This window comes from Zootoca vivipara, chromosome 14 (assembly GCF_963506605.1).
Source record: "Zootoca vivipara chromosome 14, rZooViv1.1, whole genome shotgun sequence".
NCBI lineage: Eukaryota > Metazoa > Chordata > Lepidosauria > Squamata > Lacertidae > Zootoca > Zootoca vivipara.
In genome coordinates, this window is record NC_083289.1 from 35,497,136 (window position 1) to 35,555,885 (window position 58,750).

General features: G+C 45.9%; 3 protein-coding genes across 8 annotated transcripts; 1 reads left to right on the top strand and 2 right to left on the bottom strand.

Moving 5' to 3' along the window:
- The first annotated feature begins 17,841 nt into the window (after window positions 1-17,841).
- ANTKMT (adenine nucleotide translocase lysine methyltransferase) lies at window positions 17,842-24,084 on the top strand. Of its 2 annotated transcripts, none has more exons than XM_035132254.2 (6): window positions 17,842-19,053; window positions 20,877-21,040; window positions 22,045-22,149; window positions 22,645-22,785; window positions 23,032-23,082; window positions 23,763-24,084. In XM_035132254.2, the coding sequence occupies exons 2-6, from the start codon at window positions 20,879-20,881 to the stop codon at window positions 23,949-23,951; spliced, it is 648 nt and encodes a 215-aa protein (XP_034988145.2). In that variant the 5' UTR covers window positions 17,842-19,053; window positions 20,877-20,878; the 3' UTR covers window positions 23,952-24,084. The 2 variants fall into 2 exon arrangements, with proteins under 2 accessions (XP_034988145.2, XP_034988146.2); XM_035132255.2 differs by having other exon boundaries at window positions 17,842-17,931.
- A 98-nt stretch (window positions 24,085-24,182) lies between these two features.
- Window positions 24,183-39,814, bottom strand: CCDC78 (coiled-coil domain containing 78). Of its 5 annotated transcripts, none has more exons than XM_060282405.1 (15): window positions 39,630-39,814; window positions 38,831-38,983; window positions 38,168-38,254; window positions 36,926-37,105; window positions 36,475-36,627; window positions 36,063-36,113; window positions 34,268-34,356; window positions 34,092-34,170; window positions 32,293-32,418; window positions 31,477-31,694; window positions 30,401-30,575; window positions 29,597-29,640; window positions 28,013-28,079; window positions 26,800-26,900; window positions 24,184-25,778 (listed from the first exon to the last, which is right to left on the bottom strand). In XM_060282405.1, the coding sequence occupies exons 1-15, from the start codon at window positions 39,705-39,707 to the stop codon at window positions 25,652-25,654; spliced, it is 1,728 nt and encodes a 575-aa protein (XP_060138388.1). In that variant the 5' UTR covers window positions 39,708-39,814; the 3' UTR covers window positions 24,184-25,651. The 5 variants fall into 5 exon arrangements, with proteins under 5 accessions (XP_060138391.1, XP_060138388.1, XP_060138390.1 ...); XM_035131445.2 differs by having other exon boundaries at window positions 24,185-25,778; window positions 38,831-38,962; XM_060282406.1 differs by lacking the exon at window positions 24,184-25,778 and adding an exon at window positions 25,885-25,981.
- Window positions 39,815-45,528: 5,714 nt separating this feature from the next.
- PERCC1 (proline and glutamate rich with coiled coil 1) lies at window positions 45,529-50,072 on the bottom strand. Its single transcript, XM_060282436.1, has 2 exons — window positions 49,901-50,072; window positions 45,529-46,666 (listed from the first exon to the last, which is right to left on the bottom strand). The coding sequence occupies exon 2, from the start codon at window positions 46,619-46,621 to the stop codon at window positions 45,752-45,754; it is 870 nt and encodes a 289-aa protein (XP_060138419.1). The 5' UTR covers window positions 46,622-46,666; window positions 49,901-50,072; the 3' UTR covers window positions 45,529-45,751.
- Window positions 50,073-58,750: the final 8,678 nt, after the last annotated feature.

Here is a 58,750-nt window from a genome sequence, read left to right on the forward strand (position 1 = left end):
GCTTTTTAAGATGCTGTCTAGGTTTGTCATTGCTTTTCTCCCAAGAAGCAGGCGTCTTTTAATTTCATGACTGCTGTCACCATCTGCAGTGATCAAGGAGCTCAAGAAAGTAAAATCTCTCACTGCCTTCATTTCTTCCCCTCCTATTTGCCAGGAGGTGATGGGACCAGTGGGTACAAATCCCAGAAATAAAATTAAAGAGTCAACACTATAGCAAAAGCTCCCGAAGGAAATCAGCATGAGTGTACTAGTGCATTGAAACTGGAGGAGTCCGACTTCAGAGAAAATGTGCAGAATTGGGCTGCAATACAGCTATTTTGCTGGAGCCAGCTTCTCTTGGCGCAGCCTGCCATCCCTCCATGTCCGCATTTCCTCCTGCCACCACCACCTCCCACTCTCTGCATCTGTTTGGGCCCCCACAGCTTTTCCAGTGGCTGGCTGAGCCTCTGACAGCTGGGGAAGGCAGAACTTAGCAGTGCATAGCGACAAATTCTTTACATTCACTGCTGCTTTACAGCCTCTGAGAAAAAGTCCTGAAATTTGGGGTGGGGGGTGGGGAGGGAGGTTAGAGAGAAACTGCTTTTATTGAAGGCTTGCTATTTAAAAAAACAACACACACGCTCTCATTAGCACAGAACCATCTCTGGGGGATGCCTGCTACTCCCAGGCGCACCTGCTTAGTTAAATAATAAGTGCTTCAGGCTTGGAGCCTAAACTACATTCTTCGTTTGCCACTGCACACACATATCCACCCCCAGCGGGCTGCTTATACCTTTAAACAGCAGCACAACAGGCAGAAATAAAACAGGTGAAGTTTTCTGCCATCACTAAGTCCCCACTGATACATTTCCCCTGCAGTTTTCAGCTAGGTAGCCACTGTGAGAGGATGCAGGCACATCAAGACTCACACACCCCTTTCTCACGTCCAGTGGGTATTGGGAGCATAGAAAGCAGAGAAAATTCTTTAATACACCCATCCTTGTTTTTTCTGCTAGTAGTCTAACTTTGAAATTTTCTTCTGAGTGTTCTGTTTCTGTGGAACACCTCACTGGTACTGTTGTATCTCTGCTTACCAGAGGTAAATACAGATACAAGAGATTTAACTTTCTAAGCGCTGCCTGCAGCAAATATAAGAATAGAAGCAAGTTTCCCATGTGTCCCCCCACCCAGGAAATAAAGAACCCCTTCCTGCCCCTACTGCAAGCTTTCAAAGTTATTTGTTTCTCCCATTTCAGTGACTTGCACAGTGTCTCTTGTGAATTTTGGGTTGTTCTTCCTGTCTTATTTCCTTGCTGAGGATTTGAATCAAGCTAGCATTGCCACCTTCCATTCTGGCAGGGCTCCTGTGTCTTTCATAAGCTGCATGACAGGCCCAAAGGCGGGATGGGGAAGAAACTTCGTTCAACCTGCATTGAAAGGCAAACCTACTAAAATTGTGCTTCCCACAACAATGCAGCAACTGAAATGCAACCATCGTTTGAAATTTGCATTTCTCTGAATTTTGCAATGCTGTACTCTCGCCAAGTAATGTGTACAAAAATGAATATACTCGGGTATGCATAAAAGTGCACGTATTTGTGAAAATAGCATATAAAAATGCATTATGTTAGAGGAAATTGCTTACAAAAATATTTAGTCAGTTAAAAAATGTGTTTATTAAGAGAAATTTGCACCAAAATGCTGATGAATTTTCATGAGGGTTGTTTTTTTAAAATAAAATAAAATAAAATGCAAACTGATGTGGAAGTGTGGAGAAATGAATCTAAGATGGGAAAAATGAGAAACAGAGAGAGACCAAAACTGATGCTTTTACCCATCCCTAACCAGGATAGGGTTTTCTTTTTCCTGATCAGTTGCCAGCCCTCTGGGATCATTCACACATTAGGATGAAGCCATAGAGCTGGATCATGACTGCTGCTTTAGGCTTGCCCGCTAAACCTATTCAGCATATACCTTCTGAAGGAACCTCCATGAGTGCAATACAGGTTGCATAGGCTCAGCCTGGACATTTGGAAAACCTGGAAAACCTGGAAAAAGCAGGGCCTTCCATCATGTGTATACCATTCAGTTTGTGCACCCTTTCAGAAGTTGTAGTGAACACACATGTATGGTGGGAGCAAGGAGTCGGATAAAACCCCTCTGCCTGTAAAACATCTTCCTGTCTTTCCATGCCTTCATCTTGCAGTTTCCCTCACTTTCCCTTCGCCTCTTTATTTTTCCTCTGTATTTTCCCCAGCCTTTTCTCTCTCTCTCTCTCTCTGATTTTCTGCTTGCTATTAGGCTAATTGGCTGCACCTGCCAGCGAGAACCATAAAATTGGAGAAGCCGCCATGGCTGACTGATTTGGATATGCCCAACTTCCAGATTGTTTACATTAGTGTAACCCTTTGTCACGGGTTCTCAATGGTTCTCAGCCTTTTTTTAAAAAACAAATCTATATCTGAAAGTGTATGTATGTATTTCTCTCTATCTGATGAAATGTTACAACATTCTGGATTTTTAGTTTAGAGAAAAGGTGAGTAAAAGGGCTCAGGATAGAGGTTTACAAAATTACTGGTGGTGTGGAAAAAGTAGACTGGACAGAGGAAAGTTATTCCCCTCTCTCTGAAGACACAGGAACCAGGACATCCCATGAAGCTGAATGCTGGCAAAAGAAAGTACTGTTTTGCAAGGCATCTGTGGAACTCACTCCCACAAGGTAGTGATGGCTACCAACTTACATAACTTTAAAAGAAGGTTAAACAAATTCATGGAGGGTAGAGGTATCAGTAGCCACTAGCCACGATAGCTGTGTTTCCCCTCCACTGTCAGAGGCAGCAATGCTTCTGAATACACATTGTTTGGAATCAGAGGAGGGGAGAGCGCTGTTGCTCTCAGGTTCTGCTTGGGCTCTCACAGGTGTTTGGATGGTCATTGTGACAATGGAATGCTGGACTTAAATGGACCTTCTGCCTGATCCAGCAGGCTCTTCTTATGGATGGATATTAAGAAATCTGCTGCATCAGATCAAATGCCAATTGCTCAGCATTCTGTTCTTAATGGTGGCTAAGCAGATACGGTAGATGCCCCTCATGTCAACTCTTACTCACCTTTTCTCTAAACTGACAAGCTAACAAATTAAGCAGAAAGGCACCATGTTAAGAGTTAGGTGGATTGCACTGTCAGGCTGCATTCTTCTGCATCACAGATGGATAATCTTGAGCCTAGGGACCACACATGAGCCCCAGTCTCATTTTATGCAGACTTTAGCACCCCCAGAAGCTGCCTCATTTGTGCAGCCCTCCCTCCACAGTTCCTTATTTCCTGTTCTTTTCTTCCTTTTCCTGGCTTTTTAAACATGCCTCCCCACACCTTGCTTCAAGGTAGTCTCGGGGCAACTGTGAGGGGCAGTGTGTTGTATGATGAAAATAAATTTATGTGGGGTTTTCTTTGGATTTTAAAACCTTTTTCATGTTTGCATGTCTTTGGAGGCGCAAGGTTTTACCCTCCAAGAGTCCGAGGAGAAATTGGTGGTGGGGTTGTGGTGTATGTAGCATATTAAAGTTAGAAAAGAACCACTTTCTCTTCCTTTTTAGAACAGTACAGTAGTGGTGTTTGTAAACTGTACTTATAAAAAATCCACCTCGGAGAGCAACCCCGTCAAACCCTGTGGGGCTCTGAGCAGAGCTTAGGAATGGGAATTCTGAGATAGCCATAATGAAAAATGAAGCAGGGAACCGTATATTCCAAATTAGTTAATCCAGAACATTTTTATCTGTGGCTCCGCCCACCACCCACTCTGGCCCCACCCACTGCCAGCATGCGGCCCCTGGCACATTACCCTGCAGGGAATGTGGCCCCGGGTTGCAGCAGTGATTCCCCTCCTCTGTTATGCACAGGTAGGTAGCCGTGTTGGTCTGAGTCGAAGCAAAATAAAAAAATTCCTTCAGTAGCACCTTAAAGACCAACTAAGTTTAAATTTTGGTATGAGCTTTCGTGTGCATGCACACGAAAGCTCATACCAAAATTTAAACTTAGCTAGTCTTTAAGGTGCTACTGAAGGAATTCTGTTATGCACACTTACTGAAAACAGTGGGACTTACTTCCAATTAAGCAAACACAGAATTGCCCTGTAGATATTGTTGATCAAGGCCAAATTAGGAGCCAGCAAAAAAACTGGAATTACAACCACACAGTTCCCTTCGGTTCAGCTAACACAACCGCTGCCTCCTGTCTGCTTTATCAGGGCACCCTTCCCCAGTGTGTTAACATTTCATCAAATCAGCAGAATGATAGTATTTATAAATAACCAGCCTCATATACAACTCAAATACACAAAATGGCTGGGATGAGAAAACCCATATGTTTCCTTATCAGGGTTGTTGTTGTTTTTTATATTAAAAAAAAAACCACACACCATTATGTTCCATACTACCGGTACATCTCCTCCCCCTTGAGATCAGTGTTACAGATGCTAACGCTTGCAATCCCAATTGTGCAATTGTCTAGATTTCAGAGTGAGTTTTAATGTGTGAGTGTGTGTACAAGAGAGAGAGAGAGAGAGAGAGAGAGAGAGAGAGAGAGAGAGAGAGAGAGAGAGAGAGAGAGAGAGAGGGTCTGATTCCAAAAAGGAACCAAATATTTGGTTCCCATGCGTAAGCAATGGAAAAGAAAAGAAACACACATTCTGTTTTGGCAGCCTCTATTTCTTGGCTCGTAGTCGTCTTTTACCGACACAAAAATGCGGGTGAGCATAGAAAGGAAAAGCAATGAGCTGGGGGTGCAGGAGAACTAAGGGACTTTCAAGCAAAAAGAAAGAGAAAGCTCCCCCCCCTTACTTTCTAACTACACCGCTTTCCCTGCTGAAAATTTTGTACCACACAGGGTCCACACATAACTACCGTATGAGTGCTATGCAAGCAATGTGGTTTATACCTGATGAGTAAATCTTCTTTCTTGGGCATTCTCTCTTATTTGTTTGTGGGGAGGTTAAACGGTTTTGTGTCAAAGCAAGTGGGTAGAGGAGCATACAGAGGCCCTGGAATGGCATCGCTTGGCAGCTGATCCTGGGATGGACTAGATAGAATCATAGAATCATAGAGTTGGAAGAGACCACAAGGGCCATCCAGTCCAACCCCCTGCCAAGCAGGAAACACCATCAAAGCATTCTTGATATATGCCTGTCGAGCCTCTACTTAAAGACCTCCAAAGAAGGAGACTCCACCACACTCCTTGGTAGCAAATTCCACTAGATGACCCTAGGGTTCCCTTCCAACTCTACAATTCTATTATTCTAAGTGTTATCCCACACTCTCCTGTGCATTTCCCCATTGCTTTCCCTTTTGCCAAAACTCAGATCGGGGGGGGGGGGGCAGAAAGCACAAGACCTCCCAATCAACTTTCATTGTGCAACCTGGATTTGCCATTATGTGTTTGAATCCACCCAAAACAGCATGGGTCTGGAAGCTCTCACGTTCTCCTAACCACCTTTTTTCAGAAGGAATCACTTGAAGTAGAAACATGAGAGGAGGGGTGCTTAACCCTTTCCACCCATCTATTTACCACTGAGATTCTGCCCCCCCCCAAGATCCAGGAGAGAGCATCCCGCAGATAGCATCCAATCAAGTGCATTCTGCACAATGTTGGAACCGGGCCTTTCATGTGGCAGTATCTACCCTTTGGAACTCCCTCCCACTGTGTATCAGACAGGGTGCCTTCCCTGTTGTCTATTTGGCACCTGCTAAAGACATTCCTCTTCCAACAAACCTCAAATCTTTATCCCAGTTAGTATCTGTCATGGATTTTAATTGATTTTATACATGTGTTGTTGTTGTTGGATTAAAACTGTTTTTATATTATTTATTAATTTATTTAAGCTTGTTTTTATATATGTAGGGTTTTAAAAAAAATTTTTACATAGGTAGCTGTTTTATATGTAATATTTCATTGCACATTGCTTCAGTAAACCTCATGGGAAGCGATTCAACAACAACAACAACAACAACAACAACAACAACAACAACAACACCTCAGATGTTGTACACCTTTTGATAAACTGGTGCGGTCCCAATGTTTTGGATTATAACTCCTATCATGTACGCATGTCTGGGGGCTGATGGGAGCTGTAGTCCCAAACATCTGGAGGGCACTATGTTGGAGAAGACTGTTCTTGTATATGACTCAATGTACAGCTCACAGGGTAGCGGTGATGACTGGCCCCAGGACTGAGTCACCATTTTTGAGTTCGATTCCCCCCTCCCTCTGAGCCGCTCTTTTCCTCCTGGCTCTGGTCAGTGGGCTATTGGCAGCCTAGTAAAAAACAAAGTTAGTCCCTGCAATCCTGAAATCCATTTACCTCTGTCACAGAGGAATCTGCAACACAATGTTGCAGTGTGAAGCATTCAGCCATGCCCTCTTCCAGGATATGCCATTCCATTCCCTCTCCTTCTACCATTTTCAGTCTGCCCACCACACCAACAGTCAGTATTCCAAGACAGCTCAGCATGCTCAGTGTTCATTGGACTGTTTTGTCTGTTTCCCTCTCACTTGGGATTTATTGCACTTCTGCAGACTATGGGGCTCCTCCAAGGCTGATGATATACTTCATTTTTTACTTGTCATTTTCAATATGTGAACTGAGATCATTATCATTATACATCTCCTGCTAGGGCCTTTTTTATTCTCGCCACAAGGAAGCGGCTGGTTTGTGTTTGTAAAGTGAATGCCCAAAGTCCCATCTCTTAATCTTCTTCCAAGAGTCTGTCCTGCAACATTTGCTCCCAGAACAAAGTCTGCGGATTCCAAATTCACCTTTTCCTCCCATGAGCAAAAAATGGCTAGAGAATGGGTGAACTTAACAATTTCTGACAATTTCTCATTTTCCCAGCCCTCCGTTCTCCACAATTCAACATCCGTTTGCATTTTGTTCCAGTGCTCACAATATCTCACCATTTTAGTGCAAACTCCTGCTGGTGTACACATTACTCCAAGCAATCTTCCCTAATATAATGCACTTTAGTATGTTATTTTCACTAAGATATATGCGTCTTTATGTATACCTTACTTAGCATGTTCATTTTTGTAGACATTACTTGTCTGGAGAGCCGCATTGCAAAAATTCAGAGAAGTGCAGATTTCTGAGGACGACTATGGTTTTTTTTTCATATATTGTACGATTGGTTCTTGTTTGTAAAGTGCGTGTGAAACCCTGCCTTGGAATCCTCTTTCACGATTTCATCTTGCTCTCTGCAACATTTCCACACCCACCCACCCTCTCGGCTCACTCCCTTGCGTCAGCCTCTGTGTGTGCCTGTTCCTTTCTCTCCACTGCATCTGAAAACGGCACCACCTGTTGCGGCTGTCTGCACCGTGTTACATTCAGATGCTCAGCTTAGTTTCCCCTGTTAATAAAAACAGGCTTGGGAATGAGGGTATATCTGTGGGAAAGTTGCAGCGTGTGGGAAGACTGTGGGGAGCCCTGGGGAGAGGAGAGAAGGGGGTGGGGTGGAGGGAAGGAGGGAAGTTGTGTGTGTGTGTGTGCATGCATGGAGGGGGTGGAAGCCTGGCTTTGCTAGCTGCTCTTCCCCTTCATTTAGGAGACAATGTGCCCACCCACAATTGGGCCGAACATAAGAGAAGCTACAACAATGAGTCAATTAGGGAAAGGGGGCATTCTTATTTTCCAAAAGGGGGAGGGGTAGAGATTCTGCCACATCATAACTGTCTCTTTTCTTCCTTGCAACCAGCCTCTTCTTGGGCTCCCTCTCCCACCAACTGCAGAGATCCCCTCCCCCTCCCCACCCCACCCCACCTCCAGCAGCACTCTCCCTCTTTGCTAGAGTGGGAGTCACAGATTCATAGGCAACGAAAGGGTCTTCATCAGGGCAAGCTCATCGCCTCTAACCCCTTACCAAAAACCCAAATCAGGCACATCTCTCTCTTGGGCTTTGCCCATCGCTTCTGAAGGTGGTGTGGCATCGTTGCCCATGATGTACATATTGCATAAAGATGCTACAGCAAGAGATGGAGAACCCTAGGCCCAAATGTAGCCATCCCACAATTCATTGTCTGGCCTCAAGGACTCTTCTCCAGGCTACAACTCCTCAGAGCCTGCTTTTGCCTGGCAGGAATGCCTCCTTCAACACTTATAATGCTTCTTGCTTGCCTGGAGGGAGGATAGATAAGGGTGTGTTTGTGAGCATGTGTAGAAACCAGCCTCCTTTAGAGAGGCGAGATACATTAGCTGCTCCACCCACTTTTATCTCTGGCCCTGCCCCTCACTGGCATGTGGCCCTAGAACGTTGTCCAGAAGGGAATGTGGCCCTCAGGCTGAAAACACTTATCCGCCCATGCACTAGAGCAGGGGTAGGCAACCTAAGGCCTATGGGACGGATGCGACCCAATTGCCTTCTCAATCTGGCACACGTGTAAGTGTGTTATTACATGAGTAAAATGTGTGCTTTTATTTAAAACTAGCTGACCCGGCCACGCGTTGCTGCGGTTCTTTTCTGTGATCCTCCCCCACCTTGTCCCGATCCATGATGTATCCTGCCCCTCCTCCCTTCACCCCGGCTCATCCCTGTGTTTCGGTAGGATACCCTTCCCTCTGTTGTCCCTGGGGAGTGTTGGCCCCTCCCCCCTGTATCTCTATACCTTGGCCCCTGCGCACGCATCGTGAACATTTCTATATATTTAGAATAAGGATTGGGGGTGATGATGTGCCCTGGGACGCAGAGAACTACTTAAAAAATCCCGACCGGGGTGGTGGTGGTCAAATAACGAAGCCCCATAGCCCCGTAGCAACAGACAGGCCCAGACAGAAGGAGGGGGGTCATATGGGCCACTTGGTGCGGGCCTCCGAATCTAATGGGGGCCTCGGTCAGCATATTCACAATCAGTAAAATGAAAAAAGTAACAAAAGGGTTAAAAACAGGGCCACATTATCTACCTGGCCCGGGCCCTGTAAGGGCCTGGCAACAGAAGGCGCGTTCTGAAGCACCCGAGTTGTTCAGTTCCATAAAAAACCCAGGAAGTGGGATGGGGAAGGTAGGGGATTGTAAATGGGGTGGGGGTGGCCACTGCAAATATCTGAGGACTTAAACTGGGGAGAGAAAGTGCCTGGTTGTTGTTTTTTTAAAAAAAGATACAAAGGCTTACAATCAGTTGTTTCTCCTAAAATAAGCCATACCCATAAAATAAGCCATAGCAGGATTTCTAAGCATTTGCGCAATATAAGCCATACCCCGAAAATAAGACATAGTGATCGGCGCAGTTCTGGAGGGCCCCAAGGAAGAGGCAAGGCTGGACGCGTAATAAAAAATAAGACATCCCCTGAAAATAAGCCAATGTGGGTTTTTTTATAGGAAAAATAAAAATAAGATGGTGTCTTATTTTCGGAGAAACACGGTAAAGTCTAGGTTAAAAGGGGCACGGCTGCCCTTACTTAAAATGGCCGTCAGAGCCTCGCATGTGACACAACGCCCACTAAATTATACAGCGAAAACCCCTCGCTGTGCCCCCAAGTGTGTGTTAGGAGAAATGATGAACGACTGCCTAATGCTGCCAGGCGTTTATTAATGCAGCCGCCGGGAGAGGCTTTGGGCTTTGGGTGGAATGGCTGCTTTGGTGGCTGTTGGACAGTTGCTCCCCCCACCCTACGTCAGCCCATGACCTATTTGGGCTCCTCCTCCCCCCACCTCCCACCCAGGGCTCCATTCGGGATAGTATTTAAAGGGCTGTAGAGCTGAGGCCTGGTCTGTAAAATGGAGCCAAGGCCTCCTTTTTTACAGGATCTCGTGGCGGAGGCAGGGTTTGTGGGTGTGGCACGTTGTTGTGGCTAATCCCTGTGACTGCCCCCACGTGTCCCAATCCATGATCTATTCTGTTTGTTCCCCCCCCTCCATGACCGGCGTATCTCATGACGTTTTGAAGGATGGTATTTATTTTTGTCTTGTGGTTATTTGGTGGGGGATTTGGGGGGGGTAGTGGTGCTAAATTTTAAAGTAAAAACCCCTTGCCGTGCCCCCAAGTGCGTTGCTGTGGGTTATCCCCCCCCCGGGCCTAGTGGGGGCCTGGCAGCCTGACAGGAGCCTAGGGGGTCTGATAATGGCCGCCTTGGTGGTTTCAGTTGCTTGGTTGATGATGTCATTTGGTTTGTGGGTGTGGCTTAGATTTCACAGGAAGGGAGGGGGTGGAGGAGGGTATTACGCCACTTGAGGGCGCTGTGTGACTTGGTGGAAAATCAGGTCTATACCTGCCCAGGTGTGTGATTTGAGGGAGTGGCCTGGATCGTTGTGTCAAAATTTCAGGACGATCAGTCAAGCGGTTACGGAGAAAAGTGGAAAACGCAGTTTCACGATTTTTACATTTTTATATATATAGATGCATCTCTGGGTTATTTGTGGGGCATAGGAATTCGTTCATTCCCCTCCCCCCCAAAAAAATATAGTCCGGCCCACCACATGGTCTGAGGGACGGAGGACCGGCCCTTGGCTGGAAAAGGTTGCTGACCCCTGCATTAGTGGCAGTTTCCCCCCCCCAATCTGTTGGGGAAGCACATGCTGACTGTGGGTGGAGAAAGTGTAAACAATGGGTGAAATGGATTCCCCCCCCCAGCAGTCACTCTTTCTGGCACCCACTTTTTCTCACTCTCTTCCTCCCTGAGCTAGTGAGCTTCTAGAAGAAAGGAACTGAATGGTCTTGACCGAGTCTGAACTGATCACTCTCATAGGGCTTTTGAAATTAAGCCGATGGGCGCATAAAATTATGCTGAGCATCACTGGCTGCCACTCCTGTGTTGCATGAACCTTCAACACCATCTATACCAGTGTTTCCCAACCTTGGGTCTCCAGCTGTTTTTGGACGACAACTCCCATCATCCCTAGCTAGCAAGACTAGGTCAGGGATGATGGGAATCGTAGTCCAAAAACAGCTGGAGACCCAAGGTTGGGAAACACTAATCTATACAGTGTGTTGTGTTGAGCCACAAGGAATTAATTGTGCCTTGTGTACTTAAGGACAACACAATTGCTGCTCCTCACTCCCCTAACTTGAGACAAATCCTATTTCAGGTCCAGATTAAGGTTCACAAACCAGATTTGGTGTCAATTGCGTGAATGCAATTAACAAATTGGCACATTTTCTCTTCCCCTCCCTGCCGGCCATTATGTAAATAGCAGCAGTGGATGGCAAAGGGAAGTTTAACTCTTTCTCTGCCAACTCCAATTCTGACAAAAGCCACCTCTCTGAGACTGCTATATTTTCATTTCATGGGGAAACCTCATCCTGGTGCTAATTCATGTTGTGTCTGGTGGGACCCTTACCCAGGCAGAAAGAAGGATTTCTCTCAGATTCAGAGACAGGGTAGGGAGGCTGGATTGTCCTCAAGAAGACAGGTCACCACTGTTAATCCACTTTGCCAGTATGTAACACAGTTTATCTTCATTTAGGAGGCAGGCTGTAGCTCAGCGGCAATACGTCCACTCTAAATGCAGAAAGTCCTAGGTTCAATCCACAGCATCTGCAGGTAGGGCTGGGAATGTTACCTGTCTGAAGCCCTGGAGAGCTGCTGCCAGTCAGGGTAGACAATATTGAACTGGTTACAGCCATGTTGGTCTGCCGTAGTCGAAACAAAATTTAAAAATTCATTCCGGTAGCACATTAGAGACCAACTAAGTTTGTTATTAGTATGAGCTTTCATGTATCTGAAGAAGTGTGCATGCACACGAAAGCTCACATCAATAACAAACTTAGTTGGTCTCTAAGGTGCTACTGGAAGGATTTTTTTTAAAATATTGAACTGGGTGGACTAATAGTCTGACTCTGTAGAAGGCAGCTTCCTATGTCCTGCCCTGTCTGCTCAATCAGATGGAGAAGCAAGGGCTTAGGACAACAACAATAGCTCACAGTTATTTGTTAAAAGGATCAGGAGGCAGATCTGTGGAAAACTTTGCTGTATAAGGTAGACACAGGAACATGGGAGCTGCCTTTTATATGGTCAGTCCATGGGCCTATGTCGCTCAGTATTTTTGACACTGACTGGTCAGCCACTCTCAAATACTTCAAACTGGGATCTCTTTTAACCCAACTGGGAGATCCCGGGAACTGAACCTGGGACCTTCTGCGTGAAAAGCAGATGCTCTCACTGAGCTATAGTCCTTTGGGCACCCCGTTGGTCTATCTAGCTTAGTGTTGTTGACAATGACTGGCAGCAGCTGTGCAGGATTTCAGACAGCGTTCTCTCCCTATCCTACCTGGGGGTGCCAAGGATTGGACCTGGGACCTTCTGCATGCAAAGCAGATGCTCAAAGTAACTACATAAATAAATAAAAACTAAAGATGAATGATTTCCCCCCCCCCCCGTGTGTGTGTGTGTGTGTGTGTGTGTGTGTGTGTGTGTAGGAGGGAAGTTACATCAGCATTGGTCCAAAGCATCCTTGGCAAGGAGCAAGGTCTGTGGTCTCGTGAGCCAGAATCACCACCAGCCTGCAAAGTGCTTTCCTCCGGGCAGAGAAAGTGACATTATTTTTCCAAGGCTTTCGTCCCCATTTTCAGAATCTGTTTTGAATGAAAGAGCAAAGCTAGTCAGCCAGTCTAGAGTTTTACAATGGAAAGTTCTGGTGGAGGGGGCGGTTTTTTTTTCTTTCTTCTTCTTCTTCTCCCTCTCCCTACATGCTTTAAAGTCAAGCCAATTTCCTTTGGAGGCATTGGGTGAGAGGGGGAAGGGAAAGGGTTGCGAGGCTTGGGGGGGGGAGAAGGCAACTTTCAAATAAAAATAATTTAAAAAGCAGAGCAGCAGCAGCAGCAGCAGCAGCAGCAGCAGCTGAGGAATGTTAATGCTGCGCAGCTTTCAGTTCCACAGCCCCATTCCCATTCACCACGCCAGCAGTTTCCCAGCGGATTTGCTTGTAAGCTCCGCATTCCTCAGCAGACCAAAGACATGAAGCCCTCCACAGCAAGGATTGGATCAGTGCTGTGTGTGCGTGTGTGTGTGTGTGTGTGCGTGGGAGGAACCCACACACATCCTCAGCAACAAGCTCTGTCCCCTTTTTCTTCTGTTTTACAGATGCTTTATATAGTTTGGTTACGTCATTTTATAGTAGGGGTGAGTGTTAAGTGAGATTTTGTTTTTGTTCAATGAGATCGATTGTAAAAACTACCTTGAGAGCATGAGCTGAAAAATAGTTTAGACGTGCATTTGTTTGTTTGTTTGTTTGTTTGCTTGCTTGCTTGCTTGCTTGCTTGTTTCCCACCCTTCACCCTAATGCCCCAGACCGAGTTGCGGCCTTAAAAACAATGCTAAAAACAATAACGAACAACTCGCAACCATAAAAATAAGGCGGGTCCTAAAAACACGCACTGCATCATCATACATACATCATCGTCATTATTATTTTTATTAATTGTATGTATTTAATAATTTCTGTAAAGAAACAAACGGACAACGTAGAGCGATAAGCAAAGCTGGTCTGTCAACAGAATGCAAGATCAAGATCATACAAAATTATTATCAAGGGAAAGAAAACAACTTATGAAATCAATTTTAGGAAAGGAAAAGCAAGGGATAATGTTGTTAACCAAGTTCAGTTATCCATAACTGTAAACCATGCATTTGAGGTGGAATAAAATAGTTTTCTTTGCAAATTCCATGAAGGGACATCATATTTCTCCAAATTTGTCTGCCTCTCCTCCGCGATGCTTTTATCTTACGTGTGCATTATCAGCATTAATTAATTAAATTTATATTTTGCCTTCCTTCCAATGAAGACAATGTGTGAAAAGGCAGGTTGGGAACACATTGCCACCAATTGGACTGCTAGTAGGAAATATTTCTTTCAGTTCCTCATTTTTCCACACTTCGGTTCAGTTGTCCACATTTTCACATCAGTTTGATTTTTTTAAAAAAAAATCATGACAATTTATCACCATTTTAATGTGAATTTCTCCTAATACACTCATTTTTTTGTGTGCCTAATACTCACATTTTTCAAAGCAGTTTTCCCTAATGCGTTTCTAATGTTCCTTTCAATCATCATCATCATCATCATCATCATCTTTGTACACATTACTTGGCTGGAGAGCTGCATTGCAAAATTCAAAGAAGTGCAACTGTTTTTTCTTTAAAATATGGATGTGTTTCAGAGAGATTGCTGTAGCACTCAGGTCCTGCTTGGGGGCTTCCCATACTCCCCTGTTTGGCCACAGTAGGGTTGAGAGCTGGTGAGAATGTATGTACAGTGGTACCTCGGTTTATGAACACAATTGGTTCTGGAAGTCTGTTCATAAACTGAAGCGTTCATAAACTGAAGCGAACTTTCCTATTGAAAGTAATGGAAAGTGGATTAATCCATTCAAGACGGGTCCGCGGAGTACTCAACCTGAAGTGTACTTAACCTGAAGCATGGGTGTAATTGGTTCCGGAAGTCTGTTCATAAACTGAAGCGTTCATAAACTGAAGCGAACTTTCCCATTGAAAGTAATGGAAAGTGAATTAATCCGTTCCAGATAGGTCCGCAGCGTTCGCAAACCGAAAATTCGTAAACCGAGGTGTTCATAAACCGAGGTTCCACTATATGATGATGCAGTGTGTGAGAACAAGATGCTAAACTAGATGGCCCAATGGTCAGATCCAGCAGGGCTCTTCTTATATTCCTAAGACTCGTTCGCAAGCTACTTACCATGATGGCTGTGCTCTCACTCCACTGTTGGAGGCAAGGCACCTCTGAATGCCACTTGCTGGGAATCATGAGTGGGAAGAGACTGCTGTTGAGCTCAGACTTCCCACCGGGTCATCTAGTTGATCCTGTGAGAAAAGGTTGCTAGATCAGAGGGGCGGCGTTGTGAAGTTTTGCTCCCACACTCCAGAAAACTCAGAGGTGTGCATTTGCAACTTTTACAAGGAGACGAAATGAGCTATATGCTCCAACATCCAGAAACCAATGAAGATGGGAATACAGTAGTCTGTATAGAAGTGACACACCACAGTGTGCTATTGGCCTGTATCCCTGTCTGTGACCACCCCCACCCAGCTTTCCTGGACCCCAATGTTTATTTGGGCAGCAGAGGTCTAGAGAGCTGTTGGTTTAAGAAGGCGGAGGAGGGCTGGTTTCACACTGGGGCGATCCGTTTAATGGTCTGTCACATGATGGATGTTTCCCTCCCTCTGAAGTTATCTGTCCAGCAGGATCACATTCCCCTCCTGAGCCGGACGTACGACGCCATAAGCCACGAGTCGGGTAGAGGCCGTTATTTATACAAACTTTCCTCCCCCCCCCGGTTTTTCACCCCTCTCAGAGACTTGTGTCTAATCTTCCCTCTTGCTCCCCCCCCCTTCTTTCTGCGAAACATGTTCTACAACACGGCAGTATTAAAGTCCAGCATTGCCTGGGCTTCAAGGGTAATGAAGTGACCGGCAGGAGAGAAGCCCAACCAGTATGGGCAGCAGAAAGATCCTGGGTGACTACCTCTCTCGGTGGGGATGCTAGCAAAAGTGTGCTGCGCAAGGGTAAGGCTGTATTGGGGTGCTGTTTGAATGGCAGTCATAGATAGAACTGAGGCCATGTCCACACCATACATTTTAAGTGCTTCTTCATACCACTTTAAGAGTCATGACTTCCCCTTAAAAATCTTGGAAACTCTGGTTTGTTAAGGGTGCAGAGGGTAGTTAAGGGACACTTGAGACTTTATATACACAACAGGCTAAGAGAGTGATGTCTTTCACCTGAGGTTGACACAAATACAAAATCCGTCTGTGTACAGGACCTTGCTATAGTGGCAATCCAAGACTGTGGTGGGCATCAATTGGAAATGCAGCTCAATAAAGGCATTTCTTAAGGAAACTGGTGGGAGTTTGGTCAGGTAACCAGCTCTATAATGCTCCATTATGTTTTGGTGTTTCTAATTAGTTGGAAGTCCCTTCTGCATTCTATCCAGAAGAGCCAATCCCTTAGATGACACTTATTCAAGGTCAATGTAGAGCTCAGGTCTAGGAAATAATAATAGTCTAAAACGTCTTGACAAGCTTCTTTCTAGAGTTGGTTATTACCCAATTCCATATAGCGCAGTGCAAGAAAATGCTCAACCGGCATAGTAGCAATTCTTTTAATATACTGTTACAGTTCTGGGGTAACCGAGCTTGGGGGGCAAGGGCATCCATAACTGCTAGAGTTAGGGAATAGTAGAAATTAATACATGGTATAATTTAGATAATATTTGGACTATTGAAGAGAAGATGCAAGACGTTTACAATATGTACTGAACACCTCCAAGAGATTTTTGAGGTCAAATCGGGAAAGAGAGATGAGCACTAAATAATTTGCATACATCAAGATTGAGATATTTTCAGACTCTGGACTCATTGGTCTTATGTCTCACTCCATCCCTTTAGATCAAGAGTGAGGAACCTGTGGCTCTCCATATATTGTTGCTCCCATCATTCCCCACCATTGCTGGTTATTTATTTTTACGTTGATATCCCACCTTACGTCATGCATGACCCAACTTTTATCCTCACAATGACCCCATGAAGTAGGTTAGTCTGTGAGCTGGTGACTGGCAGTGAGTTTCATGACTGAGAGAGCATTTGAACCCTGGTCCCCCCCCCTCAACCACAAAGCTCCTAGAGGGGCCCACTCCTTCTCAGCCTGAAGGGTGTTGCAGCAGTCCAATAATATCTTGAGGGGCCGACGATTCCCATATGTGCTTTAAATGGTAACCTGTGAAACTTCACTTACTTCAAAAGGAGGTGAGCTAGCCTTGTGCAGGGTGGGGTGGGCGTGTTCAGTCATGCTGCTGATTTCCTAGCCTTCTGCCATAAAAGTCCTGCCGTAATGGCACTTTATACACACATATTAAAGGTGCAAAAGAACCCTGCCCTGTGTTACATCTGCTGGTATCTTTAACAATTCAATGCAGGTCACACCATCAATTTATAGCTCTCCATTCAGCCGCAACAATTCTAGAAGCTAATGTTTGGTAAGGGTACTGAGGGATGCGGGTGGCGCTGTGGTCTAAACCATTGAGCCTCTTGGGCTTGCCAATCAGAAGGTTGGTGGTTCGAATCCCCGTGACGGGGTGAGCTCCCGTTGCTCCAGTTCCTGCCAACCTAGCAGTTCAAAAGCATGCTACTGCAAATAGATTAATAGGTACCCCTACTGTTGTAAGCCAAAAAATGGCTTATCTTCTGAGTTAGCCAATAAAACTCAGAGACAAGAGGAGTTAGGAGTCCATTTTGTTTATTGCAAAGCAATAAGGTTACAGTCGAATCTTTTCGGAATACTGCAACCCCGCCCAATTGGTCGGGCAGGAATTTATAACATTTCAGACAAAGGATTTTGATTTAACCAAACACATAAAGCATTACATCATTTTAATATTTAATATTCATCACCTCATTTCATATTGAAACAACATATTGGCTTACAACACTACGGTAGCAAGGTAAACGGCATTCTGTCACAGTGCCCTGTTGCGCCAGAAGCGGTTTAGTCATGCTGGCCACATGACCTGGAAAGCTGTCTGTGGACCAGCACCGGCTCCCTTGACCTGAAAGCGAGATGAGCGCCACAACCCCACCATCCAGGTGTCCTTTACCTTTACTGTTACTGAGAGTTGTTAAGGGAACCCTGTTCCCTGCAAAGAACTACAATTCCCACAGTTCCCTGTGAAGAGGGCTTGACTCTGGGAACTGTAGCATTGCGAAGAGGAGGGGGGCTAGGGACCTCCAGCTCTCAGCACCCTTAACAAACTACAGCTCCCAGAATTCTTGATTGGGGGGGGGGAGCCATGACCGTTGAAAGGGGCCTCATAGTGTTTAAATGGATGGCGCGAGCAACGGAGAGATCCCTGGCTCTTTCTCCCTGGCGGAACTTAATGTGCCTAGAGTGCCTGTTTCCACACGGAGCGTCCTAAGGAACGGACTGACGGAAACTTGGGCGAACCAGGCTTCCGGGATAGGTAAAGTGCGCGTCTTCGTGCTATGCTCATGAGGGGCGGGTGACCCGGAGGAGGTGGTCTTCCGCCCCAAACGCGGGCTTGTTGGTGCCTAGAAAGAAACAAAAGAGCGAGATCGCAGCTGGAGAGCAATGCTTTCCTGTCCCTCCCGTAGAAACTTGCCCTGTCTCTTTATCCCAGTTGACTTATTTATTTAGCGAAATTTATATAAAGCTACTCCGTGGGGAGGGAGGGAGGTGCATTCTGTCCATTTTCAGAGGCACTGCTCTCTTTCTCCCTGCCTTTTATTCTTACACATCCCACCTCGCGTTCAAGGATCTCAGTGCAGCGAACATTATTTTTGCCCCCTGGCCACTTCATCCTCGGATTGGGTTAAACTGAGAAAGAGGTTGAGCGGCTCAAGGTCATCCGCGGGCTGCCGAGGAAGATGCAAACCTGGGTATCCCTAGTCCTAGTCTGGAACTCTATAACCACTGTGCTACACTGCCGCTGCCCGCCGGTCCGTCCGTCCCCCCGCGGTTTTGTAGTGTGGTAACAAATGAAAGTTGATTGTTGATTGATTGATTGGATTGAATTGTAAAAAAGAAGTGGGTGGAGGAGAGAAGATTTTTTTAAAAAAGGGACTTTGCAGCTGGAGCTTTAAGGTTGATGCAAAGGTTGACATTCTAATGTCAAAATTGCTAAATTTGGTAATGCTGAGAAACAGAAACAGGGTCAATGCCCTCTTCTCCCAAATAATGTTTTGAAGGCATCAGGATTCCCCAACTTATCATCTGTCTTTTGTCTCACACTGCTTTTCTGATTGATTTAAAGAGGCATTCAATAGTAACGTGGACTGGAAAGGTCTGCATTGTTATGTTTTTCAGTGGGGGGAAAGTCCATTTTTAGAAATGCAATTGTTCTGTAAATTAACGCATAACCTACAGTGCAGACCTATGCATTCCTGCTTGGCAGTAAGCCTCACTGAGTTCAATGGGACTTCCTCCCAGGAAAGTGTATATAATCTAGTGAGTGATTACAGAACAGATTCAGCAAATGAAATGGATACATTACTAATTAACCGTGCAATCTATACATATCTATTCAGAAGGAAGTTCCACGGAGTTCAATAGAACTTACTCCCAGGTAAATGTATATAAAATTGCAACTTTAATCTAAAATCAACATAATCAATTTGACTCATCCTAGAAAGCATGAATATTTCAGGCACTAATAATTTTTTATTGTTGTTTTCACTGCTTTTCTTAAAGTTTTAGTAATATCAGGGAAGAGTATGCTACTGAACTTACCACGTTTTGCAATATTTTACAAGTTTTTCAATAAAATAAATTTCCACATAATGCTTTGAATTTGTTTGAATTTCACATTTAAACAACATCATAATCTCACAAAACCAAGAAATTTCCTGGTTCCAAATTTTCCTGAAAGCATACATCACTGGTATTTGTTATTCAAACAGTTTCCCCTGGCCTTTTGGCATGGTGCCCCATAAAATATGTTATAATGCTGCACTAGTATATGCTTCTAGTATACATATGAAACACACTTAATGGTTTGTTGTAGTTTTGCCTCAGGCTTAGTGAGCCGAGTGCTATGAGTAAAGATCAGAATGGAGAATATTGGAGGCAGGACCTTCCTTGGTGGTGATGAACCCACAATGGTAGAACTCTGCCAAACTTCCTCCTGCATTTAAATGGGCTCTAAAGACCATTTTTATTACTCAAGGCTTTTAATGAGTGACATTCTACTGGCTTATATGTTATGTTGATGTGTGTGTTTACATGTTTTCTTCTGTTTTGAATTGTGAATTTAAAAAAACACCAAAATTTAATCATGTAAGCTATCGTGGGTTGTGGGTTGTTTGTTTTTTTAAAAAAGATTGATGTAAATGAGAAAAAGGAGTGGAGTAACCCCCATGAAGTTACAGCATTCGTGATTTTTTAGCAAGAAAAGGCAAGTAAGAGAGGAGACATGATAAAGGTAAAGGGGCCCCTGACCATCAGGTCCAGTCGTGTCCGACTCTGGGGTTGCGGCACTCATCTCGCTCTATAGGCCGAGGGAGCTGGCGTTTGTCCGCAGACAGCTTTGTCATGTGGCCAGCATGACAAAGCTGCTTCTGGCAAACCAGAGCAGCGCACGGAAACGCCTTTTACCTTCCCGCCAGAGCGGTCCCTATTTATCTACTTGCACTTTGACGTGCTTTAGAACTGCTAGGTTGGCAGGAGCTGGGACCGAGCAACGGGAGCTCACCCCATCACAGGGATTCGAACCGCCGACCTTCTGATCAGCAAGCCCTAGACTCTGTGGTTTAACCCACAGCGCCACCGTGATTTTTTAGCAAGAAAAGGAAGTAAGAGAGGAGACATGATAGAGATGTGTAAAACTATGCACAGTGTGAAGCAGGCATCCCCAAACTTTGGCCCTCCAGATGATTTGGACTACAATTCCCATCATCCCTGACCTGTTCTGGTCCTGTTCACCCCTGACTGGTCCTGTTAGCTAGGGATCATGGGAGTTGTAGGCCAAAACATCTGGAGGGCCGCAGTTTGGGGATGCCTGGTGTGAAGAAAGGATATGGAGAAATGTTTTCCCCCCTTATACTACTAGAATTTAAGGGCATCCAACAAAGCTTCTTTATACAGCACATGGTTAAAGTGTAGGGTTTGTTGCCACCAGAAGTAGTGAGGACCACTAATTTGGATTGCTTTGAAAGATGATGAGATGAATTCATGGAAGATATGGCAATCAATGGCTTCTGGCCATGAGGGCTATGTTCTCTCTCCATATGCCTGGATTATGTCTTGAATCACAAGTGGAGGGAGGGCTGTTGCACTCAGTTCCTGTGTCCTGGTTCCCCAGACACATCTGGTTAGCTATTGTGAGAACAGGATGCTGGGTTGGATGGCCTTCGGCCTGATCCAGGTGGTTCTTATGTTCCCCTCTTGCAGACATGGAGCCCGAGGATGCTGAAGAATTGGCAGCTGAGTTGCATGGAAAGCCTGTGGATGTCTGGGACCTCTTGCAAATTGCAGCAGGCACTGGCTTGACTGCCTATGTTGTGTGGGCAGGAATTCTCATGCCAGGATTCCGCAAAGTGCCTTTAAAATTACAGGTACATAGCAGACGGTTTGCTGTGACATTTGAGGGGAAAGCAGCACCGTTAACTGGCACATGATTATTGTGTTGGGAGGGAACTTCTGTAGGCAGGACTCTCCCTTATGAGACAAACAGGGGTATTTGGAAATTTTAAAAAAGCACAAACACACTGAAGATGACTCGTGGATTTGATTCTGGTGGCCAGATATCTGAAATGCTTAATCACAGTCTGTATCAGGTTGCCTTCCAGATGCTATACCCTGATGTGATGCTCTTCAGTTGCCATCAGCCCCAACCACCACGGCTGATGGGAGTTGTAGTCCACCAACATCTGGTGAGAATCATGCTGGCTTCCTTATTTTAAGGCAGCAGTGGGGAACCCGTGGCCCTCCAGATGATGTTGGACTCCCAACAACCACTGCCAGTATTAGCAGTGGTCACAGATGACAATTGTAATCCAACGACAGCTGAAGGGACACAAGTTCCCCAACCCTTTGTTGCCAACCAGAGAAGTGTCAAAAGATTCTCCCCCAAAAATATAATTGGATGCCCTTTTGCCTATCTGTTTGAGTAGGCAGATAATTGATTTGGCTCAACACAAGACGGTCACATCGAGTCAGCTGCTCCCTCTTCCAAGTCTGGTTCACCCATGAGCACACACACACACACACCCCGGCGGCACTAGCAAGGCTGTGCTGCCATCAGCCCCAGCATCATATGAGGCTGGTGAGAGTTGTAGTCTAACACATCCAGACAATAACAGATCCACAAAGACCAGGGCATTTTTTCAGCCGGAATTAATCGGAACTCAGTTCTGACACCTCTCAGGTGGGCACCATTATTGTCATTATAAGAGAACAAGGGAGGTGTTGTGAGTTCCAGCACCACTTTTTCTAGAAAAATAGCACTGACAAAGACTGTTTTAGAGTCTTTCAGGTCCCATGTATATTCCCTACCCCGGAACTCTGTGGCCCTTTCCAACTCAGAGCTTGGCCCTCTCTCTCTCTCCTCCTCATCCAGGTGCCGTATGTCCCAGCAAATGCCAATCAAGTGGAGAATGTGATGTCGCTGCTGAAAGGGCGCTCTGGGAAGATGGTGGATTTAGGGTCAGGCGATGGCAGAATTGTAAGAGCAGCGAGCTTGTTTCTTGATGGTGGCATATTCCATGAAGCTGGGTGGCCCACTTGAAAGAACTACATTATATAATAATTTGGACCCAAAGGGAAGGGTAGACCAGGACTAGGGAACCTTTAGCCTTCCAGGTATTAGTGATTTAAGTAAACTTCACAGATGGTGTTAGCTTCTGAGGAAATGCTTGATCAGGGCTAGATTCCAAAAAAAAATGATAATGTTAGAATCTATTTACAAATGCATCACTAGTTATATCTGGGCTAGATTAGGTGTGAGGAACCTTTGGCCCACCAGGTGTTACTGAACTACAACCCCCACCAGCCTTAGCAAGCATGACCAATGGCAAGGGATGCTGGGAGTAGTAATTTGAAGGTTCCCTACACTTGGGCCAGATGGATAAATAGCCTGACCTGGGGCAAAGCAGCTCTCCTGTGTTTCTAAGGATCACAAATGTGGTCAATAAAATAAGTGCCTTGGCTGTGTTTCCAGGTGCTAGAGGCTTACAAGCAAGGCTTCAGACCCGCTGTTGGCTATGAGCTCAATCCATGGCTCTTACGACTTTCAAGCTATCGTGCCTGGAAGGCTGGCTACTATGGAAAAGTTTCTTACTGCCGGGACGATCTTTGGAAGGTGAGACAAGAGGCTCCATGAAATGGCGCAGATAATCTGGGGGTAGTGAGAGGACACACGACACATTGGCTGCCGGTGTTTGTCAGCCTCCTCATGAGCCAGGCTGCAAAGTCCGGCTGTCAGGTAGTTTTTAGGCCAGGATAGGAATATTTTTAATTCTAGGTGCTAGGCTGGGTGCTAGGGATTGAAGGTGGGCTTCAGACATTGGATCAGGTTAACCAATCGTCTTGGTTCTCTCTCTTAAAGGTCGATCTGTCAGACTGTAAGAACGTCACTGTGTTCTTGGCACCTAGCGTGGTAAGCATATTTATTTACTATTCCTATGCCTATATAAAGCCCATAGCAGCTTGGGACCAGATTACTTGCAGAATCATATTACACCATATATGCCAACTCGACATTGACCTGTTACAAGGAACTTTGGAACTCCCTGCATGTTGACATCAGGCAGGTGCCTTCACTCTACTCTTTTCGGCATTTTTGTTTAGGCAAGCTTATCCAGCCATGCAGAATGTTGACATGTGTTTTAATCTCTTTTTAAAGTTCTGTTGATTTTAATTCCCCTTTGAATGTTTTTAAACACCTGTTTAAAACTATATTTTCTTGATAATTGTATTTTTATTTTTTTAAAAAAAACCAGTTAGAGGTTTCCGTACAGTGGTATATATATGTAAGTGCAGTGGTATATATATGTTGTTTAATAAAATAGAGTTGCTTTTTAACGAAGCAGTGTAAAAATGCTAAGTGTGTTGCATAAAAACAGCAAAAACAAAACAATAAAATTCAGAGACCTGCAAATCTCAAAGGATGCTTGCGTTTTGGTTCATATATTGTTTTGGGAAGTGCTGGAGTGTTGACTCCTTTCTGAGCTCTGGCAATCTGAGAAGAGAACCAGTGGCTGATATTTATTCCAGACTTTAAAAAAAATAGGAACTAACACCCTGAATAACCCAGACATTTCCCTTCCCATTTCTCAGTTGCAGCTTCTGGAAAGGAAGCTGCTTGTGGAACTTCCGGATGAGGCCCGTGTGGTGGCTGGGCGCTTCCCCCTCCCCAACTGGACACCCACCAGCATGGCTGGGGAAGGTTTGAACAGAGCCTGGGCCTACGATATCAAGACTGTACGGCAATCCGAGCAGGAGAGACCAGAGGGAAGCACGGTATAAGAACATGTCCTCTAGGAAACAAGCAGACACCTTTGCAAGACGGACAAGGGCTGTTTCCGGTGGCTCAGAGAGTGAAATGTGCTTCTTTCCAATTGTTGGCCTTGACAGCCCTTTATAAGCTCTGGGGTATGGGTGGGTGGGTGGGTGGGTGAGGGAGGGAGGGAGGGAAGCAGGCGGAAACAATGAGATGATTTGTCAAGGGAACTCACATGGCTTCCGTAACTCCTCCTCTGAATCCTGCTAATTCTGGAAACTCATTAGAACCTTTGCCGCACGATGGGACAGGTTTATCTCTTCATTGTGGAGTAGTGTGTGTATATATATTTATTTTCTTATAATGAACTTTCACAGCACTTATATTTTTTCTCATCTCTGTGTGTGGTCCAGTGGGCTGCTAAGATCTTATTGGGGTAGCAAACCCATGCCATGCCTCAGCTTGGAGCTTTGGTTGTGAAATAAAGAGAACTGTGATTCTCGGGATGCTGAGGATTAATGTACCAGATAGTGATTTATTTTACTAACATGGTACAACTTCAGATTTCTACACATGGTGGTGTGGTTTGCTGTTGTTGTTTAGTCGTTTAGTCGTGTCCGACTCTTCGTAACCCCATGGACCATAGCATGCCAGGCACTCCTGTCTTCCACAGCCTCCCGCAGTTTGGTCAAATTCATGTTCGTAGCTTCAAGAACACTGTCCAACCATCTCGTCCTCTGTCGTCCCCCTTCTCCTAGTGCCCTCCATCTTTCCCAACATCAGGGTCTTTTCCAGGGAGTCTTCTCTTCTCATGAGGTGGCCAAAGTATTGGAGCCTCAGCTTCACAATCTGTCCTTCCGGTGAGCACTCAGGGCTGATTTCCTTCAGAATTCATGGGACTCTCAAGAGTCTCCTCCAGCACTATAATTCAAAAGCATCAATTCTTCGGCGATCAGCCTTCTTTATGGTCCAGCTCTCACTTCCATACATCATGTATGTTTGTATGGTTTGCAAACTACTCTAAATCATGGTTTGGTGTTACACGGTAATTCCCATATAACCAGGGTGGGGGGGGTGGGGGACTTCAGCTGAGTTTAGTTTCGCTTTCAAAGGCCGTCATTTGAACCAGGGTTCGTGGTTTTATTCCAACCAAGGTTACTAAACAAGTTACTAAACAAACCAACTTTTCAAGTTCGGCCGTGAAGCTGGCTTGTTTCATTAACCATTTCACTGGAACATGATAATAAGCATCTGAATGTCAGGCGGAAAATTGGTTAGAGTAAGACAGAAGGGAGAGAGAATGCAATGGAAATACTGAAAGAAGCAGCAAATGCAATTGGAATGTAAGAGCTCACAAGATGTTGTGAAATGAGTGTCTCAGACTAGGGTTCAAATCCTTGCTCCACCACGGTTATTGGTGGATGACAGGCATGGTTTCTCATTCTAGCCTACCTCCCGGGGTTGTTATGAAGATAATTTGGGGGTAGCATATGGGTGGAATAACAGCTCCGAGCCTCTTAGACAAAGGGCAAGATTTTTAAAAAATGAAAGACAAAAATGGTTGCTGAAAGGGCTTCACTGAGCCACTTGCTTCCTGGAGTCTATTCTGGGGGACAGATGTACTGTATACCCAACCATTGCAGTCCACCTGCTGTTCAGGCCAATGTGCCAGTCCTCCTTGAGGATGCTACAAAGCCTTTTCTTCCCATAGCTTGGGTGTCAGTGACTACATTTCATTACTGAAATTCCTCTTGGGTTTTGAAGTTGCCAGAGGGTTAGAAGCTCCTGCAATTAGTTCTTCGTGGCTGTCTATTCCCAGAAGTTTCCTCAGCCTCAGGATCTCCTGCTTGTACCTGCAGCACAACAGCACAGTGAAAATGGCGTTAACCCAGTTCTGCTGTGGTTGCAAACCTTCCCTACAAGGGGCTGATCAAATCCAGTGGGAAGAGAATGTTAAATTCAGGTACCAAAGGTGGATGGAACCGCTTGAGTAATGAGCTTCCATGTGGCTTCCTTTGGTGGCGAGGGACTGTGAGAGCAGAGTAGGCTTGGTAGTCTATGTGGGGGAGACAGTAGGAGGACATAGACTTATCAAGGCCACCTGGTTCTCATGACCAGAAGGTTTCCTGGGCTATGTCATTTATATCCCAACTTAATTGCCTCTAGTTTCCTCATCCAGCCCAAGTTTTATAAGGTAATGGGGGAGATGGTACTGCTGTTTTTCAGCCCAGTGGGGTCAGGTGATTGGAGGAACCAATAAGGGCCTGGCTAGCCACTGTGGGTTAAACCACAGAACCTAGGGCTTGCCAATCAGAAGGTCGGTGGTTCGAATCCCGCGACAAGGTGAGCTCCCATTGCTTGGTCCCTGCTCTTGCCAACCTAGCAGTTCGAAAGCATGTCAAAGTGCAAGTAGATAAATAGGTACCGCTACAGCGGAAAGGTAAACGGTGTTTCCATGTGCTGCTCTGGTTCGCCAGAAGTGGCTTTGTCATGCTGGCCACATGACCCGGAACTGTATGCCTGCTCCCTCGGCCAGTAAAGCGAGATGAGCGCCACAACCCCAGAGTCGTCTGCGACCAGACCTAATGGTCAGGGGTCCCTTTACCTTTACCTAGCCCTATATTACTGTTTCACCAGGCTGGACTCCTCAGTTCAGGAAACTTGGCACTGAGTGGAGCTGCTGAAGAGACTCAACACCCAGAACAAGGATGGGGAAGTTGTGACTGGGAAGGCAGCCCTGGGGCTGTAAAAGATTTGCCCATTCCTGCTCTATACAAATGTTGAAGTGGTAGGATTATTAGACATGAGCTGACGGGAGAGCCCCATGAAAGATTTTGACAGTTAAAGCCTCACCCAGGTGAAAAGACCTCTCACCTTACAAGGTGTTTATCCACATACTCCTGCAGTTCGGCTACCTGCTCTTCTGCCACCATCGCCCGTGTCAGCAGCTGACTCCTTTCCTTTTCGAGATCCTCCTGAGGTTGGGAGAAGGCAACCATAGAGGCAGGAAGAACAAAAAAAGGATGGGTAGACTGGCAGATTTTCATTTTATTTGTATAGGCCACTTTTCCACCCATATGTTTTTAAGGCAGCCCACAGAGTTTAAAACAATGAAACGGCACTCCCTGCTTGATATATGAGAGAATCCCATCTGCATTGGCATTCTGCTGGCTTTTGAAGATTCACCTTTTTACACAGGCACTCCCTTGATATCACTGCCTCTTGTTTTTAATCACTTTGCTGCTTTAATGGGATTGTTCAATTGCCTGCTCTGATTATGGATGTTTCTCTTAAAGGGGGTTGTTTTACTGTGTGTTTTAATTATGGATTCCTATAGTTTAATGCTTCCATGGTTGGTTTTTATACTTTTGAACTGCTCAGATGCCTGGTATGGCATTAAGCAGTATAAAAATTAATAAATGATAATGAAGTATCAAGGACGGTACCAAAACCACTCTGTCCTATAAAACAGAGGTAGCCAGTGTGGTGCCCCCCAGATGCAAAGTAGATGTTCTGCCGCTCAGCTGTGCTTTGTGGCCCTGTGCTTTTGGCAGATGAAGAGAAGAGCACCCCATTTCACACAAAGACCCAGACTGCCAAACACCCCCTTCAGGTCTAGATTCAGGAAACATTGCCTGGCCTTTACACCAACATATCCGTGTGGTTTCAAGGGGGAGTTTTTATTTGAAAATATGTGCTGTCCATAATGGATGGGGGTAGTTCAAGTTACTTGAAAGGGGGAAGAAAGAGCAGGTGTGGATTGAAATCCATACTTAATCCTTACTGCACGCATAACTTAAATTGAGTTTTAAGTCCTGCAGGCTCCCCACAAGCATCTGGTTGGCCACTGTGAGAATAGGCAACCCAGTCAGATGGCTGGGGTACAAATAAAATTATTATTGTTATTGTTATATGCTGGACTAGATGGGTCATTGAACTGATCCAGCAGAATATGAATATGGAATATGATTTCTCTCTCTCTCTCTCTCTCTCTCTCTCTCTCTCTCTCTCTCTCTCTCTCTCTCTCTCACACACACACACACACACACACACACACTGGCCTTACTGTGTTACCAGAGTGTTTTACCTGTGTGGTTTGAGTGAACTCTCGTAGTTGTTTCCGGAGCTCAGCCCAGCCCGCCTCATCCAACATGCTGAAAAGAAAAAGGAGCAAAAGGGAACTGGAAAGAGCCCTGTCAACAAGCCACCCATTTCTGCATGTGACTGCTCAGCCTCCATATGTTTTTGGCTTACAACGCCCATTATCCACAGCCAGCACGTCCAAACTGGGCTGGGAATGATGGGAATTGTAGTCCAAAATATCTGGAGGGGACACCAGGATGGTATGAAATTAAGAATGTTTCCTGGAGGGCACAAGTAATTCACGAGCTGGTATCATTCCTTAAAAAGACAAATGAGAACTAGATGACTGGATATCGGCACGAGATGACCTAATGTCCATCTGGAGGGCACCGGGTTGGCAAAGGCTGCTCTATCTCTTGCCCAGACCCTCAGGAGTAGCTAACATGGTGCCCTACAGATGTTGCTGCACTCCAGCTCCCGTCCGCCCTAGCCAGTGTGGCTCACGGTCACAGGGTGGATAGGAGCTGGGAGTCCAACGATATCTGGATGGCACTGTGTTGTTGGCTGCCCCTAGTAGAAATATATTCCCCCAAAGATGGTCAGATGAGCAAATACAAAGTCATGTTGGCAGCCCCACATATTGCACGAGGCAAAGCATTCTCTAAAACAATGGGCTCTGGCTGGTGAGAAAGGGAGGGACAGAAACCCTGGAATGCAACTCTTCCATTTATGTATTTGCAAGTTCCATTACTATGCTTCTGGGTAAATCCACTTATTTCACTGGGGTGGCTTAAATCATGAGGATAGGTGATCTAATTGTGAGGAAGTATGCAGGCAAGCCGTGGGAAAGTTCTTCGTAGCCTGTCCGGGGACTGCATAAGCAAAATATAGGTCACATTTGATGTTCAGGGAGTTCTGACTGTATAGAAAGGATGGTATGAACCGAGGAATGCATTGTGCGCCGGTTAACATAGAAATTTGTTTAGGGCTGTAATATCTCCCTCTAGAGGTCGTGTTAGCTGCTGTAAACTCAGGAGAAAGGAAAGCAATTTCTCCTGCATTTCAGCATACCAAAGTCCATTACAGTGGTACCTCGGTTTATGAACACAATTGGTTCCGGAAGTCTGTTCATAAACTGAAGCGTTCATAAACTGAAGCGAACTTTCCCATTGAAAGTAATGGAAAGTGGATTAATCCGTTCCAGACGGGTCCGCGGAGTACTCAACCTGAAGCGTACTTAACCCGAAGCATGGGTGTAATTGGTTCCGGAAGTCTGTTCATAAACTGAAGCGTTCATAAACTGAAGCAAACTTTCCCATTGAAAGTAATGGAAAGTGAATTAATCCGTTCCAGATAGGTCCGCGGCGTTTGTAAACCGAAAATTCGTAAACTGAGGTGTTCATAAACCGAGGTTCCACTGTACATTATGTGGATGTGGTGTTTTGTGCTACTATGTTATGTTTCATGATGTGGGTGTGTGGTTGTGGTATTATGCTATGTCAATGTGGTGTTACATTGATGGAATCCAAGAATGTTTGGAGGATTGCATATTCCCCAGCCCCTATGTACAGTAAGAAACAGTACTTACTGCGGAGGTGATGTCCCTGAGCCAGCATTTTGACTTAACTTTACCTGTAAGGGAAAGCAGGGGGGAAGATGGATGGATTTGATTAAAACTTCCATTTCGGAGGCGTGGAGTCTTTCTCAGCCTGAGGGCCACATTCTCTTCTGCACAACCTTCCTGGGGCCACAGGCCACTGAGCGGCAGAACCATGAATATCAATGTTACCTTTGTACAGAAGCCTAGTTTCTAAACAAACTCACTCACCCTTCTCCATACATAGAAACAAGTGGCTTTATCAGAATTCAGGGACAGACAGTGGAGAAAAAAGTCAATGAAGGTGTAGTACTGCAGGGCTGGTGAGTGAATGTGGACTGGGGAAAGAGGGCGTGGCCAGGGCCCAAGGGCCAAACAGAGAGGCTCCTCCATTAGAAGGGCCCAGCGTCCAGGGAACATAGCTGCCAAGTACCCCGTTTTCCCCGGGAAACCCCCATTTTTTCTTACCTTTTCCCGGCGGTCCCCCGTATTGGTTCCTCTCCCGTTATTCTCCATTATATTCTCCCGCTGGCGGCCATTCCCCCCCCCCTGATTTGCCCATCTATGGGCACCGAAAATGGCCGGCGCTGGCTTCGAAAGTCGCGTCTACATATGTCTGGAAGTCTGGAAGACGCGACGTCCGGTGTCAGCGGCGGCCATTTTTGGTGCCCATAGATGGGCAGAGCGACACTGGAAGTGTCTACGCAACTTCCGGTGTCACGCGGCTGCCGGTCCCGGATTCTGCAGTCCGGGACTTGGCAGGTATGCCAGGGAACAAAGTCCACCCCTGTTCACCTTCATCTGCAGTTCGTGCAGTTGGCCCTCCAAGCTGGCTTTATCCTCCCGCAGCCGGTTCAGCTCCTGAGAGGTGCTCGTCAGCAGCTCGGCATCCGTGATGGTGAAATGGTGTTCTGGTGGGCCAGGATCCAGATCGTGGCTGCCCAGTGACCGAATCTGTTCACGCTGCATCCTGCAAGCACAGGGGTTACAAATCAGCCCTTACGAGAAAAATGTGGATTCGCTAACCACATATTCACAGTGATACGTAACACATGTGCACATGCACACACCACCTTAAAAGTCCTCAACAAGTTTTATTGTAAATTTGCATAAGCCAGAGAGCCCTCTTCATCAGGCGCATCAAAGACAGCTTCCATGTGTGTTGAGATGAACTGATGAATTGGCTGTTAGGGAGGCGCAAAAACCGAAAAGGATGGAGCCACAGCTTCAGCCACTGTAGGATTTAACTGCCAGCACTATGGGGATTGCCTCAGTTCCAGACACTGTAATGTTGCTTATAGAATGGAAGTTGAAATGTGCATGAGAAGGTTGGGATGTGAAGGTTGTATTTGCAAGAGAACATGAGAGAAGGATGGAACAACACATTCGCAGGAGATATTGCTACAGTATAAGGAAGCAGGAGGGAGGAGAAGAGTTTTGATGTCTCACGATGAAACCCAGTAGACTTTAGTAGAAGGAAATATTGCCAAAAATAGACAGAACTGTCCCTTTGCTTCCCTTTGGTGGTAACTATAAACGCATGTGCTGTTCTCATATTTGGTGTGCCACCCCTCAACTACCGTACTTGCTGGTTGAGGTGGTGTCACACTGGCCTTTCAGTGCCTAAATAAACATCCTGTTTTACTGACAATTGATGTCTGAATTCTACTGGTCATTGCAGTCAGCCCCAGGGTAGTGGATCCCAATATTTCCCCAACAGTAGGGGCTAACTTTCTGCACTAGGGGATTGCCTCTTACCATGGTTAGGATTTAACCACCACCACTAGGGGAATTGCCTCTGCTATGGCCACTGAAGGAATAACTGCCGGCGCTAGAAGGATTGCTGCCTTGCAATGTGGCCTCTCCCCTACCTGTATGCAATGAGCAGGCCCTCGTGCCTCTTGACCAAGTTCTGGAGGCGCTTCTTGTAGCCGCGAGTGGCTTTGGCCAGCTGTTCCTCCCTAGACTTGTACGAAGCCCGGATGTCCTGCAGCATGCCATCCACAAAGCGCTTCATGTGAGCCGGTTTGAAGGCGGTTTTGCTGGTCCCTTTTGCTGCAGCGGCAACTGACTTGTTGTCCATGTGCTCCTTGAAACACAGAGACGGTCTCATATGTTAGCTCAGTGCAGGAGTGGGGAATCTTTTTTCAGACCAAACGCCACAGTCCCTTCTGGACAACCTTCCAGATGACACATGACCCTGGTGGGCGGGACCAGAGGCAGAAGTGGGTGGAGCAACACATGCAAATTCGGGGTTCATGGACACATTCCAGCCAGGCAAAAGCACCCAAAGAAGGTGCATAGCAGAGCTGGTAAGGGCTGTGGCTTTGGAGGCAGATAGAGAAACCATGGGCTCCTCCAGACCTGAGGGTTCCCCATTCATTTATTTTGAAACTGGGAATGGGAGCACACAAAGTGCTGTGAGGAATCCAGTCTCCAGTGACCCTAAATAATCCAGGCACAGGAAAGGTTTCCCATTGTCTCTTCCTGACTCACTGGTCCGGGCTTGCCCTCTTCCGAGCTCCATAATTCTGCCACTATCCTGGTTGGGATTGGAAGACAGATGGTGTGGCCATCAAAGCCCAGTACTGTCTGCTTGGACCACCACCAGCTGCTCTGGGATTTGGTGGAGAAGATCCAGGCTCCGGCACATCTGCCACCCACCCACCCCAAAGGGAACTGCTCACCGCCAGGTCTGTGATGTACTGAAGGAGCCGCGACCTGTACTCCTCGTTCAGCTCCTTCAGCTGCAGCTGAAGCCGGGAATTCTCTGCCTCCACTTCTTGGAGCTGGCTTTGGGATGAGAGTAATACCTGCGAGCAAAACGGCACACAAATCTTGTTGAAGTATGAGAGGCCATCATCTGTATTGGCATTCTGCCGGCTTTGGAGGTTGCACCTGTTTACACAGGCATTCTCTTGACCTGAGCCTCCTGTTTCAACTGCTGTGTTGTTGTTTGAATGGATTGTTTTATTATGTACTAGTAGACCAGCGCCTAGTGTTGTTTGGGATTAATATGAAACCAAAAAAAGTCAATTCGGTTTTGAGCGATTCTGTCCGCCATCTTGGCATCCAGTTGTATCCAAACCTAGATGAAAACCTGCTCCTTGACCTCAGGAACCATCATACAAAATTTGCTTATGGTGTCCTAAAAGGTGTCCCAACGCACAGCAAATAAACAAATTCCCAAAATCTATAGTAGATTTCCATTAGGGATGCTTATGTTTTAATGGGGTTGTTTGATTGTATAGATAGTGTAATTATTATGGGTGTTTGCATTTTAACGTTCGTGTAAATTAGTTTTAATATTTTGCAAACTGCTTAGAAGCTTCCTTTGGCAATCACGCGGCATATAAATTAATAAATAAGAACAGAACATGTGCATATTAGAAAACGGTACCTTGCAATGCCGAGGCATTTTCACAAGGCCTATTTAAAAACAAATAAATCAAAAACTGATGAGGAAATGTGGCAAACTGAACTTAAGGTTGGAGCAAAATGAGAAATTGAGAGAAGTCAAAAGTGACAGATTAATCCATCCCTTGAGGGAGGGGGATTTGTGAACGAGAAGGCAAGAGGACAAGGAAGGAGCAAGCATCTAAATTCGGCTCATCTCATTTCTCATTTGTTGCTCTGTTTCCTGAATTTGTTATTACACTGGCTTTAGATGTTTTCCATATGTGTACACTGTCCTGCACTGCATGTGGAAAAGGTTTCTGATGTCAAGGAACATTAAATCTGCCACCCACAATCTGATGCAAGCTACTTGCAGAACATCTGTCCAAAAGCATCACACCTGCAATCTGTAAATTAAGAGCCCATTCTGTAAACTAAAAGTCCGTTCCACACTAGTAAGGAATCGATCCTTCCGTGTGACAGCACCTTCCCTCTGGAACTCATTGGCATTTGGCAAGCAACTTCATTGTATTAACTGTGTGTTTGAGGATGTTGCATGAAACTGCTTTTAGGTTCCCAGGCTTCAATAGCCTATTGAGAATTTAAAGTTGTAGGAGTTCATATGGATGAGCAAATCTTTCAATTGTTGTTTCTCATTTTTTCGGTCTTCAGCTCTCCCCATTTCCACCTAAGTTTGTGATCTATTTTTTTAACCCTCATGAAAACCCATCAACCTTTTAGTGCAAGTTTCTCCAAACATATACATGCAATTTTACTCAACTTGCACATTTTTGCAAAGCAGTGTTCCCCTATAGAATGCATTTTTATATGTTCTTTTCAACAATACGCTCACACTTTGCCCAAATATTTGCATTCTTCATACACATTACTTGGCTGGAGAATGGCATCGCAAAAATGTGGAGAAGTGCCTGTTTTGAAGGATGGCTGGGTTTTGGCTGGCATTTTGTTTCAGAAAGTGCAAATTAGGTCAATGTGCCTTTAAATGTGAATTGAACTTCTCCCCCATCCCTAGTGATACATAAATCCTGCTGACGGTGTAGTTCAGCTGTGACTTCCAACGTTTCCTTACCACTGACTGTTCCGCCAGCTTGTGCTGCGTGTTCCGGATCGCCTTCTTGGCCTCCTGCAGCTCCTTGCCCTGGGTCACCCTGCAGAGACAAGGACACCCTGCAGTACAAGTTTGCGTTGAATATAACCCTCTGATTCGCTCGGGGGGGGGGGCCTAGGCTGGGTGCCCGTACTTACATTCTCTCCTCTAACTTCTGCTGCTGTGAGTTGTACATTTCTTTCATCTTTTCAATCTGTGCAGTGATGTGATCCTGGTTTCCAAGAAGCTTGGAGGTGGGAGAAGAACAGAAGAAGCGGTTAGTAGGTTAGTTAACATATTGAGAACGTTAGAAGAGCGTGCCAGATCAGGCCAATGGCCCATCCACTTCGGCATCCTTTTCTCCCGGTGGCCAGCCAGATGCTTGCAGGAAACTCTCAAGCAGGACCTGAGTGCGAAAGCACTCTTCCTTTCTGTTGTTTCAGGCAACTGGTATTCAGAAGCATTACTGCCTCCGACTGTGGAGGAAGCGGATAGTCATCATGACTAGTATCCACTGATAGCCTTTATCCTTCACAAATTTGTCCTATCCTCTTTTAAAGCCATCCAAGTCGGTGACCACCATTGCCTCCTGTGGGAGCAAGTTTCAGAGTTTAACCATGCTGTCAGAGGGTCGTCGTGGCTACTCTAGAGTAACTCCGCCAGAGTCCAGTTTGTCTTCAAAGACGTTTATTGTGCTACTTATTTACAGTCCAGAGACAGCTTAAAACATGACCTCTCATCCTGAATCAGAATCCGGCAATGGCGTACGTCTGTTCCTACGCCAGCAAAGTAGTCGGGGCACACCAAAACACCGCCCCCTTGACCTGCGTTGCGGCACTCTCCTTACTTCTGGCGCCAGAAGGAGCGATGCCCTTTCAGCTTCCTTCCATGAGCGGTCAGTGCCCTGGCTCTGCAACATCCCTGAGCATCTGCCTGCATCCCTCCGCCCCCAAGCTTTCCCATTGTTCCTCCCTCTGATTTCTCTCCCCCTCCAAGTCTCTCCCTCCCCCTCTGGCTGCTTCAGAACCACTGGTGCTCTCTGTACTTGACGAGGTGGACATCAGGATGATGGGGGCTGGCTCCCTGTAGGGCGTCACCCTTACACATGCACTTCATGAAGAAGGACTTTTTTGAAAATCTGTTTCTGAATCTTTCAACATTCAGCTTCATTGGATGACCATGAATTGTAGTGTCATGAGAGGGGGAGAAAAAAATTATCTTTATCCCACTCCAGGGGCAGAGGAAGGGGGTGTGGTGGGAGCGGCTCGCCCCAGGTGTCTTCGCTGAGGGGGGGTGACATTTGGCGCATCGTCCGCCTGTGATTCCCAAGCCTACCCCGACTCTGAGCCGTCAGGGGAAGGGGGGAGCTGCACCGCTTTGCCAGCAGCATCCCTCCTTCCCCCTTCGTTTTGACAGCTGGGGGAGGCTTGGGAGTCGCAGCGGGCAGAGTGCCTAATGTCCGCCATTGGTGGCTCGCTCTGCCCCTGTGGGTGGCTCGCTCCGCCTCCGGCTGCAGGGCGCGCACACTGCTCCATGCACCCGAGCGGCTATCCCATGCCTGGGAGGGCACCCTCCACAAAAGTCCCAAAGCGTGCCCGCCCTGGGCCACGCAGGCATATGCTCCACTGCTGTCCAAATCGAAAGTTCAGTTCTGCAGATTTCCACACTACAATAACAATCACTCGTTCATTCATTTTAAAAGTCCTCATGAGAATTCCAGAGCATTTTGGTGCAGATTTTTTGTCTAATGTACAGTGGTACCTTGGTTGTCGAACTTAATCCATTCCGGGAGTCCTTTCGACTACTGGAACCGTTCAAAAACCAAGGCACGGCTTCCAGCTGGCTGCAGGAGCAAACTGATGTGAATTTCTATCAGGCACCAAAATGCTTTGCTTGGCATCTTGTGCTCGCCCCTCTCTCCAGAGCACAGCACAATCACCATCGCACACTCACACTTCTCTCCAGTTTCCGCCGTTCATGTTCGGAAGCCACCACCTCTTCTGGCTATGGCAAGAAGACACAGAAGACAGCGTGCATTAGATTTCTGCATACGAAAGAGATAAGGGCATCAGAAGCACTGGCGGAGGAAGAGGAGTGCGGGGGGAGTGCACCGCCCCTGGCAGCGCAATCCCGCCCCCAGGACATGTGCTAGCCCCACCCCCGCCTGCTCTCCGCCCTCCGGTGCTGGAGCATGAAGCTCCACCACTGATCAGTGCATCAGGCCAAAACCCTGTCTAGTGCAGGACTCTGTTCTTGCAGCAACAAACAGCAAGGACAGCAGGATCACATGCAACTGCCCTGATACCATCATGAACACACCATAAAAAGGACATGGATGGTCCCTTAGATGGCCACAAATGCATACCTTCACTTTGCGGGCAGAGAGGCGGTGCACCAAGGCTCGCAGCCTTTCCAACTCCACAGAACCCTTGTTGGTTTGAGCTTGGGACTTGGGGCTGTTGCCTCGGGCATTGGCCAAGTTCAATAGCTCTCTGCTAAGCTCTTCATTCTTAGCGACCTACAAAGCAAAGCAGGTGAGTGTGTTATGGAGCTGCTGGTCTTCCCTTGCGTTGGGAGCCAGCTATTTCGAGCTGGCCAGTTTTCAATTTCTAGGTGTTGGAAGTTTAAGGAGCTGTTTTGGGTGCATAAAACCCTTTACAGCCATCACCACGTAGTGCCCTCCGGATGTTTTCGGACTACAACTCCCATCAGCTCCGCCCAGCATGGCCCAACCATGGATGATGGGAGTTGTAGTCCAAAACATCTAGATTGCACAAGGATGGAGAAGGTTTCCGTGGAAGATAAGTGGCCCATACTTCCTGTTCGTGCTCCTTGCCCAGTGCAAGATAATTGCTCTTCAGAACAAGATATTCGTCTGCCAGCTCCTTGCGGTTGGTCTCTAGGGCACTCAAGCGCTCTTGTAAGGCATCACGCTCCCCAGTTGTCTTCTCATCATGTAGCTCCACTTCCAGAATACGGCTCTCGAGGGCCAGGATCTGGGAAAGCAAATTCCAGCGAGGGAAATGTATGCAACTGTCATAACATGGCTTGGGGAGAAGGGATATTTGTAAAGATCATTGTCTTTGATGCTCAGCATAGCTGTTTTCTTTTTCTTTTTGCAAGTGGTTTTACATTTAGAAACCACTTAGAGGCCATTTTGGCAATTCAGTGGTGTATAAATTAAATGCAGATGATGATGGCAGCTTTTGTGTGGCTTTTATATTTAAAAATAAATAAATCAAAACAAATGCAGATTCATTTTATAATATTCACATACCCAGCCATATCTCGTTTCCATCCTACAGCTAGACATTTCTCTTTTGGGAAAGATACTCTGGCATACGAAATATATACAGTATACTCAAGGACCATTATTTCCCGTCCTGTTTTATGTAGCAATTGTCTATATCAATCAGTTGAGACTCCCTATCCCTGGAGAACTCGTGCTTTCTAGTGCAGAGCAAGATCTATATTACTTATGTTCTAAAAACTTGGGGGGGGGATTTGAGGGGTCTTGATAATAAATGTGGGCTGGTCCTATGAACAGGATTGTCTAGGAAGCTGCCCACTGATCCATCATGCCCAGTATAGTCTACACTGACTGGCAGCATTCCTGGCTGCCCTACCTGCCCTGTCCCTCTTAGTTAACCCCAGTGGGCCATTCTGGGCCAGCCCTGCTCTTCAGAACGACCCTTCAAGCCAATCCTCAGTGGCTGACTCACCTCCTTCCCCTCTGATTGGCTCCAATCAGCACAAAGGGTGAGGAGGCTCATTTTCATAGGCTAAAAAGTTCCCCTGTCAATCTGATTGGATGGCTTTAGGAAGCTGCTGCAGAAATGGTAACAAGTCTTTAATCCCCTGTGGCCCTGCTGGACTACTATAGCTCTTTCCAGCTTCTGCATCTGGTTCTGCAAATCCTTGCCCCAGTTCTGCAAAGAATCTTGGGCACTGTCATGCGGTGAGATGATAAAGAAAACGATGGGTTGGGAGTCCATGAACTTTCACTCAACGTAGGCCCATGGAAATGAATAAACGTGACAAAAAGTTATGTCAATTACCAGATTCTTCAGTTCAAAGTTTTCTGCTTCATGACGCTCTCTCATTTTGTTGGTCTCAATCTGGAAATCAACAAAGTCCTTGGAAATCTGAGAGGAAAGGAACATGAGAGCATTTGGAGATGAGTCACATGGAGTCAAACCAGCGTTCATGAGATCATGCACTTAATGGGAGGTGAGAAGGGGAAGGGCACTTTTAACAAACTCTGTTCCAAAAGGAATTATTGTGAAAATAAGAAATATTTCACCACATTGCGAAAGTCCACCCCTGTCTGCACTGCTTTTAGAGGTTTTTGGAATTGTTTTTAGAGTGTTTCTATCTGTTTTAGAATGTTGTTTTTGTTTTGTTTTGTTTTGTTTTGTTTTGTTTTGTTTTGTTTTGTTTTGTTTTTAACTAGGATTTTTGTTTGCTACCCTCCTTGGGGATGAAGAGCAGCATATAAATACAATAGATAAAATAAATAATAAAATTATGCTGGTTAGGGTCTGAGAGTCCCTGTTTCCTCACCATGATTTACAAAGAAATCCTGGCCTACCTCACAGGCCTGCCGTAACCATGACCAAGACACTGTGTGTGGAGCATTTTGAACAACTGGATGTGAAGGGGAGAGCAGCAAAGTGTTATTAATTGTCTCTGCGCAGCAGGGACCTTGCCCTATGCCGTACCTTGAGTTTTTCCTCTTCACTATGAAGCAGTCTCGATGACAAGTCGGTTTTGGAGCCACTGACCTGCCCCATTTTCTCCTGCAGCTCCCCAATTTTGGCGTAGAGCCTCTCGTTCCTGTCTTGCAGCTGAACCTGCATGGAAGGAAGGAAAGCCTATTCGGCCCACGAAATTCAGACTAGGCATAGGCAAATTGGTCCAATTCAATTTATCTTATTTTCCCATATTTCAGATCTTAAATTTAATTTCCTTATCGGTTTGTTTGGGGGCGGGGAGTCCTCGTGAAAATTCATCTGCATTTTAGTACCAAATTTTCCTAGTAAATACATTTTTGTATGCCTTTTGCCTAATATACACGTTTTTTTTTAAAAAAAACCATTTCCCCTAATATATTGCATTTTAATTACAATTATTATTATTTCTACTGTGTTTGTAAGTCACTTTGAGCAATGTTTATGAGTAAATGGAGAAATAATAATAATAATAATAATAATAATAATAATAATAAATGATATCAAATAATAATAATAATAATAATAATAATAATAATAATAATAATAATAATAAGTTGTAGTCCAACAAAGACCAAAGAGGTTCAAAAGCCATCTCAGAGGTTGGATGGTCATGGATGCTTTTTAGCTGTGATTCATGCATTGCAGGGGGTTGAGCTGGATGACCCTTGGGGTCCCTTCCAATTCTTCAATTCTATGAGTCTATGATTCTAAGGCACCAGGAGGGAAAAGGTGGAGGCTACGGGAAGCAAGAAGGCAGCAGAAGACTCGTTTAAAACCAAACACTTACGTTTTCATTGCTGAGGCGCTGAACTTGCTCTCGGAAGGTGCTAAGACGGCTGCTCTCAGTCTCATTCCCCAAGTCCATGTGGTCCAAGGGTTGGTGATGGAGGGCTTGGCGCTTCAGCTGCAAGAGGAGAAAACCTGTATGAAAGCAAAAAAGGAGTGTACCCGAAAGATGATCTTGCCTGTGTAGGAAAGGGTTGCTATCAACTCAGGTTGCTAATGGGTGTGGCTTTCACCTTGTTAACAAGGTGGAGCAAATGAGAGACTCAGTGTTATTTGTGATTATTATTTGATCGGAGGAGGCCTTGGCCATTCCTTGTTACAATCCAGCAGTCTTGAATGTGTGCCATGTGCTGAATTTGGTGCTTGTACCATCTTTTGAATCCTGGTGGGAAGCAATATCTCCTTTCCATTAGGGAGCTGGGTATGTTTAGCCTGGAGAAGAGAAGGTTAAGGGGTGATATGATAGCCATGTTCAAATATATAAAAGGATGTCATATAGAGGAGGGTGAAAGGTTGTTTTCTGCTGCTCCAGAGAAGCGGACACAGAGCAATGGATTCAAACTACAAGAAAGAAGATTTCACCTAAACATTAGAAAGAACTTCCTGACAGTAAGAGCTGTTCGACAGTGGAATTTGCTGCCAAGAAATGTGGTGGAGTCGTCTCCTTTGGAGGTCTTTAAGCAGAGGCTTGACAGCCATATGTCAAGAATGCTTTGATGGTGTTTCCTGCTTGGCAGGGGGTTGGACTGGATGGCCCTTGTGGTCTCTTCCAACTCTATGATTCTGTGATTCTAGGTGGGTTTCATCCCATTCGTTTACGATGCAATATTCATTTAAAGGTCCAGCTAGCTTCCAAACAATGCGCAGGGAACCATGAATGAGTTTGTGCAGGGGGTGGGGAAACTTTAGCGGCCTGAGGTCCTTCATCAGCAACTGGGGTGGGGTGGGGTGGAGCTTGGGCCGTATATGCCAGGGGTGGGCAACGTCAGAGATCTAAAAGTGGCCAATGGTTGTTGTAACCTTTTGCACTGCAGGCTACATTCCAGCCAGACAAAAGACTGATGCAGGACAGTAAGCAAAAACACTTATCACAGTTCAAGACATAGATTGTTAGGCTGGAGGGAAATGCAACCTGATTCCTAGGATCTCTCACCTGTACACAATCCCTTATGAGCAGAAAGGTCTAGAATGCTTATTCTTCATTTTGGGTACCAGTGATGTTGGCACAGTGTGAGGCAGACAGATTTGAGCCACAATACATAAACTGCTGTAAAGTTCATCCAATCAAGATCCTCTGAAAGTAGTCTTCTCTCTGACATGACTTCAAGCGGGGACAGCTCTACCATTGGTCAGAGAGAGGCGGCCACCTCAAACACTTGATTTTTGTGTGCTAGCAAGGGTAAGGAAAATTCTGGTTATTTCATTTATTACTTTTATTATTGTTGTTTCTTTCTCTGGCTTTTTTACTGCCAGGGAGAGGGACGTGTGGGCTTTTCTCCCTCAGGTGGCAAATTATTATTATTACAATGACGACTATTTTATCAATCTATGCAATTTCCCCAAAGCAATGGCCAATAAAAACAGCAAAAAAAAAGACAGATGCATTAAACCACACAAAATGGAGGCCAGCTCTACCATTAGGCAGAGTTTAGCAGCTGCTTCAAGCATCAGGCACTGAGTCAATTTGCCATGGTGGCTGCCCTGTATCGGCTAAGCCAGACTGCTGCTTTCAAGTGGAGTGGACGACGTTGAAGTAAAATTTGCATTTGTTGCTCTTCCCACTTCTGACTTTGGTCCTGCTGACCGCTAGCATGTGGCCCCCAGAGGATTGTGCAGAAGGGGGCTGAAACACGTTCTCCACCACTTTGGTTCTGGCCCTGGGAGAAGCTGGAAACTTGTTTGTGAATAGTCTCTGCCTACAGGTAGGTAGCCGTGTTGGTCTGCCATAGTCGAAACAAAATTAAAAAAAATCCTTCCAGTAGCACCTTAGAGACCAACTAAGTTTGTTCTTTGTATGAGCTTTCGTGTATCTTAAGAAGTGTGCATGCACACAAAAGCTCATACCAATAACAAACTTACAGTATATTCCTGCGTATAAGACTACTTTTTAACCCAGAAAAATCTTCTCAAAAGTCGGGGGGTCGTCTTATATGCTAGGTCGTATTTCTTATACGGCGAGTATATCCCAAACTCTATATTTTAACTGGAAAAGTTGTGGGTCGTCTTATATGCCGGAATATACGGGTATTTAGTCTCTGCCTGATAGTGATGTCTATTATACTAGTAACCACAAGAGAGCAGTGGAGAGTTTTGCATGCTAACTGCGTATCTTTAAAAGAGTAGCATGCTGCCCCAGAGGACCTATCCCCGTAGGAAGTGAATGCAGAGATGGACAGCCATTCGAAACAAGCAAGGATTTTCCTTATCATGTGCATTATCCATTTATGGAAGCAGCTGCCTCAAGATGAGATGACTGGCTCAAATAGCTTTAAAAGATAATTTAAAAGGGGACACTTTTAAAGCACATGGCTCTTCCCTCCCCCCCAAATAATCCCGGGACCTGCAGTTTGTTAAGGGTGCTGGGAACTCTAGCACTTTGATAAAGTAAGCTACAGTTCCCAGGATTCTTTTAGGGGAAGTGGCACAATAAGGCTTTAAATGTATTGTGTGGATGCGACCAAATTCTTGGAGGGAGCTTATTAGCCACAATAGCAAAGCAGAGTCTCCAGATCCAGTAACCTTATATACTGGGGGAGTTTAGGGATGCGGGTACTGCTGTGGTCTAAACCACTGAGCCTCTTGGGCTTGCTAATCAGAAGGTCAGCAGTTTGAATCCCCGCGACGGGGTGATGTCCTGCTGCTCTGTCCCAGCTCCTGCCAACCTAGCAGTTTGAAAGCACACCAGTGCAAGTAGATAAATAGGTACCGCTGCGGCGGGAAGGCAAACAGTGTTTCCGTGCGCTCTGATTTCCATCACGGTGTCCCATTACGCCAGAAGCGATTTAGTCATGCTGGCCACATGATCCGGAAAGCTGTCTGTGGACAAATGCCAGCTCCCTTGGCCTGAAAGCAAGATGAGCGACGAAACCCCATAGTTGCCTTTGACCAGACTTAACTGTCCAGGGGTCCTTTACCTTTTCACTGAGGGAGCTGAACTGTGGATTAGTTATTGGACCTGGACCAGGTGACCAGCCCCATTTGTACATTTTGAAATTTGATAAGCTATGGAACTTTGCTGCTTTGATCTTTTCTTTTTATTTAACAAAAAAAAAAATGTTATGTGGTATTTTATGTGCTGTGACTTCGCTGTTATTTTTAACTGATTATGGTCTAGTAATAGTTATCGCCGTCATTTGGAGTGGTTTCCTGTTTAATTATTGTTAGCTCATTTTGAGAGTTGATTTTAGCATGCAGCTATGTTAACCTGCTTCATTTCCACACAACCGCTGCCCCTAGAGAGCTAGCAAACAGCCATCCAGCATTTTGGCTCTAATTGTATCCCTCCAACGCTTATTCCAGGCTGCCATGGAGTTGTTTGTCGGGAGGAGGTCGGTGTACAGAAGGGCTGGGGAGGGGTGCCTCTCTTATTATGCTGAGGCACTCTTTAGAACAGAGGTAAAACTGGGGTCTAAATGAAATCTCTGGTCAATCTGCAGTCAAATGGCGAGGTTCTGCGACTCCCTTTTGTTTAACAATAGGAAGAACAAAATTGCATTTTCCACCCAAATTGCGTTGTGGAAATGAAGGAAGTCAACATGGAATGGCTGCTTGGGTGAAAGGGCTGTGAGTTCAGTTCATTTTTTGGAACTGAAAGCAAATCCCCAGATTTGGAATAGGCTCGGAGAAGGGATAGGCAAATCTGTCAATTTTTGCTTCTCATTTTTCCAGTCTTGAGTTTAGTTCACCACACCGGTTTGCAGATCTATATATATATTTAAGTCCTCATCAAAATTTGTCAGCATTTCCCTGCAAGTTTCTCCTAGGAAGAACTTACTGACAGTAAGAGCTGTTCAACAGTGGAACGGACTACCTTAGAAGGTGGCGGACTCTCTTTCATTGAAGGTTTTTAAACAGAGGTTAGATGGTTTTCTGTCAGGGATCCTTTAGCTGTGATTCCTGCATTGCAGGGAGTTCTACTAGATGATCATTGATGTTCTTTCCAACTCTACAGTTCTATGATTCTAACCGTCACTTTTTGTATGCAATTTTGCTCTATATACCATTTTCTGCTCATTTCCTCCAATGTGTTGCATTTTTGTATTTCATTTTCACTAACATATTGCATTTCTATGTACACTTTGCCCCATAGTGTATGCATTTTTGTGCACATTACTCGGCTGGAGAACTGCATTGCAAAATGTGGAAAAGTGAAGGTTTCAAAGGGTGGCTGCGGTTTGGTCTGTGTATTGCTTTGGAAAGTGCAAATTAGGTGGGTGAGGGCAGGCAGGTTGCTGGGGGAATTGCCCCATTTGCCCTAATGGGCTGGCCTCCACTGGACATGCTGGGCACTTAAATAGATGTGAAGATCGATCAGGTCACCTCCTTTTCTAGTAAAATAATTGATTGATTGGCCTTAAAGAAGGCATGGAAGAAGCAGATAAGAGTCTCTTTTTGTGCAGACAGGAGAGGTTTGCTTAGCAGAAGACAAATGACATTGTTCTCCAGACACTCCTATCATTGCACCATTTATTGCACACAGACATACAGACAACCTTCCTGATATCATCTGGATTTCAAAATCACTGCTTCACATAGCCCTCTCCATTGCACATATGGAAACTGGATTATTATTATTATTAAAAACTTAGGGTAAAAACCAATGTTCACCCTTTGTAGGTGAACATTGGTCCTTTGAAATTAATGGATATGACCAAATTAGAACTATAGAAGTGTACAGTTGGATAGGGTTCCTTCAAAAGGTAAAAATCAGGACACCCTGGGGGGAAAAACTCCAGAAGACCCCAAAATTGTTGTTGAGCTTTAAGGAAACCCCCAAAGTTCTTGAGCTTTTTAAAACAAAAACACCCCCAAAAGGTGATTTCCCTCTTGACTTGTTTAAGATCAAGGACAAAGTGCCGCCTTTTCCCCCGGACGTCAATTCTGCCTTTGAAATCCCAGTGTGGCAGTCTTACAGTAGGAAGGGCACCAAGCATCATCTAGTTCAATCTCCTAAGTCCACTGATTTCAGGACTTAGTTGGATTCAGCCCTTAGAATTGATGAAATACATCAGTATTTCACGGATTCTCTGTATCTTCTTTCATACCCTTTTATAACAACCCTGTAAAACAGGCCAGTATTGCTTTATGCATTTATTTATCGTTACTTTTACAAAACACCTTTCCTACAAAGTGTTCAAGGTGGCACACACAGTTCTCAACTCCCATCCTTACACCTCCATCCCCTAGAGCTGGACTCCCACTCCCAGCAGCCAGGGATGATGGGTATTGTAGTCCAGCAACGTCTAGAGGGCCACAAGTTCCCCATTGCCGCATTCAATCCATCCCAAAAGGCTTCTGCATCCAGAGCCACCACAGACCGGGTCCACTTGTGAGCCTGCCAGGGTAACTGGTTGGCTCCACCCCTTCTCACCTCCTCCCCTAGACCCAGAACAGACAGCAAATGATCAGAGAGAGTCAGTTCCCTTGTGAGGGGAAAGTATTGGAGGAGAGTCACATTCCCCCCCCCCCTGCAATATTTATTTACAATTATACAAGTTGAGCAAGAGAGAAGAGAGACTTCCAGGTCTCCAATAGGTTAGGGACCGGTGACATTTTGGGGGCCAGTGGGAAGGTAATGACATTTTGAGATAGTGCTGGGGGTGGGTGGCATAACACAAAATGGTGGGCGGGTGGGTGTGGCATGAGAGAAAATGGCTGAAATGGGGGGCATGGCATAAAAGAAAATGGCTGCCGCAGTTGAAAGAATAGAAAAAGAGACAGGAACACAAAATGGTGCAGACATTGCTCCCACCCCTGATCTTGTGCATTGTCAGGTTTTTGAGGGGATATTCATGGAGACCTTTCATGGGAGCCATGGTGGGCACAGGGCTAATGGTCCCTGCAATAGGGAAAGGGCCAGAGCCCATGTGAGAAGAATTCAGATGTCGCAACCCTTCTGAACCCTCATAGACCACCAAAATGGTCAGTGTCCACCACCCTCCGGTTTGCTTCGCTAGGATGCTCTCGGCTGGGATTCAGGTCCTCCTGGCAGGTTTCGGAAGTCCAGTTGGCCAGCAGGTCACTGAAATCTGGAGGGTTGCCATTCAGTATACAGACAGGGCTGAGGGATGGCTCTTTCCAGAAGGACTGGGGCAACTTCCTGCCATGCATGGGGGCAATGTGGCCGTACTTCCTCTCCAGCCTCAGCTTCCTGTTCTCAGAGGAGGCTCGCTGCTTGGCGCACCTGACCAGGCCATATTCAAAGAGCTCAGCCAGAGGACCCATCTTCTCTGTGTCCTCTTTGCTGCAGAAAGATCTCCACAGTTGCCTCTCCAGCTGTGCTGGGGGCTTTGAGGGGTCAGGGAGGTCACTGCTGTCGTCTTCTTCCCCAACCTGGGAAATCCTGACTAGGTCAGCGTAGTACAGAACCTGCCCTGACAGCTGAGGGGAGCGGCGGTCCTCGTAGATGTTGCAGGACTCTGAGCCTTCCTCTTTGCTCTTCCGGCCAAAATACCTCTGGATGTCATCGCTGATCCGCTCAGCGAACCGAAGGAGCTGCAGCGTCACCTCTGTGTTGCTCAAGCTCGAGTCGGCATTGCATCTGTCTGGACTGCAACCTGCAGAATTACCTACTGTTTCCATATCCTCCCTCTCTTCTTCTCCTTCCTCCTCCTCCTCCTCCTCCTCTTCTTCTTCCTCTTCCGGCTCCATTTCCTCCTCCTCCGATAAGTCTTGGAAAATCATTTCCTGGCAGGTTGTGGTGGATAGGAATGAATTCTGGAATGCTGTGGGCAGCTTAAATTTGCTTAGGCTTTGTATTACCCCAGCGGCCATTTCCCCCGCTCCTATCTCCACGCTGTGCAAGTGGTTGAATCTGGACTAAATAAACAGCAAGGAGAACAAAGCGTCAGGTGTCTGCCAGGGACAGGGAATGCACAGTATAGCTATCTTTTCTGGTCATTAGCATCCTCTAACAGGGAACTCAAGTAGTGAGACAGAACTGGACCCACTGAGAAATTAGGAGGAGGTATTAACATATTCCTGGACCACCCACTAGTAATAATTAGTATACTGTAATTTAAAAGGGGGGGGGTGCCAAAAAAATAAAAACAGAACTCCCCTCCCTGCAACAGCCCAGGGACTACAGTGGTACCTCTGGTTAATAACTTAATTCGTTCCGGAGGTCCGTTCTTAATCTGAAACTGTTCTTAACCTGAGGTTAAGCTTTAGCTAATGGGGCCTCCTACTGCTGCCGCGCCGCCGGAGCACAATTTCTGTTCTCAGCCTGAAGCAAAGTTCTTAACCCGAGGTACTATTTCTGGGTTAGCGGAGTCTGTAACCTGAAGCGTTTGTAACCCAAGGTAGAAATAGAAATACTTTATTGTCACTGTACCACTAAAGTATTTCTACAGTATTTCTACCTCGGGTTACAAACGCTTCAGGTTACAGACTCCGCTAACCCAGAAATAGTACCTCGGGTACTACAGAAATTGTGCATACTTTACTGGGGATGCTCTGTGGCTTCTGGAAACCATAAAACGGGTTGGGGAAAACCTTCCAGTCTGAGGGCCATATTCCCTTCTAGGCAATCTTCTCAGGGTCCCATGATAGTGGTGGGCAAGGCCAGAGGCAAAAGCCACAAATGTACACTCATTCATTCATTCATTCATTCATTCATTCATTCCATTTATGTCCCACCATTTCTCCCCAAGGAGCTCAAGGCGGCGTACATGGCTCCCTCCCTCTCTGTTTAATCCCCACAACAACCCTGTGAGGTAGGTTAGGCTGAGAGGCAGTGACTGGCCCAAGGTCACGCAGTGATTTTCGTGGATGAGTGGGGATTGTGAACCCTGGTCTCCAAGGTCCAACACTTTAACCACTACACCACGATGGCTAATTTCTACATGCACTGGCGCAGTCTTTTACATCTTCTACCGGTATACAAACAAGGAAGAGACGTTATCAGACTTCAAGGGCACATTCCAGCCAGACAAAAGCAGCTATTTTGTGTGTTTGTGAAACTGGGCCAGCCAGGGAGGGGGGGTGTTGGATTAACAGAAAATAAAAGGAAAATTACTACTACTACTACTGTGGTACCTTGACTTACGAATGACTCGACGTACGAATGTTTCGAGTTATGAACAGAGTTCCTCCGCCATTTTGGATGCAGTTTAGATAGGATTTTTTCGACTTACGGATTTTTAGATAGGGTTTTTTCGACTTACGGATTTTTTAGATTTTCCCCCCATTGGCTTCGACTTACGCATTTTTCGACTTATGAAGATCTGTTCGGAACGGATTAAATTCGTAAGTCGAGGTACCACTGTACTACTCTTTTAGAAAATTTACTTCAAAGTTGTTGTTCTTTTTAATGATAAAAGGAAAAGGGGGAGGAGCTTAAACGCATCTGCCAACAATGAGCATCTGGACAGCAGACCAGAGCAAGCACGTAGGCCACCTGGTCACAGTTGTCCCTTCCTTGCTGAGGTGATATCAATTCTAATTCTCTTTAAATCACCACCTTCTACCACTTATCTGCCCCTTTCACATGGGTGGGGTCCTTGGTCCCCAATGGCATCTTAGAAGTGTGAAACTTATTCCAAAGTCTGACTGTTTTACTTCAAACTGCGTGTAGGGTGTATGCCATTTTTATTTTAAACTCCCCCACCTCAAAAGCTCCATGCATGCAGAAAGCTCGCCTGTTAGGGAAGGGGATAGACGAAGGACAGGGAACTTGCAGCCCTTGCTGTTGTGCACTCCCATTACCGCAAGCCAGCAGGGCCAATGGTTGCGATGTGAGCAGTTGTAATCCAATAATACTGGAAGTTTTCATCCCTGAGCGACCCTTTCCCCCTGGTCTGCTAGTGTGCTCCGTGCAGGAAGCTTTAGATGAGGGAGAGCTTTCAAAAATAGGACATCATCCGCACACAGTTTCGACAACCAGTATGTGTGGCTAAGTGGTATCAGCTCAGAATTCTACCGTTATGCTCAATGTCCTCATTCTAATGCCTGGCTTATGTGCTCCAAAATAAGAACATAAGACAAGCCTGCTGAATCAGGCCAGTTACCCGTCTAGTCCAATATCCTGTTCACACAGTGACCACCCAGATACCTGTGGGAAACCCTCAAGCAACACTATCCCCTCCTGTGGTTTCCTGCAACTGGTATTCAGAAGCATGAACACAGCCATCATAGATTCATAGAATTATATTGATTGATAGCCTCTGGAAATTGATGGCCTTTACTGCCTCCTGGGGGTCCTTGTGGACTAGGACAGGGGGAAGCCAGGTTCAAATCCCTACCTAGCCATGAAGCTTGGTGGGTAACTTTGAGCCAATCAATATTTATTGGGCTAGCCTACCCTACAAGGTTGTGGTGAGGATAAAAGGCAGGTGGGAGGAGGGTATTACCTGGTATGTGCCTCAAGCTTCTCGGATAAAAGACAGGCCACAGGTGTAATAAATCGCAAAATGGTCTCATTCTTTTGCATGTGCTGTCCAGGTGCAGAGGTGGCTTCATAGTTTGTGGCAGTTGAAAAGGGGACATTGGAAGCCACTTTATATTAAATCGCACAGTTTGGTCCATCTAGCCCAGTAATGGCTACACTGACCAGCAGCAGCTCTCCAGCGTTTCAGACGGGGGTCTCCCCCCGCCTTACCTGGAGATGCTGGAAACTGAATCTGAGATCTGCCACTGAGCTACTGCTGTTTCCCCAAACAGGGAGAGCTGCCTTATACTGAGACTGAGTCGAATCACTGGTCCATCTATCTCAGTTGTGTCTACACTGACTGGCAGCCGCTCTCCAGAGTTTCAGGCAGAGGGACTTTCTTAGCCCAACCTGGGACCTTCTGCATGCAAAGCAGATGCCCTACCGCTGACTTAAAACTTAGGAAGTTTCCTTATACTAAGTCAGGCCATCTAACTCTGTATGGCCTTACACTGACTGGCAGCAGCAGATCTCTAGTGTTTCAGGGAGGAAGTCTTTCCCCCCAGCCCTACCTGGAGATACTGGGGACTGGACCGGGGACCTTCTACATGCAAAGCAGATGCTTTACCCCTGAGCTACAGCCATTCCCCTTGCAAGGGCTTCTCTCCCCAGGTCTCTCCACTTACCTGTCCGCTGCAGCTCAGCCCCCCACTTCTTCCCCTCTGCCAACTCTCAGCCCTTCCACCTGGGGCTGAAGTATTTATAGTGGCACTGCGAAACTGGTGACTAGCAAATATTTGGCGGCTGTATTGTAATCGTAGACTCGGTAAACAAAACTCTGGTTTGCTTTAATGCCCAGCAACCAGAGAACACTGTAGACAAGGAGCCTGGGAGGACGGGGAGATAGGGCTCACCTTAATGGTTGACTTCCTGGGGGATTTTCGAGTGTTATTCCTGCTGATCCCCCTATTAGGTCTGCTGCCACAGCTGCCAAACCTCCCCTCCCCACGTTGACAGAGGACTCCTTATCTCCAGTGTTGATTTGGAGACGAAATCGAGCCTCGTCAAATAGGCATAAAATTAAATTTCATGGTATTTTGACTCCAGGAGTAGGCATCATCTCCAGAAGCAAGTAACGCTTATCCGACAACGCCTGTGCAAATAGTAAGATGCCAAGCCAGAAGAGGAAGGTAACTAACCGGCGACCGGGGCAAATTGGTCGGATTCATTTTTCTGAGCTTATGTTGATTTCCACATCAGTTTGCATCCCTATTGGCATTCCTTGAAGACCCACCTACAGTATTTAGGCAAGCTTTCCCCTGAGCTTGAACTTCCTGACCCAACAACTGTTTCTACTGCTCTTTTAACTGCTTGAAGTATTATGCTTTCCAATGGGCTTCTTTTATCTAGCGTAGTTCTAATTAGGGGTTTTTTAAAATTGTTTTGATTGAATTATTTTTTATTGGGCACTTTGTATGGACTTCATAGCTGGTTTTATGCTTGTAAAATATAAATAAAGTAATAATTATAGGTACCATTACACCAATAGTTGTAACTATACATACCTGTACCTTCTTTTTCATGGTTTGGGGTGCATTTTCTCATTTATTGATGAGGCCTAAGTGCCCCCCACCCCGCTCCATTCAGCACCTCCCCTGCTCCCCCCTCTCAGTTGCAAGGCAGCAAACGCCTCCTAAGGGCTTCATAAATCAAATTATTACGTTGCTTCCTGTGATTTACCATACAAATTGGTGCCCATAAATCAATTAGTACGGGAGGCGAGGCAAGCCGTCGGAGCCATTATCTTCAACCCATTAGGGATGGGCTTCATTCGGGTGGAGACGAGGCCGGGGCTCCTTTAAGAAACAAAAACAATTTTAATGTCTGCTTTTTATACTTCTTTTCTAGCAGCAAAATGTCTGGGGCTACTCCTGGCTGTAGGTGGCCTTAGGGTTGCCTGGTGGGCAAAAGATATAAACCCACAGAAACACTCTTGACACTGATCTGCAGACCCTTCTAAGCCAGGGGTTCCCAGACTGTGGTTTGTGGATCATTGGTGGCGCACACACTTCATTCAGGGGGTCTGCTGCGTGTTCGCATTAGATATACACATTGGTTTGTCATTGTATCTTTTATTGCAGAGTTAAACTATGGAACTCACTGCCACAGGAGGCAGGATAGCTTTAAAAGAGGATCAGACAAATTCATGCAGGAGAGGGCTATCAGTGGCTACGAGCCGTGATGGCTATGGACTGCTTCAACAGCCGGAGGCAGTGATTCTTCTGGGTACTAGTTACTGGAAGGCATGGGAGGAGAAAGGGCTCTGGTGCTCGAATCCTGCTTGCTGGTTTCGCACAGGCATCCGGTTGGCTACTGTGAGAGCAGGATGCTGAGCCAGCTGGACCACTGGCCCGATCCAGCAGACCCTTATCTTGAGTTTTATTGTATTTCGGATCGGAACTCTACGGAACGCAAACTGTAACACCACAAAAGAAAAAGTTTCAGTGTACACAAAAGTTTCAGTGTATCTGAAGAAGTGTGCATGCACACAAAAGCTCATACCAAAATAAAAACTTAGTTGGTCCTTAAGGTGCTACTGAAGGAATTTTTTTATTTTGCTTTTACTCAGACCAACACGGCTACCTACCTGTAACCACAAAAGAAGCAAATTCAAAAATAGAGTTAAAGCAGGCATCCCCAAACTGCAGCCCTCCAGATGTTTTGGCCTACAACTCCCATGATCCCTAGCTAACAGGACCAGTGGTCAGGGATGATGGGAATTGTAGTCCAAAACATCTGGAGGGCCAAAGTTTGGGGATGCCTGAGTTAAAGAGCGTACATCACCTAGCCGGAGCACCCTGCAATCGCTACAACAGTGTTACGAGTTTGTGGGTACCAGACTTCTAATCCCTGAACCCAGCAAATGTTAAAAGCTCTTTGAGCCAGGCTAGCCTCCTGGGTGATGGGCTAATAAGAGATGCCAGATGTGTGGGACCCCTCCTCCAGCTCTCAAGATAGGTAGAGAAGGAAAAGACTGAGTTTGAGAGCAGAGTTATGTGAGCTAGAAGTTGGAGGCAAAAGCTGCAGGCTGCTAAGGAAGAGAGAGAGAACCTTGGCTGATTTGCATTCAAATCCAAAGCTGTGGCAAAGGGGGAAGCAAGACCCTTTCGGGATGCTAGCACCATGAAGCCCTCCATTGCAGGCTCAGGTTATATATGCTGTATGTGTAAATGAGCCATATATCCTAAAACAGGGGTAGGCAACCTAAGGCCCGGGGGCCGGATGCGGCCCAATCGCCTTCTCAATCCGGCCCGCGGACGGTCCGGGAATCAGCGTGTTTTTACATGAGTAGAATACAGTATGTGCTTCTATTTAAAATGCATCTCTGGGCTATTTGTGGGGCAAATATAGTCCAGCCCACCACATGGTCTGAGGGACGGTGGACCGGCCCACGGCTGAAAAAGGTTACTGACCCCTGTCCTGAAATGCCACAGTCTCCACTGTGCCTCATTTCCAAAAGGAAACACGAGCCCCTGGAATTTTGCACCGCTCAGAGATTGGGGTAGGGAACAGCAGGTAGGGAAATAATGAATGCCAAACTCTCTGCAATGGTCAAGTGGTCCAGAGGGCAGAGTTTGGGGGCCACTGCATTATACAGTTTGTGTCTTGCAAAGCCACACTCTTACGATGGATGGATGGATGGATGGATTGTTCATCAACACTGTCTTCTTGTTTGTTTGTTTGTTTGTTTGTTTGTTTGTTTGTTTACTTACAGGCACTGCTCCCACCCTAGAATCTGAACCCTAACGACAGGGTATAAGAAGATGCAGCATTTTAAAATCCAGGGGTTCTTTTGCTGCACAGACGGGGGGGTGACTCCCCCTACCTTCTCTCTTCCCTTGCTGGTCCCTTGTGCCTGGATCTTGTGCCTTTCGCAAGTGCCCTTTGCACAAGCAACGTGCAAGGACCCGGACCCACATGGGAGCACTTAGACTTCTCCAAACATTCGCGCTGGCAGCCCTCCTGCCTCAATAGCCACTATCTAGCCCATTTGCTGGCTTGACAAACATGTTTAGATACACAGACAGATCGGAGCGGCAACTGATAAGCCAAGCCAGTCATCACCCCTTCAATATGCTCCTCTGACGTCACTGTGGCTGCCTCCTCCTCCTCCTCTTAGGACAAATGTGGAGAGAACTACAGCTAGCTTTGGGACACTTGGGTGGGGTGTATGGTAGGGACATAATGGCACCCTGCGTCCATCCCCCGAAGCAGCTGCCTTATGTGACTTCATGACAGGGCTGTACTGGACACCTTGCTCCATTCACTTGTACGGAACATAGAAAAAGGCCCGCAATTGAGAAAACCTGGTTAGGGGCAGTGCGAGAGACAGACAGACAAGCAGGCAGGCAGGCAGAGAGACAGACATAATTGCCCTTCAGCTGAAGCAGAATACACACCATACTTTAAACCACATTTAAAGGACATGGGCTCCCTCCAAAGAATCCTGGGAACTGCAGATTATCTCCCCAAAGAACTACAGTTCCCAGCACCCTTAACAAACTGCGCTTAGATTCCAGTGCCTCAAGAGGACTAGGATTATGCTCCCCTTTTTGAAAGGGCACCTGCCTTCACCATCTTGGGTTTCACCGCCCTCGACGAGCTCTAGTCGCGCTCTTGGTGGGTGGGTTGGCTGGCAAACGGCAAAGGGGAAGGTGGCAAGAGAAGGTAGCTTTGTGCCAACTCACTGAGAACGGCTTCTCTCCTTCCCCCTGTTAGGAGACAGCCATTACTCCGGGCCACCATTCCTCCAACTAATAAAGAGAGTTTTGACAGCGCAATATGGGGCCACAGAGCATCTGTCTGGGCATATGCTTCTGTGGCGAGGCCTCGAGTTTTCTCATTAAAGAAACAAAACATTCGCCTTTCTGTGAAGCCGGCTTCTGCCTTATCACACTGCAATGGCTTCTGCAAGCCGCAGCCAGGGTGGCTCTGGGTCAGGGGCTGCAGCTCCCTGATCCCTATAGGAGGATTCTGGGCCCTCTTCTTGGTCTCCATGCAAGAGCGGAGGAAAAATCAATAGCTCCAATATGTCAGCACTCCAAACGAGCTGCAATAATTTGACACCCACCATTAACCCCACAAGCACTCCAGCACAACTCTGCCCATTAGAAGGAGCATTAGGTGGAAAACGCTTGGCGTGCCTGCATTCACTGGGACCGTAAGAGCAAAGAGTTGGTGCGCTGGTCTCTGGGATGGGTCCCTGAGGACGTGGCGGAGCTTGCTTAGAGAATCCCAGAATTGTAGAGCTGGAAGGGTCATCTAGTCCAACCCCCTGCAATACAGGAATCTCCACGACAGATACCCACCCAATCTCTGCTTTAAAACCTCCAAGGAAGGTCAAAAATTCTTTATTGCGTTAGCGATTAGCCATAGCAAAAACCCAACCGTCATCAACAACTAATGCCAAATACAAACAATAAAATGATAAAATACATAAATAGCGCTGAGCTACAAGCATAACGTAAGTAAAACATGAAATACAATAACACAGATAGGACTGGTATTTAAAACTCCTAAGGCCGATTATAGAATTACTGGTAGATACCAAGCAGCTAAGAACAGGGATGGACTTTAATTAATACATTCTGGAAATGAATAAGTGTGTTAATTGTCCTCTTCTAGATCGCAGTCTCTATCAAGGAATCCCTACGTTTCAATGCCTGCACAATTAAAAAAAACAGCCACTCCACGTGTTATTTGAGGATTTGCATCTACTAATAAGAATTTCAAGCTGTTGTCTTTAGATATATAATGGAAGGCGGGGTCAAGGAAAGGAGTTTAGATCTTTTTGAATCGTATAGGGGGCACTGAAATAAGGAATGTAGAAGGTCCTCTGTCTCTTTCATACTGCAGAAGCAGAGGCGCTGATCAATAGGGATTTTAAGGTATATACCAGGCATCCCCAAACTTCGGCCCTCCAGCTGTTTTGGACTACAATTCCCATCTTCCCCAACCACTGGTCCTGTTAGCTAGGGATCATGGGAGTTGTAGGCCAAAACATCTGGAGGGCCGCAGTTTTGGGATGCCTGGTATATACCCTGGAGGAAAGCCGTGGGTAAAGTATGGAAGCGGGCCATAGAAAAAGCTCTTCTTAATGCAGGCTCCATCTGGTTGCCCAAATAATTAGCAAAAGACCTTACTGCCTTCACTCAAGGGAACCACATTGAGAGACGAGCTGACTTGGACAATGCCAAGTCCATAGCTTCATCTTCCAAGATAGGTGAGTCCATAAGCTACCGCAGGAGTCTGTTCCACTGTCAGACTGCTCTTACTATCAGAAAGTTCAGAGTCGGATGTTTTGCTCTCCCGGCGTGCCTGAGCATTTCACGGGGAACCCCTTTACTCTGGAAGCTATGGTTTGTTTCAGATGCATACCATACATTTCTGTAGAGGTAGGGCCACAGCTTAGTGGTAGAGTAACCGCTTTGCATGCAGAAGGCCCCGGGTTCAATCCTTGGTGTCTCTGTTAGGGCACCAGAAATGTAAGGTGGATGACTGGCTTCCCAAATTGACCAGACGAAATCTCAGGCAGTTGAACAATTTTATTATTGGTTTGTCGGCAAAACAATATGGAGCAGTAGGGAAAAAACCATTCCTTATTCTGCCCGACCCATGGGCATACACAGAGTGCTTTTATACCTTTTTGACAGAGTGAAGTGAAGATCAGCCTTTCTGCAGTACTTCATCAACCAATCAAGAGAGAGCACCCCAAGATGGAAAGTCACCCGCCCAACTCTACTAGGTGGCGTTATGTACCTGGTACCTTCATACACGTGTCTATGTGGAATTTTACAGGCACAATTGTGGTTGTGCTCTACTTATAATTTGTGGTGGGCTACATCCTCTTGCTCTTGTGGTTTATGCTAGAATTTCTTAGAAGTGCTGTGTGTGGTTAGATCTTTGCATCAGATGTGCAAACACGTTGTGCCTGTTTGCTTTCTATCAGAGGCAGAGAGATTTAGAATTGAATATACAAAATGGAGTTCCTCTTGCTCTTAGGGCCTGACCAGGATTATTCTGGCCCTGGTCATTGCCACCCTATATTCCCTCCTCTTCAATATGGAGATGAAGAACAGGTGTGTTTCTGCATCTCCATTTGATTGACCCATCGCACTACAGTGTTTCCTGGTGTTTCCTGCTTGGCAGGGGGTTGAACTGGATGGCCCTTGTGGTCTCTTCCAACTCTATGATTCTACAGAGGAGCCAGCAGCTTCCCATGCTCCAATGTTAGGCCAAAGGATGGGCAACAGAGAGCAAAGTAAGTGAGGAAGCTTCTGCTGACTTTTCCCAGGCTTGTTATTCAGCTTGTCTCAGAAGGGCTACCAGAAGCTTTATACAGACCAAGGTTCTGCATAGGGCTAAGACAATAAGAAAGAAAATTAATATTATGAGCAGAATCTCTTTTAACTATGACCAACCTGGGAGCCAAGAACTAATCTAACTCCATACACTGGGCAGACCTGCACCGTCTAGGCTAACCTTGTGGTACAAATCAGCCTGCTTCTTAATGTTTTTAACATCACTCTCAACACGTTTACTCTGGTTGTATACAGATGCTAGTTCAGAGCCCTCAGAAGATTGCTGGGCTGCAAAGAGGTATGTAGGGCAGAAGAAGGCTAACTGGAAGCTTGCTCAAATGTTAGGTTTTTGACTTCCAGGGAAACAGTGCAAGGCAGATAGAGAACTTCGGGGTGGGGGCTGCCTTTTCTACTGAACAGTTAAAATACCTGACCAAGGCTGTTAAATGTTTCTTAGTGTCACCAGAACTAAAAAGGTTCCAGGAACCTCCGGCTGTGATCAGGAACTAGCAGTCATTAAAGACATAGTACATTGCTTTTCTTAAATCAAATAGCAAAATATTTTACAAACAGACCTAAATTTTGTTACCTGGCACATTCAGACCTTCATTTTGAAACTTCTTAACTTAAGGTATACAAGCTAGTGTTTCTAAAACTTGTGAATAACGTGCATTACTAAGCAGTTTCTTAAAAATGCTACCACACATACACATGGGGTTGGAAACTTTCCTAAGGGGGAAAGGATAATTCATTGTTAGGATAGACACCATCAGCTAATTCATAGGGCTAGACACAAACTCTGAGAGCCTGTAGATTAAGGCATTCAGTCTGCAGAACTGTCAGTGTAAAATAACCATGAAAGTTTTTTTTTTCCTGCTTCAGCTTGATGCTATAAAGCAGAGTAAAAATGCTTGCTGAATTTAAGCCTGGTTCAGCTTTTGATTAATCTATTTCCATAACTCCTAAGCATTTTCTGTTGAAGTTTTTAGCCTTCGTGTTAGACCTAACTGGGAACACATATTTGCATTATACAAACATCATTTTTGTCGAAGCACAAGTGCCACTTTCTACTACATTGCATTTCCATTTGAGGCACAACAAAAAAATCGCAATACAGACTTTTGGCAACAAAGGGTTCTTTCTCTCAGGTGGGCCATGAATCTATAATGGCCACACTAGTCTTCAGAGATACTAGGATACTATAGTTGCTGGAAATCTAAAAGCCAAGGGGCTTTAGCCACTGTTTCCAAAACTTTATGTCAGCAGGAAAATACACAGTTCTCTCTCAGCTCAGTACTGGGCTTCAATGCAAATCAGTGGGTTTCAAAAGTTCCTACACAGTTCTAAAGGCCAGGAATATATATATATATATATAACAATTGGAGGTTTGTCCTAGCTGAGCATTTGGCTACAGAAAGAATGGCTATTGTTCCAGTTTGCCAGAATCAGGAGAGGCTTGCATTAGATATCAGTGGGCTACCAGAAGCTTCTCCCATCATTTCCAAAGCCAGAACTGAGGGGTGCACCTGGCCAGCTCTTCCAGTTACATCCCCACCCAGCTATAGCCCTGTATCACCTATGGAGTTGCTGGAACCCTCCCCATATCTGTATGACCTAGGGAGTTGCTGAAACCCACCCCATGGTTCAATTTCTGAAACTGTTTTGGGTCTGTTCGCTCAAGTGAGGCAGGTACACTGCCCTTCCTTCCAAATTAAGGATACTGCTTTGGGGCAGGAAAACTTCTACTGTGGGTCCCACTCAATTGATGCCTCCCATATAAATATACATACATACATACATACATACATACATACATACATACATACATACATATATAAGGGTCTAAGATTTACTGCGTCTCCTTGTCTCCTTGATGTTTGGTGCTGCATAAGATGGACATTCCTCAACCCGTGCGTCGAGTGACAGCGTCCGGAGTGTCACAGCAGGGGCTACTTCGGTTTCCCATGCGCTGGGCGTCTTTTGCCGGTCAGACACTGCAAGGGGAAACTGGTGCACCGTGCGCTGGGTACCCACTCCTGATTAGGTACAGCAGGGTGTGGATCCAGGGGGTCATCTCAGGCACTTTCACCGGATGGAATGGATACCTCACCACCTAGGAATGAAGAGGGTCTCGTCTCCCTTCCTTCAAGGATTCACTCAGGGACTCGCTAGCGT

Bases quoted from the DNA above. Each gene is read 5' to 3' on its own strand.
- ANTKMT (XM_035132254.2), top strand. From the start codon at position 20,879: ATGGAGCCCGAGGATGCTGAAGAATTGGCAGCTGAGTTGCATGGAAAG. The intron at 22,150-22,644 runs GTAAGAGCAGCG...CTGTGTTTCCAG, and splicing joins GGTCAGGCGATGGCAGAATT to GTGCTAGAGGCTTACAAGCA. The intron at 23,083-23,762 runs GTAAGCATATTT...CCCATTTCTCAG, and splicing joins TGTTCTTGGCACCTAGCGTG to TTGCAGCTTCTGGAAAGGAA.
- CCDC78 (XM_060282405.1), bottom strand. From the start codon at position 39,707: ATGGACTTGGGGAATGAGACTGAGAGCAGCCGTCTTAGCACCTTCCGA. The intron at 34,357-36,062 runs GTGAGTGTGCGA...CCCACCTCCAAG, and splicing joins GGCGGAAACTGGAGAGAAGT to CTTCTTGGAAACCAGGATCA. The intron at 26,901-28,012 runs GTAAAACACTCT...TCCCAACCTCAG, and splicing joins AGTTCACTCAAACCACACAG to GAGGATCTCGAAAAGGAAAG.
- PERCC1 (XM_060282436.1), bottom strand. From the start codon at position 46,621: ATGGCCGCTGGGGTAATACAAAGCCTAAGCAAATTTAAGCTGCCCACA.